Source organism: Dromiciops gliroides, chromosome 5, assembly GCF_019393635.1.
Source record: "Dromiciops gliroides isolate mDroGli1 chromosome 5, mDroGli1.pri, whole genome shotgun sequence".
Lineage (NCBI taxonomy): Eukaryota > Metazoa > Chordata > Mammalia > Microbiotheria > Microbiotheriidae > Dromiciops > Dromiciops gliroides.
In genome coordinates, this window is record NC_057865.1 from 3416516 (window position 1) to 3488604 (window position 72089).

The 72089-nt window shown below is 36.9% G+C and overlaps 1 pseudogene; it reads left to right on the forward strand.

The window, feature by feature from the left end:
- The first annotated feature begins 3449 nt into the window (after window positions 1-3449).
- On the forward strand, window positions 3450-28873 carry LOC122728080 (annotated as a pseudogene).
- Window positions 28874-72089: the final 43216 nt, after the last annotated feature.

Genomic DNA, 72089 nt, shown 5'->3' on the forward strand with positions numbered 1-72089 from the left:
GAATCTTGTCTGATCTAAGAAACTCATAAACCCTCTTATTTATACTTGGTTGTTGGCATGCAAGGTAGTAGGAAACTATCTGAAGAATATGTGTGTACACACAGGTATAAGTGTGAGTGTATGTGTGCACATATAAGTAAGTATATATATGTGTGCATGTATATACATATATACATGTCAGTCAATTAACATTTATTAAACACTGACTATACGCCAGACATTTTTCTAAATGGTAGGGATAAAAAGAAAGGGAAAAGGTAATTAATGTTTCAATCAACTCACGATTCACAAGGGGACAATACTATGAAAACAACTATATAGAAGTAAGCTATATACAAGATAAATTTGAAACAATCAACAATGGGAAGGCACTATAATTAAGAGGACTAAGAAAAGCCTTCTCACAGAAGGTGGTATTTTAGCCGGGACTTAAAGGAAGTCCAGAAAGCCAGAGAAACTAGGAGGAAAAGATGAATAGAGAGGGCATTCCAGGAATTGAGACCAATGAGGGGAAATTCTCAGAGCTGGAAGATAGAATATCATGTTTGAGGAATAGCAAAGAGTTCAGTACATAAGGATCTCAGATTCCCTAAGATGTGAGGTAGAAGAAGACTGGAATGGTAAGGGGAGAACATCTGATGAAAATTATAATTGGAGGCTCTTTAAGAATTACACTTTAAACATTAATTACAATGTGTAACAGATCTAACTATGGATGGCAACATTGGCATTAGTTGGTATATGAGAGACATGTTGCTCTTCTGGCCAATGCTAATATCCGGTGACTAGTTCTCTGTTACTAAGATAGACTTTAATCGGCATTTTTCCTGCTAATGTGTTTAGGGCTTATCTCTTCAGTCCCAGAAATTCCAACTCATCTTCAATATTTTAGGGTATAGTGATCAAAACTATCCATGTTAAGATGGGGCAGTTTGTTCCTTAGTGATGAACATCGTACCCCCCACCCCACCCCCGGTCCAAGGGTCTCACAAACTACCTAACAAAATGCCTTTCCTTTCCTTTCAGATACCTATATCTGGGTGAATAGCATTGCCTTCTGTTCATATAACATTCTAGCTTTGGGTAACATATTTACAGACTCCTGTTATACTTTCTGGCTTGTCTGTGAATGAATTTGAGCAAGTATAAAAGGCTAGCTAAAGTGGAAAAGCCAATGTTCCTCGCCTACCTAGATCTTAATTCTATTTTAATTTTGTTGTTCAGTCATTTTAGTCACATCTTACTGTAGCCACATTTAAGGTGTTCTTGACAAAGATATTGGAGAAGTTTGCCATTCCCTCCTACAGGTCATTTTACAGAAGAGGAACTGAGGAAAAGAGGGTGAAGTGCCCTGCCTAGAGTCACACAGTTAGTATCTGAGGCCAGGTTTTAACTCAGGAATAGGAGTCTTCCGGTTTCCAGAAATAGTACTCTATCTACTGTGCCACCTAGCTGTTCTATGTCTTTATTAGACATTTAAATAAAATAAAAATCTACCTCACGGAGTTATTATGAGGAACAAATGAGATATTTTAAAAGGGTATGGCAAAGTGGCAACATATAATAAGTGCTTAATAAATGATTATTCCCTTTCCTTATATGTCAGTAGCACAATCTGGTTTGATGCATTATTTGGCCAAAAAACTCCCTTTCTCTATCTACATTTCATTATTAGGAACTCTGGTTCAGAGTTTAAGATTTTTGACACTATCCATCACTTAGAGACACAGGAGTCATGATAGAAAGCCATGCCAATTCATATAAAAGGGACAAGGGAATAAAACAATCCACAGAACTATAATATTGTTGAAATTCTTCCCATAAAGAACATTCATTTGCTGTCTAGAGAACTGAATGGAACATCATATAAATAGGAGCACATACAATAGAGTCAAGAAACCCAAACCCAGGATAACCTATCCCTTACTTTGAATTGACTTAGATATTTTGCAAGAGGTATAGTCATAGATTTAGAAGTGGAAACCAATCTAGTCCAATGACCTCACATTTTAAATGAGGAACATGAAACTCAGTGAGCATAAGGGATGTGTAATAAGTCACACAGGTGGTTAAGTGGCAGACTCGGTATTTAAATCCAGCTCTTATTCCATATCTACAATAAACATGATATGATTCAAAATTCTGTAAAAAATTGGATTTAGGTATATTTTGAGGATGTTTAAATGAGGACCTTTATTCAGTTTACATGGGAAAACACACACACAAACGCATAAATGCAGATTTGCATATGTGGTGATTACTTAAGAAAGTAAGCACAGCTTTATACTGAAGCAATGGAACATAGATTTGTAAAAGTACACTTGTAGAAGACTTGTAGAAGCCAGGCTTCTAGATACTATGAGTGAAAATAACTTCCTACAAGTATTGTACATGTATAACACCCAGATATGAGAGGATAAAATGGCAAAAGTGTCTGAACCCTCAAGTTAGGAACTAAGCTAATGAACTTTGAACCTCTTCCTTGTGCCTTCTTTGCCCAGGAAACTCTTCATTGGATCTCTTTATGCTACAAGATTGACTCTTCCCTGTTTTCACATCTTGTGACTCCTCTTTGCCCCTGTGATTGGATGCTTGGACTGGAGTCATGGACCCCAGGACTTGTATTTAAGGAGGAGGATCAGCACAGAATTATTCTCCATTTCCCAGCAGCTGCACTGCCTTGAGAATACTAGATTATGCCTCTTCAAGAAGCTCCTCCTTCTGCTCCCTCCTTTGAAGTTTCCTTTTATATTTTGCCCCATTAAGTTGTAAGGTCCATGAGGGCAGTGACTGATTAAACAGTGTCTGCAACATGGTAGGTACTTAAGAAATGTCCATTTAGCATAGGCATCTCACATTGAAAAGCAGGCAATAGATTCCCAGGTACTTCAGTGCTTGACTTAATGTCCTAATGAAGGTTTCCTTTTAGTGATGTGACAAAGTCCATAGAAGACAGCTCCTAATCTGAATAGAAACTTGGAGAGAATTCAGGGCTACTTGTATTAATATGCAAGAAAATATTTATTTTCATTTTTGTACATTTGACCCAATGACATTTTATCACATGCCAACTCTACACTTGGAAGCAGTGTACATCTGATCATACTCTGGCCTGCAATGATCTTACTATTTCAGGGTATCACACTCCACAAGAGGCAGATGCCAAGGGAGTGATTGAGATTATATAACAAATGCTGTATGTGTATGTGAATATATTGTACATGAATATATTGTGGAGTAAGTCATAACCATTATGCAAGTGCTTCACATGATAATATGCCATTAGTGTCGCATTTTTCAGGGACTAAAATTTTTTTGAGTGGGAAAAATATTGAGAGCATTGAATTTTTCCCTCTTCATTACCCTACCTTTGGTAAACTGTTTTCTTTCCCCTTCCTTTCCAATCTGAATAACTGAAAAGAATAAATTGTGCCCCTTAAAAATTATGCATGGAGGCCAATGAAGGTGGCAGAATTGGAAGATCAAGATCAAGTCCCCCAGACAGTGACACAAGTAAACATCTCCAGCCATTATCAGACCAAGTGGTAATTAGAAATCTGAGAAGAGGCCATAGTGGGACATCATTCTGGCACAGTATTTCAATTTGGTTCTCAACGAAGAGATCAGGTGAGGAGCTATGGAAAAGTGGAGGCCAGGGACTGTAGAAATAGTGCAAAGGGGTTGAGTTTGGGGCCTCCATGCTAAATATGCTACTGTCGCTTCAAACCAGAGGAGGGACCAGGGGGTCCCCCTGACTAGCATAATGTGAAGAAGGTGATGAACATTTTGCTAAACAATATAAGAATGTGTGGCAGGAATTCCCACCCAGGTGAAGCCAGAGATCTTCTGAGGGCATGGTAGCAAAGAAGTTTGGAGTCTCTTGGGCTTCCTGGAGGGTTTTCCCCCCTTCCCTCACATCTTTATTCATAAAATGACATTGTCTCTATTTGATAATCTTCACCATTTCCAAGTGAATTAGTGGCTCCACCTGGGATTCTGAGAGGAAAGAAAACTCATCAAAATTCTGTAGCAAAAGAGAGGCGAAAAAAGCTGGACCTTTTCAAAAAGCCTTCTACTTTAATACAGAAGAGAACCTGGGCCATGTTCAATGTCACAAGAGGAAGAAAGCAGTAGAAGAGGTAGAAGGGAATACTGAGATGCCAGAGAAGCCGGAGCTGTGTGGAGAGAACGTTAATCCAGGAAACCAGGTAACAAAAGTGGAAACAGGGAAGAACTTGCTACCAGTATTCCCTACTAGGACAATTAAAAAGGAAAACTGCTTCTTGTCATTTCCCCTGAGGTTGTTATCATGGCCAAATGAGAGTGAATTGGATGTTCACTGGAAAACTCAAACCATAATGAGTTTTTTGTTGGGAAATGCCTTGCCAGAAGAACTCTTGGTCTCTGAAGACAGCTGGCCTGCGATTTCTGAGCCCAAGGCAGTTGAGTTGGCAGGAAGGGAGGACCTAATGGAAGGAGACTATGACTGATCAGTGTGAACACCCTCTGTAACTGCTATGACCTTCATGTATTGTGGCATTTCCTGAATAAAGCATTCCTGTGCCTCCTCATACATCCTCTTCATTGTTTTCTTTGCTAGGATCATGGAAAGACATAGCATACAATTTCAAATATTCTGTAACATTCCTACTTTTACCAGAAATTCATTTTTATTCTATGTGATCTCTAGTGGTATTTTGTATACAATTTGTGGAATATATCAAACAAAAATCCTAATGTTCTTTATTTTAAATGACCTTTTAAATTTGAGTGGTTTTTGGAATGTTTATAACTAATCATGGTTGAAAGGGCTACTGGGGCAAAAAGTCGGAAGACCACTGAGCTGAGAGGCAGAAGACATGGATAAGAATCTTTATGCAGTACGATACCTTGGCTTCTAATGGTAATATTACCATATAATCACAGAAGCTTTCAGTTGAAGGCATTTTTGAAACATTCACTAGCAGTGGCAACCTTGGACCCACCATTTAATTTCTCCAATTTGAAATTTCTTCTCCTGAACAAGGGATTCTAATAGATCATAGTTTCCTAGGATGATGTGACAGAAACATTTTGTAAATTTCAAAAGCAGCATACAAGTGAGCTGTTCCTCATGGCCTTCTCTTGGCTTACTTGGTATGTGGACAAAAATGGGAACTTTCAGCTTTAGGGGCATCTTCTTTGGCTTTAATTGGAGGGGCCCAAATGTGTCTGAAAAGTAGTTTTTAGACCTAGCCCTCCCTCATCATCTTAACATAGCTTGATATATGCCAAATAGGAGGCAAAAAAGTAGCATCTAATTGAAGGAAAGGACAGTCCATACAAAGAGATTCAGCTTTTTCCCCCTCAAGAAAATAAAAATCTGAAGACTCAGGAAAAGAGTGAACAAACCAAGAAAAAATAATAATATGGTGAAGTACAATGAGAGTAGAACAATATCAGATGGAGTCTCCCAAAAAGAGAAAGATTCTTCCCAACTATTCTGAAAGCCCCAGAAAGACTGGTAGATGCATAGATGCATAGTGAGGAATACTCCCAGAGGAGCCCCAAGAGAAGAAGGCACACAAAGCAATTCCTGAAAATGGATGACCATGAAGCCCCAACAAGGGTCAGAAGATCAAGACTTAGAGTGAGCAGAGCATGGGAGTAGCCAGGAAAATGAACAGCATTCAAACCCTGCCTTAGAACTCCACTTGAGGTAGTAATTAACCTCCCTTAACTTCTGTTGCCTCATCAGAAGAACATTATTAATAATAATATCCTTCTCTTAAGGTTTTGGTGAGAATCAAATGATATTGTATGTACATACACATATACATACACATACAGTTATACACAAATGTATACACACATATACACATATGTATAAATGTGTATACTTGTAAGCCTGCTACACACATACATATGCGATGGACTTACAAGTCCTGAAGCATTATAGAAATCAATCAAATAATGAATGAAAGAGAAGGCATAACTTGTTAAGTCAATTTTTGGTCATGCCCAGTTATTTATGACTCTATTTGGAATTTTCTTGGCAAAGATACTGGAGTGGTTTGCCATTTCTTCACCAGCTCATTTTATAGATAAGGAAACTGAGACACATAAGGTTAAGTCATTTGTCTATGGTCACAGAGCTAGTAAATGGGTGAAGCCAGATTTGAGCCCACAAATTTGAGTCTTCCTGACTTTAGGCTAGGCACTCTATCCACCATGCTACCTAGCTTATCTATTCTCCATTTTCTTCTCTTTTCTCTGCCAACAATCTTTGGGTCAGCAATCAGAGAACTACCACTAGGGAGGTAATAAACAATATTGCATCAGTCCCTCTTTAATGTCTCATCATGACATGGTTATGGAGTGGGAGCTCTAGGACATTCACAGATTTAACTCTTTTATAAAGTCTTCAAGTAGATTCTCACAGACTTGTCCTGCGTTTTAAGAGCCAACCTCACTAAAGATGGAGAGGCTCATGACTAGCACTACAGCCTCTAAGCAGATGTTCTTTACCTCCTTTGTGTCATGGATTCCCTTGGAAATTGGGTGAAGCCTAAAAACCCTTCTAAGAATAATGTTGGATTTCTTTAAATTATTGAAGGAAATGCTACATTTCAAGTAGAAGTTGATGAAAATAGGGATACCCTAGGGAGTGCAGTGTTTGGAATGTTAGCCTTGGAGTCAGTAATACAAGTTTGAATCCATCACCTAGAGCACCATTTTGTAATCTTCCTTTAAGATAGCTTTCAAGGGGGCAGCTAGGTGGCGCAGTGGATAGAGCACCGGCCCTGGAGTCAGGAGTACCTGAGTTCAAATCTGGCCTCAGACACTTAACACTTACTAGCTGTGTGACCCTGGGCAAGTCACTTAACCCCAACTGCCTCAATAAAAAAAAAACCCAGAAAGATAGCTTTCAAGAATTCTCTGAAATAAGATATCTAGAATTTAGATAGTACTTTAAATTTTGCAAATATATTTATATATTATCTCAGTTGATCCTTACAACTACCCTGTGAGGTAGGTACACTTATTAACCCCATTTTACATATTAGAAAAAAACTGAGTAAGGATAAGTGAGTTGCCTAAGGTCACAAAACTAGTAAGTAATTTCTGAGGCAGCCACCAAAGTGAATGACCATATTCATGTAATCACAGATACATGGAATGTGGAAATACCCAAGACAATTAGGGAGACAAGTGTGCTCTATGCTGGGCAAGAAGGAGAACAGAGAGATGTGAAAAAGAGGGAGAAAGCAAGGGAATCAAAGTCACTTGTCTTTCAATAACAGCTAATCCTCTTTCCCTTTAGAAAGAGAAAAAGGCATCTGAACCCCTCCTATCCTGAAGTTCATCTTCTTCACAGTCACCAGGCCCACTTTTCATCAAGGTTTTGGTAATTATATTGGGGTTCCTGTCTTCTATAACTTGTGCTACTTCTCGACTATGCCTTGATCAACACTGAAGGCCAACTTAAGACTGACTTTATCCTCAATGTGAATAAAAGCAACCAAGACAGATCAGTGCTTTCTTGAGATCTATAATTCTTTGAATGGCAAATCAATTTGCAACAGAGTAATACTCATCTGCCAATAACAAAAACCCACCCCTTGGATCCAATACCACAGACCAAAGACTTCCTTTCAATATCCTTTCCTTTGCCCTAGGCTTTATTTATGGGCCTTGTTAAACAGCTGGGGTTCAGTAGCAAATCAAAAATAAAAAAATGGGATTTATGTAGGTAGATAAACTGCACAAGGAAGAGTTCTTGGTCAGTAGGAGTTTGGGTGAAATAGTAATGCTCATAACTGGGATCCACGACTTGGTCGGTGATTGGCAAGAGCTTGTAACACTAAAAAGCCCCAATTTCTCTTCCATGTACAGTTGAAGAAGATGGGAAGTAAGAAAATTAGCCTTGAGGATAATTCAGGCTTTGTAGGGAAGTTACCTTGATTTTCTGCCTTTAAAAACCTGTGAACTCAAGGGCTAGTTCCAAAATGAATGGACAAGAACTTAGCTAATTTGTTCATTTCAGCTGTCTTCATGATCGATGTGGATCAGTGTATGGTCAATTTGGCCACAGAGATGAGGATCAATCATGAAGACAGCTGAAATAAATAGCTTGGCCTGGCCCCAGGATGGTCAGTCTGCCTTCTGCAGACCTGGCCAGACTGTGGGAGCCTTATAAAAAGTCATTGAAATAATTTTCCACTTACTTGAGAGACTTGGAATCAATGGATTGGTTCTGAATATTCACATTTTGTTCTTCCCACTGTGAAACTCTCTTATATCCTTTTCAAATTTAAATTTTTTTTTTCTACAGAAAGTTATGGCATCTTTCAGACCCAATGGTGGACATTCCACTTGTTTTCTGTCTCTAGAACCTTATTTCACATTAAGCTGTCCAGGGAAACATTTGTCAACTGCATGCCCAGTTATTGATTATTATTCCTCACTGGTGGCCATTCTTTCATATTTAGGCACCCTTGACAGTTTAGGTTTGAAGAACACCCATTTTTTGAGAAGTTTCTGAAAATTAGACCAGAATCCAACAACATGGGAGAGGATGTTGTTCACCATTAACTAGGAGTAGGAAGGTATGATAAGCGATTACTTTAAGTAGCGCAGTGACAGTACATGAAGCCGAAGTTCAATATATCCTTGTCATTTTTTTTAACATTTAAAGATGAAGATGGTGTTGTTGACAATGCCATCTATATATGTTGGCAAGCATGAACTGCCTGGCCATTAATCTTTCCTACGTGGATGACATGTAGGGAAGCCAATCTGGCCCCTAAACCAGGTGTCACCCTTTTGGCTCTGTTAACCTCTTTATATCATTCTACATATATTGATGTTCATCTATTGGCTTCCTATCCACTAAGCTACCCTGTCATCTTCTATTTAACTCCTAGTACAGTGAAAAAAATACTTCTGGATTTTGAATCAAAAAACCTAGCTTAGGGTCCCAGCTGCAGCATTCAAGAACTGCATGACATTGAACATCTCACTGTACTTTGCTAACCCTCAGCTTCCTCACATACAAATGCACAAAATTCCACTCACAAATACTTAGTAAATATCTGTCATATAAAAGCACAGTTGTGCTGGATAGGTAAATGAACTTGAAGTTCAGATCCTACCTCATACTTTTCTTAGATAAGTTTTCAGGGTCAAGCTTATGGTACTCAGATGTTTGGGAATTATGAGATAAATAGTGATAGATGGCAAAAAGGTAAAATTGTCATTGAACTAAAGCTGTCAAACAATCAAATAGGCTTTCTTGACAGGTAGTCAGTTCCCCTCTTTTGAGATAATCAAACATAGACTTGAAAAATACTTAAGTATATTTTAGTTGAGATTCCTTTCTTATGTAGGATGGGGTAGGTTTTCACTAAGGTTTCTTCCAACTCTCAAAAGGATTCTGAAAATATAATAAAAATGACAATTTTACCTCAACTAATTTATATCTTCAATGCCATCCCAATTAAGTTACCAAAAATATTTTACTGAATTTTTAAAAAAATAACAAAATTCATTTGGAAGAACAAAAAGTCAAGAATATCAAAGAAACTAATAAAAATATGTAAAGAAAGGAGGTTTAGCAGTAGCATATCTTAAACCATATTACAAGGTAGGAATTATTAAAATAATCTGTTATCATCTAAGGCATAGTAGGAGAGATCAGTTAAAGAAAGTAGCAAATAAGTATCAGAACCTTGTAATTGAAAAAATGTTGAAAAGATTTGGAAAAATAATTCATTATTTGGTAAAATTGTTGAGAAAACTAGAAAGCAGTCTGGGAAAAATTGGGCATAGATTGATATACAATTTACCAAGGTAAGATCAAAATGGATACATGTATTAGATACAAAGGGATAAAATAAGAAAATCCACCTTTCATAGGTGAACAATTAATAAATAAACAAAAGATAGAGAGCAAAGTCAAGTGTAAAATTCATTTTATGACACAAATATGGTGGTGATAACAAAAACAGGCACGGCAAAAACAGAGAAAGTTATTGACCAATTTCCCTAATGAATATTGATGCTAAAATCTTAAATAAGATATTAGCTAGGAGATTACAGCAAGTGATCACCAGTATAATTCACTATGACCAGGTGGCATTTATACCAGGAATGCAGGGCTGGTTCAACATTAGGAAAACTATCAACATAATCAACCAAATCAATAAGAAAACTAACCAAAATCATATGATTATCTCAATAGATTCAGAGAAAGCTTTTGACAAAATACAGCACCCATTCCTAATAAAAACACTAGAGAGCTTAGGAACAGGTGGAGCTATCCTTAATATAGTAAGCAGTATCTACCTAAAACCATCCACAAGCATTAGATGTAATGGAGATGTTAGAGGTCTAACCAATAAGATCAGGGGTGAAACAGGGATGTCCATTATCACCTTTATTATTTAATATTGTACTAGAAATGTTAACTTTAGCCATCAGAGAAGAAAAATAAATTAAAGGAAACAAGGAGGAAACAAAACTATCAGTCTTTGCAGATGATATGATGGTATACTTAGAGCATCCTAGAGAATCAACTCAAAAATTACTTGAAACAACTAACAACTTTAGCAAAGTTTCAGGATATAAAATAAATCTACACAAATCATCAGCATTTCTATACATGACCAACAAAGTGTAGCAGCAAGAGATAGAAAGAGAAATTCCATTTAAAGTAGTGGTAGATAAAACAAAATACCTGAGATTCTACTTGCCAAGACAAACCCAGGAACTCTATGAACACAATTATAAAACACTTTTCTCGCAAATCAAATCAGATCTAAATAATTGGAAATATATCAATTGCTCATGGATAGGCAGAGCTAATATAATAAAAATTATAATTCTACTTAAATTAATGTTCTTATTCAGTGCCATACCAATCAGACTACCTAAAAATTATTTTATAGAACTAGAAAAAATAATAACAAAATGCATCTGGAAAAACAAAAAGTCAAGAATATCAAGGGAAATAATGAAAAACATGCACAGGAAGGTGAGTAAGCTGTACCAAATCTGGAGCTCTATTATAAAGCAGCAGTCATTAAAACTATCTGGTACTGGCTAAGAAATAGATTGGAGGACCAATGGAATAAGCTAGGCACAGGAGACACATTAGTAAATGATATTAATAATGTACTGTTTGATAAACCTAAAGACCCCGGCTGCTGGGATAGGAATTCAGTATTTGACAAAAACTGCTGGGAAATGTGGAAGAGAGTATGGCAGAAATTAGGCATAGACCAACATCTGACACCTTATACTAAAATAAGGTCAAAATAGGTACATGATTTAGACATAAGAGGTGATACCATAGGTAAATTAGGAGAGGAAGGAATAGTCTACCTTTCAGATCTTTGGAAAGGAGAGCAGTTTATGACCAAACAAGAGATAGAGAATATTATGAAATGCAAAATGGATGATTTTAATTACATTAAACTAAAAAGGGGAGAGGGAGGGTAGAGAGCAAGAAAATTTTGAAATTGGAAATCTTATATAAACAAATGTTGAAAACTATTTCTACATGTAACTGGAAAATAATAAAATACTTTTATTTTTAAAAAGAAATCAAAACAATCTATAGTCATATAAAAATGTTCAAAATCATTACTGATTAGAGAAATATAAATGAAAACAACAGTGAGATATCATTTTATACCTACCAGATTGCCTAAAATGATTGAATGGAAAGTGACAAACATTGGAGATGATGTGGAAAATTGGGAAACTCATTCAATGCTGGTGGAATTGTGAACTGAACCAACCATTTTGAGAGCAATCTGAAATTATGCCCAAAGAGTTAGTTAACAGTTTATGCCCTTTGACCCAGAAATAACACTATTAAATCTATTTCCAAAGATGATTAGAGAAAAAGGAAAATCACTTATAAGTCCTGATATTTATAGCAGTTCTCTTTGTAGTGGACAAGAACTGGAAATTATAGGCATTCCCATCAATTAGGGAATGGCTGAAAAAAGTTTATGTAGTATTTTATTTTCCCAAATGATAAGTAAAAATTATTTTTAGCATTCATTTTTCTGACTTTTAATTCCAAATTATTACCCTTTCTTGGTCTCACCCCATTGACAAGTCAAGCAATTTGATACATGTTATACATGTGCAATCATGAAAAACATTTCTGCATTAGTCATGTGGTAAAAGAAAAGATAGACCAAAAAAAAAAAAACCCTGAGAAAAATTAAGTTAAAAACTCTTCTTCAATCTATATTCAGATACCATCACTTCTTTCTCTGGGGATAGATAATATTTCATCCTAAGTCCTTCCTAGTCCTTTTGGATCATTGTATTGCTGAAAATAGCCAATTCATTCACAGTTGATCATCGCACAATATTGCTGTTATTTTGTATGCAATACATTTCATTTTGCATCAGCTCATGTAAGTCTTACTAGTTTCTTTTCTTATAGCATCTTGCTCATAATTTTTTTTCAAAATATCATAATGATATTCATCATAATCACATAACATAAATCATTCACCAAGTGATGGGCATCCCCATAATTTCTAATTCTTTGCCACCAGAAAAAAAAAAAACTTGCAATATATACTTTTTAAACACAGGTCTTTTCTTTCTTTTTTAAAAATTAATTCCTTATTGGATACAGACATAGTAGTGGTACTGCTAGGTCAAAAACTATGCATGGTTCTATAACCCTTTTGGCACAGATCCAAATTGATCTACAGAATGTTTGATTCAGTTTACAACTCCACCTACTATGCATACATGTCTCATTTTCCCCACATCCCTTCCAATATTTTGCATTTTCCTCTTTCCTAATAGTTAATCTAATAGATATGAAGTAGTACACAAGAATTGTTTTTATTTGCATCTCTCCAGTCAATAGTGACTTACAGATTATTTTTTTCATATGGCAATAGATAACTTTGATTAATTCATCTAACAACTTTTCATATCTTTTGATCATTTATCAATTAGAAAATGAGTTTTATTCAGAAACTTGCTTCATTTTTTATACTTACTATTGCTAACTGTATTTCCCTCCATAGTTTCCTCTCAGAGAAATATCTGATAAATAAAAGTATGCATAGAATAATTTTACATGCACACATATACTCACATATACATGTGTTACATGTATATATCAATATCTATACCTAGATCTATCTATTTACACACCTCTATCTATGTCTTTTTTATTTCTATCTCTATCTCTATTTATATACAAATCCATATTTGTGACTAATGATAGCCATCTCTGAGATGGGTTAAATAAATTAACATGATAACTTCACTATATATTTAAAATCAATAGCAAGTTGTACATAATAGATTTTTAGCTTCACCTATAATCATCTTTTTCCTATATTATTGTGTTAGGGAAATGTTTATTTTTTTAAGTTCAGATTAAAATATTTTTTAAAAAATTTTCTGAGTCAAACTCTAGAATGAATGATAATAATAAAAAAATTAATAATAATAGCTAACAGTTGTATAGTGCTTATTATGTACCAGACACACTGCTAAGCACTTTGCAATTATTATTCCATTTGATTTTCACAGAAGCCCTGAGAGGTAGGTGTTATTATTGTCACCATTTGATTGATGAGGAAACTGAGGCAAACAGAGTTTATGCAACTTGCCCCATGTCACACAGCTAGTAAGTGTCTGAAGCCATATTTGAACTCAGGTCTTTCTCACTTCAGGCTTGGTACTTTATCCACTGAACCACCTGTGATGTTTAAAATCTAAATATGTGATTACCTTAAATTAGAAGCTTTAGCACCAGTCTTTGGACATTAAGTATTTATTAAAGCATAACAGGTATTCACATAGAGTTCAGAAAGTTAAGAAAAGGCCTATCTAGCCTAGGGTTCCAGCCTGGTTGAGTTCTTCCTCAAGTCCTCTGCCACGAGCCTGCTTTTTTAAAATTGAGGATAATTTGGGTAGCACCATCCAAATCTATTGAACTTAAAGGTTCTCTCAAGTTGAATTCAAAATCCTTAGCTTCAGAGAACAATACCTTCTTAAGGGCTCACCAGGTGTGCTTACAATCTAGTTAACTTGAAGTAGGCTAATCAGCAGTCAATCACTCTCACTTAATTCAATCAGTTTAGATTCATCTCCAGGTGGGTCTTTGAGTATCTGCCAAGTCCCATTATTTTATCACACACCTAACTGCCTCAGGTTCCAAGGCTCTTGGTATATTTGCTCCAAATGACATTGAAGAAGGTTGAATTTCTTATGTAAACTGCTCCATACTATTGTCAAGGCATCAACTACATAAGTTCTGATGACAATGACCATGTCTTCTTGGAATTTTAGCATATTCTAGGTAACTAAGCATCCTTAGCAGTTACTAAAGCTAAGGCAGAATATTTTTAGTAATTTTGTTTTTCTCCTAGAGTTTTAATTCATACTTGGAAAATTCTCTTATTTCCCCTGTACCTCTGACTCTGATTTTAATGTCTGGTCAATTCCTTTGCTCACTACAACTGCCTTGCAATTCCAGAAACAAGCAATATAGTATTGTTTTGAAGATGACTCAGAAACTTATTTGGCAGAGTCCGGGTCACATTATTCACCTGTTTCTCACAGAATATCATCCTCTTTGAGTTGGGAGAACCCTTAGAAGCCATCTGATGCAACTCATAGCTGAACAAGAATCTGTGACCTCTATGACCTCACTGAGTAAAGCATGTGCCATCTACTTGAAGAGCTTGAGGCAGCCCAGCACCTCAGTCTAAGTGAAATGCCATCTAGTTGCTCAAATGAATAAGCCTTTTGGGAAGTAAAGACAAGCCTTTCTACAATGATAATATTATTCTTGTTATTTATATAAGCACTTGAATGTCTGAAAAAAAAAAGAAATTTACAAACAACATCACTTCCCAGATGGGTGGGGTAATTATCACCACTTTAAAGATGAAGAAACTGAGGCTCAGAAAAATGAAATGAATGTCCCATGGTCAAATTCTCAGTACTTGTCTAACAAAGTTCCTTCAGTGGAGGGACTGTGATCTGATTTTGAATCCTTAGCACCTATCTCAGTGCCTAATGCAGAGTAAATACTTAATAAATATTTGTTTATTTAAAGCCTTATTTGCACCCTGGTTTCCTGGTTCCAATTGCATCACTTTATTCATTACACACAACATAGTATCTTTATTGAACATTTATTTTTGTTCTAGGAATTGGCAAAGTGTAAAAGAAAATGGGCTAAATACTCTGATACCCAGAAAGTGCTTAGTCGTGCCTTATTCACCAAGAAGAAAAAAAAAAAAATGTGTGCACAAGTCAGCTGCTGATTTCAGTTGGTTGGGGAATTCATTTGCTCCCAAAGAAGTTACATTAGCATGCTATCCCGTTCCTCCTAATGTATCCAGATGTAAGAAATTTAATTTTTGTTTTAAATATAGTAAACATTCTAAGTCTAAGAATGCAGTGTCTGCCAAATACTAACCTCAGCTCTTTTGATTTTTTGCTTTGAGTATGAAAAAAGTCTGAAACTACATAAAACTAACTATTTTATTTTCAAATATTTTATTTAATTTGCTGAATTGTATCAAATTTTGAAGTGGCAAGTCCTTGTCAGGCCAAGCACCCATACAGTAAGAGGCAGCCTAAGGGACTTTCTTATGAGATGGCAAATTCACTCTGTTGCTGCTTTCATTCTTATAGGCTTAGCAAAAGCCTTTGAAAAATGTCCTGTGTTTCCAATTCAACTGTATTTTCTGGTTTTAATAGATGTTAGTGTCATACAGAAATTCCAAAATTAAATCAGTGTCATCCTCAACATTAATGGATTCTTGGTATGGGATATTTGCTATTTAAATGCCAAATGTCTCGGGGGAAAAAAGTAGATCCTTTTTGGTTATTTCTTCCAATATACAATTATTATCTCTCAAAAGTGTTGCACAAAGCCTACTTTGTTCTTGATCTTATATCCGTATTGTATTCCTTTACAGACATGTATGCATGTAGGCATGTATGTATGTGAATATACAGACAGGCATCACCAAGAAACAGTATCCAGCACACATTAGGAGTTTAGCAAATTCTTATGGACTGTGATGTGTATGTGTCAGTGAGAGCATGATTTCATTAATGTAGAGAACTCACTTTGAGGGACTCTCTCTATTACTGTAGTTAATACCTACTCCATAATGTCTAAGGGCAACAAGGTGACACAGTGGATAGGGTGTTGGGCCTAGGGTCAGAAAGACTCATCTCCCTGAATTTAAATATTGCTAGCTGTGTGACCCTGGGCAAGTAACTTAACCCTTTATACATTAATTTTCTCACCTGTAAAATGAGCCAGAAAGGAAATGATGCTGCTCCATTATCTTTGCCAAGAAGAACCTAAATGGAGTCATGAAGAATCAGACATGATTGAAATGACTGGACAAAACACACAATATCTAGTCTCAGAGACTTGCACCTGGGTAGTGTAATCTATAGAGAAGTTGACTCAGAGATTAGGAAGACCTATTTTTAAATTTGCCCTGAGATACTTACTTCCTACCTATGTTATGCTGAACAAGTCACTTTACATGTTTGTCTCAGGTTCCTCATCTTTAAATAATGATAATAATAGCAACTATCTACCAGGGTGGTTGTGATGATCAGATGTGATAATATTTGTAAAATGTTTGTCCAAAGTTAAAATAAGTATATATACAAATGTTGTTGTCATTATCATCATTGTATTTAATATTATTATGCTAAGTTCCTTAGCTAGGGTATTCCAAAATACATTACATGTCAAAGACAGGGTTTGTACCTTTTAAGATATTTCACATTTTCTTCTATTTTTTTCATTCTATTCACTTTGTTTTATTGTTTCTTGATATCTCATGGAGTCATAAGCTTCTACTTGCCCAATTCTAATTTTTAAGGATTTATTTTCTTTATTGAGCTTTTGTCTCACCCCCACCCCCTGTTTGACCAACTCTACTTTTCATAGGAGTTCTTCAGTGAATTTTTATGCCTCCTTTTCCATTTGACCATTTCTGTTTTTTAAGGTATCATTTTGTTCAGTATTTTTTGTGCCTCCTTTTACCAAGCTGCTAATTCTCTTTTCATAATTTTCTTGCACCACTCATTTCTTTTTTCCACTTTTTCCTCTACCACTCATCACTTTCTTTAACTCCCCCAGGAATTTTTGTTATGTTTGGGTCCAATTTGCACTTTTCTTGAGGGGGAGGGTTTTATAGCTATCTTTTTTTTTATTCTGTTATCTTCTTTTTATTTTATGTCTTAATTTATCTTCTGTTGGTTTTATTGCTGTTGTTGTTGTTTGCTGATTTTTCCAGCCTATGTTTGGACTTTGAACTTTATGTTTAAGTTGGGCACTGCTCACCTAGGGGTGGGCAGGCACTTTAACAAGCTTTTTGATTTGCTATTTTAAGAGTTAGTTCTGGACTTCTGCAAGCTTTTGGAGATTTCAAAGCGGTGTGATCCTTCCCTCACTGCTCTCCTAGTCTGCACTCTGGTCTTTAACCAGGAAGGGTCCTGGTTAACAATGTGAGCTGGTGCTCTTTTTGCTTTGAAACTGTGGCCAGGATCCCTGTTCCCTTGTGACTGACCACAAGGACTACTCTTTGCCATGGAACTCCAACCCAGAACTATGTATGGGAAGTAGTTGCCAATCAGCACCAGCTATACCTAATGCCTGCAAATGTTTTCCTATGAAATCTTTCTCACCATTTGTCTAAAGCCCTTTCCATCTCTGGAATAAGAGCTTTTGAGACTGCTGTTGCTGCTACTAAAGCATTGTGTGAGCACTGAACAGGCCTCCACAGACTCCTCTTGCCAAACTTTTAAGTTTTCTTAGACCAGAAAAATGTCTCATCCTGACCTTTTGTTGGCTGTGCCACTCAAAAATTTGATTTGAAGCATTATTTTAAAGTTGTTTAGAGGGGAATATTGGGAAAGTTGAGTTGGATGGCGGCCCTTAATCTGCCATGTTGGCTTCCTAAAAATATTTTATCTCACACTGACTTTTTAAGATATAGTGCAAATTTTATTATTTATTATTTCCATTTTTCCAATGGGGAAACCAAGACTTTAATAAGGTAAGGAATTCATCAGCTGTCACCTAGCTAGTACATATGTGTTTACAAATGTGGATGGATTCAGGAACAGAAACTAAGGCTTTTATTTTGATCTTTGTGCCTTCAATTTCTTCCAGTTATTAGGCACTTAATAAATTCTTTTTTTAACTGGAAACCTGGATTCTCTTAAGGCAAAGAGTAACTATACTATCTCCTATAACTATAGCTAGACTTCTCTTTCTCATTAGCTATTCATACTTTATGACACAAAGGCAAGGGACAAAAGATACTCATCAAATATTTTTACAACAGTCATATCTCTGTTAGCAAAGTCAAGGTTAAAATGGGAATTGTAATGTTTACAATTTAGTGTGTGATCACCTTATCTGCCCCACCCCAAGTGTGTGTGTGTGTGTGTGTGTGTGTGTGTGTGTGTGTCTGAGGTGTAGAACTAGCTAAGTTTACTGATAAATTTGGCAACAATTTAGGCTTTTAAGCCACCTTCACCTAGCTATTCACACTTCTTAAGAGATCACATGATGTTTTGAAAGTTAGGAAGGAGATCTGTGTACCCTGACTTTTTCTGCCACCACACGCTGGTTTCCAAATGAAAAAGGAATGATCCACCATTCCAGTGGAAGCTTCCTGTGGGACCAGAAGAGGGGTGGTTCCCACTCACAGCTCCAAGCTAATTGCCTGGTCCATTGATTGACATGACTTACAGCAGTCTATGAATTGTAACTTCTGGACACCAGACAGCTTCTAGATGCTAGTCACATGCTTTCTTTTCAGGGGGCATCACCCCGGTTCTCACAATGTCTTTCCATTAGATTTCCACACAATATTTAGAGACCTTGGTATAGGACTCAGCATTATCTAGCTATCAGTGGAGCATTTAAAATTTTTCATTTCCTCTCACTTTCTAGATATGATGGCCTACTCTCCTTTGCTCATCATGTATTTCTTTGATACTCTTTTTCTTTTTGGTACAGAATTCCTTGGTAGAAATATACTACACATTATTATGATCACAATTGTCCTTTAGGTGATCCATATTTTGTCTCCTTGGATGTTATGCTGTTTTGTGATTCACAGTTATACATCCTTAGAGGAAGATTATTGGTGTTAAAATTTGTTGCTGTGTATATGTACCTATAATTTACCTGTAAGAAAATGCATAATTTTGAATGTTATATATACACATATGTGAATGTGTGTACGTATGTGTGTATGTATGTGGATGTAGGTATAGCTACACTGACCAAATAGATTTGATCTGCCAAGGAATATTGTTGCTAAAAGCCACTTCTTCCCTTCTCATATTTTCATAAAGCATTCCCTTGATACATGGGTAAAGTATTCTTAACACAAATTTTGCAGACTTGAGAACGTAGACAGATGGGTTGCTAGTTATTTATATCGTCTTCCTAGTCTTTTTGGAGAGCAACCACATCAATAATTTTTCCCAAAAGTTTCAACATGACAGATGCACAAAATCCTTACATTGGAAGAGACTGAGGTAGAAATCTAGTTGAACTGTATCTGAAAGTCTCTCCTCACTATAATATCTGTAATAAGCAGTCATCCAGTCTTAGTTTGAAGACCTCCAAGGAGGGAAATAAAAACAAAACCCAACAAACACCACCATTTGAGGCAGCCTTTTCAACTTTTCAAGTTCTATTTGATATGTCCCCCCTAACATAAAGCTTGTTTTCATCTTTGCAGTTTCTGTTTTTCTCCTTATTTTTCCATCTGGGGCCAAGTGGAACAAATGAGCTGTTGCTTGCATGTTGCAGCCTTTTATATACTTGAACAATTCTCACATGGCATTGACTCTAAGTTCTTCACCATTCTGGTCAACTTCCTCTGGGCATACGTAAGCTTATCAACACACTTTCTAAATGATGTCCTCCAAAGAATTCCCCAGATGTAGTCTGATATGGGCCACTGTGAAATGTGTTTAGTACTTCCTTTGTCATGGAAGCTCTCTGCTCTTCAGGAAAGTACTTTTGGTGGCTTATCCCTCAATTTTCTCAAAAATTGTGATGCCTCCATACATGGTTATGTCCATCTGCTCTATCTTTGTTTTTTGGAGTGGCATGCAAACTCTCTCTCACAGCACATTGGGACTTATCAAGGTAAAATAAAGATGTGATGACATCCCCTTTTATGGAGGGACAGATTACCTTGTAGCAGCTACATGATTCTATTTTTCCAATTTTTTCCCTTTAAAAAACTGTACTTCTCTTTTCATCCTTTGATGTTCTGGCTTAATTGATCTTATGCTAAAGTAATCAAATTAACCAATATTTTATCTATTTTATTGTTTTTTTCATAAAACCAGCTATTAGTTTTATTGATTAATTCTATAGTTTTTTAGCTTTCAATATTATTAATTTCTCCTTTAATTTTCAGGATCTTTAATTTAGTGTCTAATTGGGGATTTCTAATTTGTTCTTTTTCTAGCTTTTTAAGTTGCATGCACAATTCATTAATCTCCTCTTTCTCTTTTTTATTCATGTAACCATGTAGAGCTATAAATTTTCCCCTAAGCACTGCTTTGGCTGCATCCCATAGATTTTGGTAGGTTTTCTCATTATTGTCATTCTCTTGGATAAAGTTATTGATTGTTTCTATGATTTCTTGTTTGGCCCATTCATTCTTTAGAAGGAAATTATTTAGTTTCCAAATGATTTTCATTCTACTTTTCCCTGGCTCTTTCTTACATGTAATTTTTATTGCATCATGATCTGAGAATGATGCATTTACTATTTCTGCCTTTCTACATTTGACTATGATGTTTTTGTGCCCTAATACATGGTCAATTTTTGAAAATGTGCCATGTACTGCTGAGAAAAAGGTATATTCCTTTCTATCCCCATTCAATTTTCTCCAGACATCTATCAGGTCTAACTTTTCTAGTAATCTATTCACCTCTTTCACTTCTTTCTTATTTATTTTTTGGCTAGATTTATCTAATTCTGAGAGGGGGAGATTAAGATCCCCCACTACTATAGTATTACTGTCTAATTCCTCTTGTAACTCATTTAACTTCTCCTCTAAGAACTTGGATGCTATACCACTTGGTGCATACATATTTAATATTGATATTACTTCATTATCTATAGTACCTTTAAGTAAGATGTAATTTCCTTCCTTATCTCTTTTAATGAGATCTCTTTTTGCCTGCACTTTGTCTGAGATAAGGATTGCTACCCCTGCCTTTTTTACTTTAGCTGAGGCATAATATATTCTGCTCCAGCCTTTTACCTTTACTCTGTGTGTATCTCTCTGCTTCAAATGTGTTTCTTTTAAACAGTATATTGTAGGGTTCTGGTTTTTAATCCACTCTGCAATTCACTTCCGTTTTATAGCAGAGTTCATCCCATTCACATTCACAGTTATTATTACTGACTGTCTATTCCCCTCCATTCTATTTACCCCCTTTGTACTTTTCCCCCCTTCTTTCACCCTATTCCTCCTCACCGACATTTTACTTCTTACCCCTGCCTCCCCCAATCTGCCCTCTCTTTTTATCACCCCCCTCTCTTTTCTTTACCCTTTTCTCCTTTACTTTTGTCCTCCCTTCTATCAGCCCCCCCTTTCCCTTCCCCTTTTGTTTCCCTAAAGAATGAGTTAAGTTTCTTTATCCCAATGAACATATATGTTATTCCCTCTTTGAGTCAAATCTAATGAGAATAGGGTTGAAACAATGTTCCCCCCTCCTTTCTTTCCCTCTATTGTAATAGGTTTTTTTCCACCTCTTCATATGATATAATTCATCCCATTCCACCTCCCCTTTCCTCTCCTCCCCATAGACTCGCTTTTTAATCCCTTAATTCTTTTGTATCATCACATCAAAGACAATTTATATTTATACCCTCTATATAAAGTCCTTCTCTCTGCCCAAATACATTTACAGTTCTTAAGAGATATGAGTATTATCTTCCTGTGTAGGGATATAAACAGTTTAACCTAATAGGGTAACCTTTTTTTTTCTTCTCCCCCTCTGTTTACCTTTTTAAACTTCTCTTGAGTCTTGTATGTTGAGATCAAATTTTCTATTCAGTTCTGGTCTTTTCACCAGGAAAGATTGAAAGTCCCCAATGTCATTAAATGTCCATCTTTTCCCCTGAAAGAAAATGCACATTTTTGCTGGGTAATAGATTCTTGGCTGCAATCCAAGCTCCTTTGCCTTCCCAAATATCATATTCCAAGCCTTGGGGTCCTTTAATGTTGAAGCTGCCAGGTCCTGAGCAATCCTGACTGTGGCTCCATGATATTTAAATTGCTTCTTTCTGGCTGCTTGGAGTATTTTCTCCTTCACTTGATAATTATGGAATTTGGCTACAATATAACTTGGAGTTTTCCTTTTGGTGTCTCTTTCAGGAGGTGATCAGTGGATTCTTTCAATGATGATTTTATCCTCTGATTCTATGATATCAGGACAGTTCTCCTTAATAATTTCCTGGAATATGGTGTCTAGATTCTTTTTCTGGTCATGGCTTTCAGGCAGTCCAATGATTCTCAAATTGTCTCTCCTCGATCTGTTTTCCAGATCAGTTGTCTTTCCAATGAGGTATTTCACATTTTCTTCTATTTTTTCATTGTTTTAATTCTGCTTGACTGATTCCTGGTGTCTCATGGATTCCTTATCTTCCAACTGTCTCACTTTAATTTTTAAGGCATTGTTTTCTTCAGTGAGATTTTGCACCTTTTTTTCCATTTGGCCAAAAGAATTTTTTAAGGCTTTGTTTTCTTCAGTGAAATTATGTGCTTCCTTTTCCAAGCTGCTGATTCTTTTTTCATAGTTTTCTTGTTTTGCTTTCATTTCTCTCCCCATTTTTTCTTCTACCTCTTGCGATTGATTTTTAAAATCCTTTTTGAGTTCTTCCAGGAAGGCTTTTTGTTCTTGCAACCAATTCACCTTCCCTCGTGAGGCTTCACATGTAGGCAATTTGAGGGTATTATCCTCATCTGAGTTTGTGTTGACTTCTTCCCTATTGATACAGAAGCTCTCAATGGAGAGTGCTCTTTTTTGCTTCTTACTCATTATTGCAGCTTATTTATTTTTTAAGTTGAGGTCTGCTTTGGGGGCACCAGGGTCCCTGTTTTGGGCTTCTTGTGCAGGGGTATAGGTGCTGTGTGACCGGGCTTTTACTCTGAGGCCTTCATGGTGTGTGGAGATCCCCCGCCCTGCACTTCCTGTCTGATTGTGCTGGGCCAGCCAGGCGCGGGACCCCGGCGTCTGATCCCGCCTGACCCGTTCGTGGCCCTCTCGGCCGGTGCAGGTAGGTTTTTCCACTGTCCTTCTTGGCCACCAGATTTTTGAACCAGGTTCCAGGGACCTCAGTTGTTCGGCTGTGGCCCGCAGCTCCTGCTGACTTGCCCCGACCCCCTTGGTGCTGGGTTGCTGCCCTGTGCTGGGCCTCCCTTTTGCCTGAGTCAGACCGACCTTTTCCTGAAGTCTTCTAAATTATCTGTGGTTGGAGGACTGTGTTTCTCTGTCTCTTTGCAGGTTCTGCAGTTTCAGAATCCATCCAGAGGCTTGATTTAATGTTTGTTTTGAGGGAACAGAAGGAGAGCTCAGGCAGCTTGCTGCTTCCTCTCCGCCATTTTGGCTCTGCCCCCCTTATGCTAAATTAAAACAGGTTAAGTAATGCAAGTTAGTGAAAAGAGGGAGGTAGAGAGGTACTATAGATTTAGACTCACTGATACCTGGAAAAAACAAAAGAAAGTTGGCAAAAGAAGCACCATTTACTTGTCCAACTTTACTGCCCATCCAAAGCAATCATGAATCTCTACAATATTCAGGAGTGATTTTTTGACCCCTAGGGTTCCTTCTAGCTTTGTAGCTTATGTTCCCATATTCCTCTCAGTGTGTCCCAGGAAATAATGTCATTGATTTTTTCAAACCTGTTTACTTAGCCTTCAGTAATATGCACACAAGTCCATCTTCAGGAATCGTCATCCCCTTTCATTTTACATCAGAGTAGGATGCATATGTAACTGAACTGCAAGTTAGACACACACACATAAAAATAATAATGATAATAAAAACATTTCTCCTTTTGTTGCGTTCTTCCCAAATCCCCCATTTTGGGGAATAGCCCCAGACCAGCGATCCCTTACTCTGGGCTTAGCCACCTGCTGCCTACTAAGTCTATTACTACTACTGTCTACTACTATGGATAGTAGTTGTTGATTTCTTCCTAAAACTCTCCAGATTAGCCATCTCATTGTCGGGGCTTAGCACCCACTCTCCCTCTCTGAGTACTTTTTTTACATACCCACCACTTTTTCCTTTTCTTATATTCCATCATTAGAAAGTAAAGACCTGAGGGCCAGCTAGGTGGCGCAGTGGATAGAGGACTGGCCCTGGAGTCAGGAGGACCTGAGTTCAAAGCTGGCCTCAGACACTTAACACTTACTAGCTGTGTGACCCTGGGCAAGTCACTTAACCCCAATTGCCTAATTAAAAAAAAAAAAGAAAAAAAGAAAGAAAGAAAGAAAGTAAAGACCTGAGAGCAGGGACTGCCTCTCTTTTTGTTTCTGTTTGTATTACCAGGCCTTAGTACAGTGCCTGCCACATAAGAACAATTTAGCAAATACTTGATGATTGACTGACTGAGGTGGAATCCTTCCTTAGCCAGGCACTGTCTGTATGGCCCTGGACAAGTCACTTTTCCTATCTTAGTCTCAATTTTGTCATCTGAAAAATGAAGATGATAATAATAAGATGACATCCCAAGGTGAAGATCAAAGGAGATAATAGTTGTAAAGGTAGAACTTTAAAAGGCTATATTGTATAAATAGAGGTGCTTTGGCTTTTAACTATGGCATGAGGAAGACAGATCTGGGCCTCCCAGTCTTAGTATTTGTCCTGCAGGTTTGTTTTCTTTCTTAAAAAAATGTTTGGATGCATACTGTCTACAGGGTCCAAAACATGTGACCTTCCCCTGTTCCAAAACCCCTTAAAAAGGCAAACCATGCCTTTGGTGGGCACTTCTGGCTTCTCCACTAGCAGATCTCAGGTAAGATATGAAGTTACTAAGAAACCTTCCTGAGTCACAAAGCCAGTTCCTTTGCATTAATCTTCAGCTCTTTAGGAGTTAGTAGGTTTCACATCATTAACATTAATATTAGTCTGCAGCAACTTTGACCTTTATAGGTTATAGATAAAACTGATAAATGTACATTTTACTATCATGCCATTAAAATAATAATGATAAAAAGTAAATATTATTTACTGGTCATACATGCATGACAGATGCTCATTGTCTAGTAGGGGCAGCTAGCTGGTGCAGTGGATAGGACATTGACCCTGAAGTTGGGAGGACCTGAGTTCAAATCTCAACTCTTGCCCAGGATCACACAGCTAGCAAGGGTCTGTCATTTAACCCCAATTGCCTTAAAACATCTAAAGCTATGTCCAGTTATCCTGATGTATATCTTTCTATTGGTCCCAGATGTTTCTGGATGAGACAGTGAGGTTAGTGACTTTGCACAGATCTCCCTTACTTAAATCCAATTCTGCAAGTCATGACAACACTCAGTTTTCCTGGTCCTCTGAGAATGAAGGACAAACATCAATATGTCTCTGGCAACACATTTGATTTATTTTTAAGTTGAATATATATATATATATATATATATATATGCATATGTATATACATATATGCATATATGTGTGTGTCTATGTATCTGTGTGAATGTGTATGTGTTGCTTTTGTTGTTTTTCTTTCCATTTGGGGTTTTATTGGCAAAGATACTGACTGGATTGGTTTGCCATTTCCTTCTTCAGCTCATTTTACAGATGAGAAAAGTTAGGCAAACAGGCTTAAGTGACTTACACAGGGCCACACAGCTAGTAAACATTTGACTTTATATTCGAACTCAGGTCTTCCTGACTCCAGGCCCAGTGCTCTAGCCACTTACCTCAATTATCCATATATAATTATTAAGTTCTTATTAAATGTAATGTATTAATAATAAAAATATCAGTTAAGTCTTTATACTAAAGTAACTAACAGTGCCCTGAGAGAAAAATCAACTCATACATAAAGGGAGAGATGCAGAGTTTATGGAAAATTAGATAAAGTGATTCCGACAGGGAGTAGGCATTGAAAATGGCAGTGGTGATAATAGTGGTGGGGGAAAGGAGTTGGAAAGCCTTCATGTAGGAGACGTCTCCTGAGCACTGTTTGAAGGGACCTACAGATTTGAAGAAGGGAGGGATAGCGTGAATTCTAGACCTCGTGGACAGACTATGCAAAGTCACAGAGATGGGCTAAATGGGGCTGGAGGGCCTTTAATTTGCTCTCAAATTGTTTTGTCTTTTCCTTCCAACATTTAGCAGTTAATATTTTCTCAATGGCTTTTACTATAAGTCAGTGGACAAATATAGGCATAAAAGACAACCTTAATGGATATACATATGCCTGAAGTCAGATTTATTGAAGGGTATTTAGGGTGCACAGTGTCCAGGAAAAAATACTGATACAGGCACTTATAGAGCTTTTAGTTGGAGCATGTACTTCAAGATCTACAGGAGTGTCCTGTGGACTAGTTGCTGTCCAGCTGCTTCATTCTCCTTGCCACAACCGCTCCCCTCCCCAATTCTAAGATGAAATGTGAATTCTCCAAGTGTAAAGTGAGGGCAAAATAGGAACTTGTATCTTTCTGTATAGGCTACACACAGGCTTCCTTCTTTGTACCAGCAATCAGGTGTTATGTTTAAAATTTGTTATGAATGAAATCTAATGTGTGGTCACCTTAAATTAGAAGCTTATAGCAACAGTCTTTGGGCATTAAGCATTTATTAAAGTGTAATAGAAGTTAGCAAAAGAGAGAGGAAGAACATGTGGAGTTCAGAAAGTTTAAGAAAAAGCCTATATCCCCATGCCTGCTTCTTCTGCCACCACCAGCAGTCCCAGCAACGGAAAGTTAAGATTCTCAGTCTTCCTGGAACAGAAGCTCCCTGCAGGAAGGAAGAGGGGCAGTCCCCACACAGAGCTCCAAGATAATTGGCTGGTAGCATTGATTGGCATGACCTACTCCTCAGGATGGCACTACCCTGGTTCTCACAATGTCTTTCCCAGCAGGGGGTGGCACTCTGATTCTCACACAGGGCTGCTCATTTTTTTTTTTCTGCTCCATGATCAACATTCTTGGATGTGTGAGAATATCATTACCAGAGACCCCCTGCTGTGAGAGCATGGGTTGACCTTTCGAAGGTTCAGTGTCCCAAAGTTGCCTCACATCAACATGAGATCACTCTCAACCAATCAGCTTAATCAGTGTGTGAGGCAGTCAGTTTAGTCAGTTGGTTTACGGAGTTGGTGGTTGGAACCTGGTGACAGGCAGAGCTCTGATCACTGCTGGAGAGTAGTTAGGGTTTTCTTATTCTTTCAGAGACACTTGTTTTCTCTTTGTTAACCTCTAATATATTTTCATAATTGCTTAATACCTAAACTGGTAAGTTGTTGTCCTAGTTAGCTTTCCCCACACAGGGGACAGGTAGGGTGACCACACATGTTTTACCCATCACAGATGGTAGCACCAGAAAACCAATGGATCTTGGAAAGATCTTGCCCCTAGAGCTATGCAAGGACTGCCTGAGTGGGGTACATAGAAATATGGGCAGTACTTCATTTGTGAATGCAGAGCACTGGATAAACCATTGGATATAAGCAGCAATAAAATTAACAGGGTCAAAGAAAGGAGAATATAGATGGATAAAATATGTGTACCTCACTCTAATGTTTTTCTGTCTAAATTATAGAGTTAATAAATCATGTATGTGTGGGAACCCACTGGCACAATCCTTAGGAGGGAATCCCATATACTTTTATTAATTTAGCAACTGTGAGTAAACAAGTCTCTAAGCAAGAGCACCAGTTGGCATCCCTCCTACACTCCATTTAGTCTAGCATAATAGAAACCAAAGAAAGATTGTAATATTATGAATCCCCCATATGTCTATAAGCAGTGGTGGTTCCCTGGGATCTCTGAGCACCAAGCTGGGCTCCAGGGTGAGAAGCTGAAGGGAAAGCAGAAGAGTTCTGGTGATGCCTTAAGGCCAACAGATGTTCCTCAAAGTTTGTCCTAGATCTGCAAACTACTAGAAAAAGCTAAAACTGTAGTTGACCCAAGGCTAGTGGCTGAACTTCAGAAAAGAGCCCAGACAAGGAAATTTCAAGTAATGGGTTATGGTGTGTTGAAAGGCAACTCATCATTCTTTGATGCATGGGTGGCAAAATTGCCTCATCAGATCTCTTCCCCACTTATCTTCAAGTTGTTGCTACATAGACTTTTTAGGTGTGCTATAGTTAGGCTCCAGAGAATATTTGGTTGCAAAACCATGAGACAAGTTACATTGCAGACTTTCCATTAATACCCACTTAGTAGAATGAGTAACCTTCTGATGAAAGTTAGGAAGAATAACTTCAGACTTCCACCAAAACTTGAATCATGTGGCAAGGATAAAACAGAAAAACCCACCACTAAATAGCAATTTCCAGGAGTGAGAAGGCTTAGTGACGATAATGTGTGTGAGGAAAATAGACTCCACAGCCTTAAGTCAAGTGTGGTGCAGCAGCTTTTTCTTTTCTTTTTTTTTTGCAGGGGGGGGGCGGGGGAATCACTGAATACACTGTTCAATACACAATAGTGCAACACCAGATTTCAGAATTACAGATAAAACACAAAAAACCCTTAATGGATACAGGTTTTCATGACAAATGGGCAGTTCCATGGACATAGATGACTTCATTAGATTTCTATAGGGATTCAGGGCATGCGGCATCCATTTTTCTTAGGCAGACTAAAAAGCAGATGCTCCAGACTTAAAAAGAAACGACAATGCTGCTTTCTATATGAAGAAAGACAGACCTCTATTTTTGCCAAGGTCAACTCCCAAACACCTTGCACATTTGTAACTAAAACACCCTCTCATCATGAAGTATCTTTTTTAAAAGGCGATTTTATGCTGTATTTTTATAAGTCTTTAGACTTTATCTAGCTTTTGCCATAGAGTAGGCAAGTCATTGACCCTCCAGATCAAATACAGTCCTCTCCAAAAGTTAATAACCACAATATATGCACAAACTTAACATATGGACATTCTCATCTCTATCTGTTCATTTCCTAAAACTAACATAATATTTATTGTGGCATTTACTTTTACTACTAAGTGCCTTTTCTTTTACTTGTATAAAGAGATAGATGAGAGGCATGTCTTTTAAGGGGAAAATATGCTTTATTATTGTTTTCTTTACCCACATAGCCTTATCCCATTTATTTAATATTCATCTCCTTTATTTTCATGTCATCAACTTTTCTTTTTCATTTATTCATCTGCACCCATCTGAAACTGGTCCCTCCTCGAGCGTGGTTCCCTTTTCCATTGCAGTGGGCAGAATGGGATATTGGAATAAATATGGAACCTGGAATTCTCAGCTTATCTTTTCATACTCAACAGCTGTATTACTTCAGGCAAGACAGCACCTCTGGACCTCAAATTTCTTCATTGGTTGTATGAGGGAATGAAAATTGTATAAAATTTATGAAATTTGGTGATTAACCAGAACTCTCAGTGGTAGGATGATCAGTCATTTTTCATACATATAAATAACATGAATTTAAAAAAAAACTCTCCAAATTAAAAAAAAAAGAAAACTGAAGAGAGGAAATTATTTTATTTTTAGTTTTATCTTTTTATTCATGGTGATTGGACAATGTGAGACACCTACATTTACTCAACAAAGAGAAAATATGGCTCAAGGTAGAATTATTCACTAATACATAGAGGAAAAATAGGTGAAGACTCACACTGCATATATTGTTTCCTTATACTTATATTACAATGTAATATACACAGAGCACATATGCAGAAAACCACATATATATCCATCCCTACACAACACATGCACAAACACACACGTTATACATATCCTGTACACATATAGGAATGTAATGCCATTTAGTGTATTATATTATTTTCTATTACAGGATGTGTTATTTACATTATTTTGTATTATATGTTATTTGCATTATATTATAATAATAGTATTTTACAATAAAAGATGTCATCACATCCTGTCCTGTCCTATGCTACGTTATGCTATGCTGTCCTGTCCTGTACTATTCTATCCTATCCTAACCCTAGCAAGGCAGGATGGTACATGGGATTGAGAACTAACTGTCAAGCCTAAAATTCTAGCTGTGAAGTATAAAATCTAATGTGTGGTTGCCTGACCTGACCCCAGTGTGGGGAGAAACTAGCTAAGATTTACTGATCAATTCAGCAAGAGTTTAGGCTTTTAAGTATTTATTAAAGTGTATTTGATGTTAGTGAAGAGAGAGATATTGAGAACACCTTTCTTATAGAATGGAAAACCCTAGCTTAGATCAGGATAGCCAGAGATAAAACCTTGCCTTTCTCTAAACAGCCCATGTGAAATTCTCTGTCCCCCACCAAATCTGAGCACTTCTCCCAGAAGCCTCCTGTGAAACAAGCAGGGCCATCCTCATGCACAGCTCCAAACTAATTGGCTGGTAGCACTGATTGACATGACTAACTGACGCTAACTTCCAGAAGCCAATATGACCTTCAAATCCCCAGAAAGGTAACCTCATGCTTTCTCCTCAGGGCAGAGCTTCCCTGCAATGTCTTTCTCAGCAGGTTGGTGGTGCTCCAAGTCTCACACTCCCCCCATGTTTCATGCGAGGAATAAACGTTTCCTCACATGAAGCAATGACATTTCAGATACTTATGACTAACAAAATAAAGGGAATGAAAAGAGAGAAAAAAGAATTTGAATGATGCATTAACAAAGGCTAAAGGAGGCACTCCCCTTTTAGCAGGTGGACATTACAAACAGAAAAACTAAAGGGGGCACTCCTCTTTAGTAAGTGGACATTATAAACACTATACAATATGGAAAAAGAAAACAGTAAAATGTCAATTTAAGTCTTTGGAAGTCTCTTCTCAGCTGATTCTTGGGATGTCTTGTCTGAGTGGAGTTGTGGAATGGAAGTCTTTCAGGTGTTTCAGATGCTGGTAATCAGCTGGGAAATTTTCCTACAAAATTGAGCTTAACACAACTTTAAATAGCTTTGCCAATAATCAAATCAAACAATGAGACTTCTCAGAAACATGTCTAAGGAAATTCAGAATCTTAGTTGTTACACAAGAAACATATAATAAAAAGAAAAATTGAAACATTTTCTAAAACTTAATATTACTATACTACCCTATCCTAACCCTAGCAAGGCAGGATGATACATGGGATTGAGAGCTGGCTTTGAAGCCAAGAGCACCTGGGTCCTAGTCCTATCTCTACAAATCACTGTCTATGCTCTCCTAGAAAAGTCACTTAACTTTTCAAGACTTTAGGCAGCTTAAAAGTACTTTCACAGAAAGGGCCAACTTGCTTTGGCAGACAAAGATAACCAGTCCTTCCCCACTCATGGCACACCATCATTGAATTGTCAATGTTAGACTAATGCTACCACACATTTTGACAAATATTTCTTACCATGTTCTAGTGGTTGAGAGATCTCATGATTTTCAGCTGCTCCCTCTCCTGTATTCTTTTGAAAAGTTAGGGGCAGCACCTATAGCTCTTTCTTTAGATTCTTGCCCAGGAGAGCAGCTAAGTTATTTTAACACCACTTGCTCAAGGAGACTCACCTTCATAAGTGAAGGGGGAGAAAACTGAAAAAGTTTGGACAATCTGACAATCTGACAATCTGAAAGTGGCCTGGGGGTTTGCATGCTTTTGGGTAAAAGTGTAACAAGTGGAACAATAGTTGTTAATCAATTGGGCAATTGTCATTTTTTTTTTTTTATGCTTCACTTAAGAGAAAAAATTGTAAATGACCAAAGTTCCACAATGGGAATGTCATTAAATGGGCAACATCTAGCAGGTCATTTTGATAGGAAGGCAAATTACATGTAGGTGTGTGACATACACTTTAAATTTAAGAGTAGCTAGGACAGAAATATAGGAAATGCTTTAAGAACATATTTGTACACTTGCATAGTTTGCTTTCTTGGATCAGGCTCTATAGTTCTCTTTCAAAAATAATACAGCAAAACAGTTTCAAAGAATATTTTCCATGTTCCAATTTGTCTTTCTCCCTGACCTCCCAAAGACTGATGGAAGGCCCATTCTAAGTACAGTGAACTCTGCTTTATGAATTTTATTGAGATTTTTGCTTTTGCTTTCCTTCAAACTCTGAATCAGGAAATAATTAAAAGAGGTTGCCACAGGTCATAGAAGCCAAATAGCTTGAACTTTTACACTGTGTTTCAACCAAGCTCCTGATTCCATCAAATGAAAAGAAGAACCCACAGTGCCAAAGAAAAATTCATTTTGCATGGGAATAGATCTGCAGTGCTAATGAATATCTTTTTTGTGGCTTATTTTAAGCTTCATTGCCAGACATTCCTATATAATGAGGACCTTTGACATACATTACAAATCCTTGTAGGACTTCACCAGCCTCATCTCAAGGGTTAACCCATAGATTTTAAGTAAACCCAGAAAAAAAGCAAGTATCACAGGAAAATAAATCTTGGTCTTATTTAGTTTCCAACTCAATGGTACATTAATTCTGAAAATTTATTTTCTTTTTCCTTTTGACATTAATATTCACATATATGTATGTATTAATACATATATTTACATATGTACAGGATGGGCTAAAAGTCATGAAGGGGTCTAATTTTTTTTTTATTTCTGGCTATTTATGGGATTTGATTTTTCCCACATAATGTAAATTCATTTCCTATATATAATGTATATGATGCTATGGTATTATAAATTAAAAACAAAAAAGGAGTTATTAAATATTAATTATGTTTGCCCCATACTGTACATATATTTTGTCTTTATCACCTTTATTCCCAAATATAACTGTAACTTATACACTCATCTCTTATAATAAAGTGGAAATAAAAGACAAAGATTTTAATTGAAATTGAAAACATATACTGATTTCTATATCCAAAATCCCATAATCCCCTTCTCTCCCTTCTAATGAAGGGAGGAGGTATAGTTTCCCATCTCTTCTCTGAGGCCTGACAAGGTAATTACCATAAGAAAAGACTTTTGTTTAGTTTTTGCTTCATGATATTTATATTGTTGTAAATATTGTGTCTATTATTTTCTTGGTTCTATTTACTTTACTGCATCAGGCCATTAAAGTCTCCTTTGCTTTTCTGAATTCCTCATAACTGTTTTTTTTTCCAGTCAAATCAAAATTTATTTAACCTTTCATCAACTGATAAACATTCATGTCTTTTACTTCCAGGTCTTTACTCCTATGAAAAATACTATTAAAAGTGTCTTGATGTTTATGCAACCTCCCTTCTATCTTTAATGTTGAAATCCAGCTAGAGGTGGGTGTTCTGGGTCAAAGGTTATGGATATTTTAGAAACTTTTTGTTAAAAATTCATAATTTCTTTCCAAAATGATTGGTTTAATTCTCAATATCTTTAATAATGAATTGTTATGCTCATCTTTCCATAATCCTCCCATCATTGACTATTCCCATCTTTTGTTATTTTTTACAGTTTTTGAATGGAAAACAAAATCTCAGACCTATTTTGACTTTCATATTTATGATTATTAGATATTTAGAGCATTTCTCATAATGTTATTAATAATTCACAATTCTGATTTTGCAAATTGTTTGTTTATATACACTAGTGGTTCATATAATGATTTTTATGTATATTTGCATTAGTTGACTGCATATTGTCTTATATATTTGTACTAGTTGTTTCTGTTACTTGATGCCTTGCCATATCAGAATTTTTTTTAAATAAACATTTTTATTTATAGTTTTGAGTTCCAAATTTCATCCTTCCTTCCCTCCCTCAGGTGGTCAGCAATCAGATATGGGTTATACATGTTCAATTATGTGAAATGTTACAATATTAGTTATTTTGTACAAGAAAACTTGAATAGAAAAAAATGAAGAAAGTAAAAAATAGCATGCTTCAGTCTGTGTTTAATCAATATCAGTTCTTTCATTGTAGGCTGATAGTATGCTTCATCATTAGTCCTTTGGGATAGTCTTAGATAATTGTATTGCTGAGACTAGTTGAGTCATTAACAGTTCTTCATGAAACAATATTGCTGTCTCTGTGCACAACATTTTCTTGGTTCTGCTCAATTCACTATACATCAGTTCATAGAAGTCTTTCTAGGCCTTTCTTAAATCATCCTGCTTGTTATTTCTTATAGCACAATGATATTCCATCACCATCTAATACCAGAGATTGTTTAGCCATTCCACCATTAATAGGAATTTCTTTGATTTTGAATTATTAGCCACCACAAAAACAGCTGCTGGAAATATGTTTTGTAAAAATGGGTCTTTTTTGGGGGATGGTATGCCTTTGGGATATTAACCTAGCAGTGGTACTGCTGGATCAAAAGGTATGCACAATTTTATAACCCTTTAGGCAAAGTTCAAAACTGTTCCCAAGAATGGTTGGATCTTTTCATAACTCCAGCAACAGTTCATTAGGATCCCAGTTTTCCCACATCCCCTCCAACATCCAATATTTTCCTTTTTTTCTTATATCTGCCACTCCCATATCAGACTTTTAAAAGAGATATTTTTATGCATTTCCCCTCAGTTGAATGTTTCCCTTCTCCTTGTTGGCTAATGTTGTTCATACAATATTTTTTCTAGTTAATTTAATACAACATCTTATATGTTTTAGCCATTTCTTTTGCATGCTTGGTTAAGAATTCACCTTTTAACATTAGGCCTGTTAGTTACCTGATCTCATCTCTCCCACACTCTCTTTCTCATTTCATTGTGACCTTTAATATTCTGAGACAGGTTCATTTAGAAATGCCTATGTCAACTCTATTTAATTAAATACCTACTATGTTCCATGCACTGTTATAGTCAAGGGAACACACTAGAAATCATATATGGACACTCTTTATGCTACTCTCCAACTTCTACTGGGTTGACTCACAACCTTCTGAATAACTGAAAGTAAGCTCAGTTGGTAATAACATTAATGAAGTTCATATTTGCATAGCTCTTTAAGTCTTGAAAATAGCTTTGCAGATTTTTTTGTAATTGAATTGTTCATCAAAACAACCTTGTGAGGTTAAGGCTACTATTATCCCTATTTCAGAGATGAGAACACTACTGCAAGACAGAAGTTCTGTGCTTTTCCCACTAGAGATTCGGAATATCTTTAGAGCTGGATTTGAACTTAGCTTTTCCTGAGTCCAACTCTAGTATTCTATTCACTATGCAATATAACTGCCTAACTATTTTAACTCAGATAAACAAGAATAGGCTATATCTGACTTCAGGTCCTCAACCCTCTCTACTCTAAACTGGCATCACATATTATGACCCTAGGTTGACTAAAATATCCCTCTCCAAGAAGGAACATGATGACACAAGGGAAAATGATCAAAGGATGCCATAGTCCCTCACTTCCCAGGGACTCCTTTCTTTCATTAATTGCTCTGTTCACTAGCTCACCAGACTATTAGATGAGGCTTTTGAGTAACATACACTTTCTGCCCAATCCACTCTATAGCAACACCCCATGGTAGACTTCCAGAAAGTAGCCCCTTTCCTGCTATCAGACCCACCAGCCCTTTTACCTCAGAAAGAAAGTTGGCTTCAGCAACTGCTCCCTGACACAGGTGATTCCAGAGATCAGAATGACTGCGATGGCTTCAGTCCAATTCACTTCATCCTCCTAACACTAAAACTCTCAACTCTTCTAGATGTGGGTACATGGACTTTGGGACAATGATTAGTAAGTAATTGGCTACCTGCATTTCCTCCCTTCCCTTGAGTTTGCTGGGGTCCTAAGTGCTCAAAAACCTACTCTGAGGTCCAATGTGAGATTATGTGGGGGCATCTTCCTCATAGAAAACAAAACAAAACTTATTTTTGGCATTGTCCTTTTCTTTAAAAAAAAAAATCATGATGCAACCTGAGCCTCGTGAAAGACTAGGGAACTGTGTATTCCTTTCTTTTTGGTGACCATGTGTACTCTAAGTTTCGCATCACCTGAAGGGTCCTCCTTCTGCTACCCAGTGTTGGGATAGTAGATTACCGGAATGCCCAGCTTGAAAGTCAGGCAGTCATGGGAGGCAGTCCAAAGTGTCTCAGAGCTCCCTTTAATTGAGCCAGGCTAGAAAAGTGTTTGGGGATTGCCCCTAATGTGGGCAATCATGATGAAGGCATAGCTCAAATCTGGACTATGGGTGCTTGTGCTGGAACATTACAGAAGCAGAACATGTAGAAGCAGAGAGTGATTAGTGACACCATTGCTTTCAAGTGTAGAGCCCTAAACATCATAATGTTCATCATCAGTGGGATGGAAGTTTATACATAGTAGGAGTAAGCAGACAAGCCAAAGGTCCTTTTAGGGCCTCTAGATTTCCATCCCTTGAAGCTTTCAAAATGGGGGGTGAGTTTGAGGGTTAGATGAAGGACAACATTTTGCTAGTGCTTGGAGACTGGGATAAAATGATAACTGTCCCATTATTAGCCCACAGAGGTAAAGTCTTCACAGTTATAATATGGGCAAGTCAGGCAACTCAGAAGACCCAGAGATTTACTCTATTGATTGTGTTGCATTGTAGAATATGCTGAGAAATTTGCCACTGTTAAGTGAGTTATACAATTTCGTAAGAGAAACTGTAAAATCTGGAATATAGCCACTAATTCAGAAGGTTTCCCCAAAAGTCAAGCCCAGGCCACAATTCTGTGTGGGCCCACCTCACCTTGAAACGACACATCTCAGGTTTTCCTCATTTTCTATGTCATCATTGCCTTTATTGTTCACTGTGTAGTCAGTCAGATAATAGAACTAGTAAAGCTAGTTTAAATGAAATAATATAGTAAGAAAAGTGCTAAAAAAAACCCCTCTGCTCCATAATGATGAGACTTTCACAAATGAATAAATGATTAATTGGAAGAATGGGTATTTCTGAAGACCATGTTTAGAAAGGAATGCCCATGAGTAAAATATATGGTCAGGACACACATAGAGAGATATAGTGAATAAAATAATGGTGAATGTACTATGGAGCATAGGGGTGACTGGGCAGCGATCAATCCATTCTGCTCCTTCTTCCCTTCTGTGTGTGTGTGTGTGTGTGTGTGTGTAAGATATGACCTTTACTGAAGGCACTACCTTTTCCTCCCTGCACTGCCTCTCTGGAGATTTAATCAGCCACACACTGGCACAAAAATTAGCTCTCCTTTTTTATTCTAGAGGCAATGCATTAACTCTTAGGTCCAGGGGCTCCCTTCTTCTGTTAGTTTATGGAGTTTATACCAGAAGAAAAGTTATTGATGTAATCAAAATGGCTCAGAGTTCCCAAGTAGTAACATTCCTAATGCTTATTAGAAGTCTGGATCTCTGCCCTAAATTAAATCCTGTGAATTTTCAACAAATCCCCGATATCGGAGGTAAAAGCAGGATGCAGAAAATGCTTAGGCAAACAAGAAAACAGAGCAAATTACAAGGCCTGTTGCTCGATAGGCACAGAGAAGGAAAGTTAAGAGAGAGTAGGCATTTTAGAATTTCCCACAGCCCTTTGACAGGTGGTTTCTAACTAAAGCTTCAATCTGAGGCTTCTGCTCCATGACACCCACAGGAGCCCATGGGCCAGCTTGGATGTCTTTTTTCTCAGTCACAGCTTGGCTCTCTTTTCAGGTTCTCCTTTGGCCTGCTGCCTCTGTACCCTGGATCCTTTTCAAGTTCATCTCATTGGGTCTCAGGGAGGGATGAGGACCTATCACTTTCAATTATGTAACTGCTAAGATAAGGGAGTTCCCACTTCTCAATCTACCTTCTTACTGACTCTTTGCTTCTTTAATTAATACTGGACAGATGTGAATAAAACACATAACCCAGCTCAGAGATCCCAAGAGTCTAACTGCTCTAAGGTCTGAGAGAAAATGCTTGTCTCACTAAACTAAAAACTACATCCATGATGCTAGATAATTCTCAAACCCTTATTATAATATGATCCTAAATTTAGATGTCTCTGGAATAGCCCTCAGAAGCCAATTAGTCTCAGACCTTCATTTGAAAAAAGAGAAAACTGAGGCCCAAAGAATTTAAATGCCTTTACCATTGTCACAGGGACAGGGAGAGGAAGAAGTGGTTCCTCATTTCAAAGTCTGTGGACTTTCTAATGTATTAGCTACATGTTCACAGCATATGTGTGTAGGGGCAAGCTTTATGGGATATATGTATCCAGTATATAATATGAAGGAGGCCTCAATCCTAGGATACTTCGTGGACATCAGTATGTTGTGTCAATCCCATTATCATCATGATGATGAGTTATTCATGAAACTGGGCATTGTGGCATCTCTGTTGCCCTCCTCCCTGTCTCCCCTGTGCTGCAGGTGAACTGCTAATTAAGCACTCCTCAATGAAAAGGGATTGTTCTTGACCATGTTACCCTTAGCCTAGTTCCAACTCCATGGTTAGGGATAGAAAGGCCTCACATGTTATTAGATATTCTGGGCCCTCACATATCAAGGCAAAAGATGGACAAAGAATTGTTAACTTTGTTTCCTCTGTGAGAAGAAGGCTCTATCAGCTCCCAGAATTTTTGCCCAGCTAAATCTTCTAGACTGCAGATTTCCCTCAATTATGTGGCTATGAAAAATACAATTCAAATTACTTCCTTCCTTACATCCACCTCTTAGGATCCTTAACTTCAAGTAATGTTGGGAGCAAGTGTTACTTATATAAGGCCTTTGATGACCTCTCCTCTCCACTCAGGATACTAAGCCTTTCTCCATCCCAATATTTTTAGGTACATATTTTGAATCCTTTATTTAATATTTCATTTTACTAATTACATGTAAAATTAATTTTTAACATTCATTTCTTTAAATTTTGAGTTCCATGTTTCTTCCCTTCCTCCCTTTCTCCCCAAAACTTTTTCCTAACTCTCCAAAACTTTATAATTATTAGTGTAGTTAGAAAGAATATACATAGACAGAGGGCATGGGTCTGAACTGAATATGATGGAGTCATTGTCTGAAAAATCAAATTAAGGGGTAATAATTCACTAAAAGAAGAAGAAAGGGAGAGCTAGAATGGGCTAAACATTCTGAGGTTCAAAATGAGGTTCAAAAGAGCTTTTATAATGGGGTAGAAGATGGGGGAAGTGAGGAGAGAACTAGAAACTTACCCTCATTTGAATTGGCTCAGAGGGAATAACATACACATTCAATCAGATATAGAAATCTGTCTTAATCTCCAGGAAAATGGTGGGTGGGGGGAAGAGGATGAGAGAAAGGAGGGCCAAAAGTAAGTGATGGATTAGGGGAGGTAGAAGTCAGAAGCAAAATACTTTTGAGAATAGACAGTGTGAAAGGAGAGAAAGTAGGATAAATAGGGGATAGAGTGAAATACATAGTAATCATAACTGGGAAAACAAATTTTATAGTGTTTCTCTGAGAAAGACTTCATTTCTCTGAGTCATTTTTTATAGAAATGAGCCATTTTTCAATGAAAGGATATGAACATTCAATTTTTAGGTAACGTGATAAAAGCTATCTATGATAATAAGAAAAGTGCTCTCGATCACTATTGATTAGAGAAATCCAAATTAACACAACTTTGAGTTACCATCCCATACCTGTCAGATTGGCTGATATAACAGAAAATGAAGACAGATACTGAAGAGAGTGTGGGAAAATTGAGACACTAATGCACTCATGGAGAAGTGGGATAATGATTCAACCATTCTATAGTGCAATTAGGAACTATATCCAGAGACATATGAAACTATAAAACCATGCATATCCTTTGACAAAGCAATACCACTACTATGTCCGTATCCCAAAGTGATAAAAAAAATGAAAAGAACCTATATGTACAAAAATTTTCTTGCCTTTTAAGCTCACACCCCAGAAGTGGAGTGCCTAGCAGGCAGAGGTGGAGTACGTGGCCGGTCTCCTCCCCTAAAGGGTGGTCCTTCCAAAACTGGCATCTTTCCTTTAACGCTAACCGACTTAGCTAACCGACTTAGCTAACCGACTGAATGACTTAGCAATTCTCAGAACACAGTGATCCAAGACATTTCTGAAGAATCCATGATGAAAAAAAAGTTATCCATTTCCAGAGAAAGAACTATTGGAATATGAATGTAGATCAAAGCATACTTTTTTCTTATGTGTTTTCTTTCACAACATGACTACCATGGAAATATGCTTTGCATAACTGCACATTAATTTCCTTCTCCAGAGATGAAGGTAAAAAGGGAGAGAGGATTTAAAACACAAAAAAATTTAAAATGTTAATTGTTTTAATATGTAATTGGTAATTATACATTAGTTTTAATTAATATACATAATTAAAATGGTATAAATATTACTTTTAATAAATAAAATATATATTTGATAATTGCAAAAATAGTTATTTTCTTCATTGAACTTTTGTACTTTCTTCTCCCTTTGACCAAATCTACCTTTTACGTTGTTCTTTTTTCCAGTGATTTTTTTATCTTTTCACAATTGGCCAGTTATACTCTTTAAGGCATTCTTCTCTTTACTGGAGTTTTGTGCCTTTAAAAAAATAGCCTCTTCTGCTTTTTAAGGTGTTATTTTCTTCAGAGTTTTGGGTCTCCTTTACCAGGATGCTGATTTTCTTTTCATGATTTTCTTACATCACTGCTGTTTAGTTTACTATTTTTCTTCTACCTCTCCTAGTTGATTTTCAAAATACTTTTTTGAGCTCTTCCAAAGCCTCAGACGAATTCGTATTTTTCTTTGAGATTTTGAATGGATCAGTTGTGAATTTATTGTCTCCTTCTGAGTGAGTGTTTTAATCTTCCATGTTACCATAGTAACTTCCTATGGTCGGGATCATTTTTTGTTGTTTGCTCATTTTCCCAGTCTATTTCTTGATTTTACTTTTTTATGTTAAAGTTGTTCTCTGTTTTTGCAATGGAGGTGGCACTGTCCCAAACTTTAGGGTTTTTTTGTGCAGCTGTTTTCAGAGCTAATTTTGGAAATCTATAAATTTTCAGTTCTTCCAAGATAGAATTATCTAAGGATAGTTATGTTTATTACAATTCTGGACTGTGTTCTGGTCTGAGTCACCACAAGCACTCTTTCCCACTCTGGTACTGTGATGAGGATCACTGCTCAACTGGGGCTGTAGGCTCTGGTATGCTAGTGCTCCTCTTCATCCTTCACGTGCAATGCAGAAGTGTTACCCATATCTGAGTATGGTTAATGCAACTGAGTCTTACACCCAGTGCCAGCAAATGGAGCCCTGTAATCTCCTTCTGACCAGCTGTCTGACCGTGTTACCAGCTGTGGATGAGAACTTCAGGAACAGCCACTGCCATGGCTGATTCAGTGTTTTTTTCCAACACCTGCTACTCATTTCCTGTCAGGCCGATAATGGTGTGGCTTGTGCTGTTCCATGTTCCACTCTCATCCTGATACAACAGAACTTCCCTTTTGAGGTTCTAAGTTGTCTTTGCCAGTAAAGTTGTTCCAATACACCATTTTGTCTATTCTGCCACTTCAGAACTTGTTTTAAGGCATTATTTAAAGTTGTTTGCAGGGGAATCTGGAAGAGCTCAGTCCTCCACTATCTTCATTTCACCCTCTGAATATTTTCCATCTATTTATGTGTGCCATGTTTTCCCCCTATATAAAAAATATTTATGATGGAGGCAGTTTTATTTCTCTGCATCCCAGGAACACAGTGTTGGAGAAATAGTAGATGTTTACAAATGGCTTGGTAACTGATTGGTCATTTATATGTGATAATGGGCATCTACACAGAAACCCTAAACATTTCAATTAAATAAGATCTTAAAGATAAAATAGACTTGGTGTGAATAAGTCGTTAATCAATTTGTGAGAATTATAGGTTCATTTAATGAAAAGTAATATCCTATTATAGTTCAGAGAGAATAAAACTTACTCCATGGTTTTATGTATAAAAAACAGAAAGCTACTTTTGAAACAGTCAGTCAAAGTTTTACAAATCTGACAGAAGTCCCTCTGATGGCCCTTGAAGATAGGTTGTAGATATATTTCTCCTTCCTTCCTTCCTTCCTTCCTTCCTTCCTTCCTTCCTTCCTTCCTTCCTTCCTTCCTTCCTTCCTTCCTTCCTTCCTTCCTTCCCTCCTTCCTTCTTTCCTTCCTCCTTTCCTTACTTCTCACTCCTCTCTTTCTTTTCGCTCTTTCCCCTCTTATTTACCAGGTAATAATATAGTGAAATTCATGTGATCATGGAGTTCCCATGAAGGCCAATAAAATTTTCTTTTAAAAATATTAATATGCATCTTAAAATTTTCCAGTTCCAAATTATTTTCTTCACTCAGATCCTTCTGTACATATTTAGAAGGCAAGCAATATGATACTCATTGCAGATTTAAAATCAAAAGAAAAGAAAACAAAAATTATTAGTACAAAAATATTTATAGTAGCTCTTATGGTGGCAAAAATTCAGAAATTGAGGAGGTGCCCATCCATTGGGGAATGGATGACCAAGTTGTGGAATATAATTTTGATGGAATACCATCTTAAGATATGCAAAAAATATAATACTTTGGTTTCCTTGTTTCCAATTGTTATTCCTTCTATTTATTTTTCTTGTCATTACTATAACTTTCATTTCTATTACAATATACAATAATAATCGAGATAATAGATATCCTTGCTTCATTCCTGATTTTATTGGGGAAAGAATTCTAGTTTATCCAAAGTACCATAATGCTTATTCTTTTAAAGTAGATATTATGTATCATTTTAAGAAATGGGCCATTTATTCCTATTTAGTGTTTTTAAAAGGACTGTGTTGTATTTTATGAAAAAAGCTTTCTTTCCATGTACTGGTATAATCATATATTTTTGTTATTTTTAATATGTGGCCAATTATACTTATACGCCCCCTGCCCTAATTTGAATCAGCCCTTCATTCTTGGTATAAATCTCACCTGGTCATAGTGTATTGTCATTGTGATATATTGCTATAGTGTCCTTGCTAGTATTCTACTTAAAATTTTTGCATCAGTATCCATTAGGAGAATTGGTCTACAGTTTTCTTTCTCGGATTTGGATCTCCCTCCCTTATATATCAAAATTCTCTCTCCAACACATTAGTTAGTCCTTGAAATACTTTTTAAAATTGATAATGTAATCCACATTGGTTGTCTTATCTTCTCCTGACTTATGCTCCCTAGTGCTTTCAAACGATCATCTTCTGGACTTCAAGATTGTCAATTTCTCTCGCGAATGATGGCGTTCTTACTTGTCCAAGGACTGGAGTTCAAATCCTCTTTCAGACACATAACTAGCTTTGTTACCTTGATAAACTTATTTTACCCATCTTGGTCTAAATTTCCTTATTTATAAATTAAGAATATTTATTAGATCTACACGATAAGGCTGTTATGAGGAACAAATGAGAAAAAATATATAAATCCTTTTTCAAACTTTAAAGTAGTAATTAAATGGTACTTTCTCCTTTAAAGATGGCCAATAATTCTCATTTGTTGAGATTTTTCTTGAATATTTAAATGCTCATGAAACTTTGTACCTATCTCAGGGGCCATGTAATCCAATTCATACTAGAAAGAAATTCCCATTATAAATGGGTTTGGCATCCTTTTTGCCAATGAAGTGATGTTGATTTTCATTAATTTTGATGTTCCTTTCTAAGATAAAGAGTTTCAAATCATCCCCTTCAGAATGATTTCTAGCATTTTTTTCCATATGAATAATCCATACTCACTAATTTATAGTATAAAGATTTTAGTTCTTTCCTGTTTTGTGATGACAAGCTGTGTTTTCTTTTGTGGTATGCTTTGATGTCTATATTCAAAAATGATCAGAAAGGGGGGGGAGTGTGCACACGTGTGTGTGTGTGTGTGTGTGTGTGTGTGTGTGTGTGTGTATGATTAACTGGATTTTGTTATTTAGATATTTTGATGTGTCATGTTCTTCTAGGGGATTTCTGATCTTATCTGCTCATGCCAATCCTAACAGTAGGTTTGGCTTTTAAAGAATCCATGGATGCTCATAACATCATTGCCTTTTGGTTTTTACGGCAATATGTTCTTTCACTTGAGTATTTCTGAGCTTCAAATCTCTTTTTTCTATTCACGGATTCTGGAATACCCATGCTTTCCTCTCAACCACATGTATTTTTCCCCTCAGAGTTTCTAGGGGTCACAATGACTAGAACACTAGGCTTGGAGTGAAAAAGACCTGGATTGGAATCTGACCTCAGACACTCACTAGCTGTGTGGCTGTGGGCAAATGATAACCCCATTTGGATCAGTTTCTTAATTTGTAAAATGAGTTGGAGAAGGAAATGGCAAATGACTCCAGTGTCTTTACCAAGAAAATTCGACATGGGGTCACAAAAAGTTGGACATGATTGAAACAACTGAACAATAATAACTACCAAATAAATCCAATCACTATTTCTTCCATTATTTAATTCATGAACAAATAGGAAATCCCATATTTAACTGGGATGGGGAATTATATAAGGGTGAGGATATTTGATTTCTAGGGTATATATAAGAATCTTTCTTTTATGAGGTACTTTTGCTTTTCCTTTCAAGAATGCTGATCTTAGAGTCAGGAACATATTATTTTAAAACTTGATAACTGTATGATGTTGAGCAAGTCACTTGACCACCCTGAGCCTCAGTTTGTTCATCTGGAAAATGGTGATAGTAGTTTCACCTATATCTCAGGGTTATTATAAGGGTCAAATAAATTGAGATGATATGGAAAGACTTTTACAATGCTTAAAGTGCATTATTATTTATTAATGTTAGATATTATTATTGCCATTATCATCAGTACTACTGTTACTGATACTATCACCATTATATATTTTTTCTTTTCTTTTGTTTGTGGGGCAATGAGGGTTAAGTGACTTGCCCAGGGTCACACAGTAAGTATCAAATGTCTGAAGCCAGATTTAAACTCAGGTCCTCCTGAATCCAGGGCCGGTGCTTTATCTACTGTGCCACCTAGCTGTCCCATTATATTTTAATAATTTATAATATAAATTATATAATTTATTATATTAGCATTATATCATAATATTTACTATTCTATATTATATATTTGCTTATCTAATTTTTGTCTGACTTCAATTTTACTCATTTTCCTTCTGTTTTGATAATCTTCTCTAGTAGTTTATCTTTTTATATGCTGTGCTGGACTTTTAATGGAGATTTTCTCCTTTTTCTTTACTTTTAAATCATTGTATATATTCCCCTCTCTTTGCATCTCACCTACTCCATGGTACAGGAAAGCTTTATGCTGCAGTGGATAGAGCACTGGGCTTGGAATCAGGAAGACTCATCTTTGTAAATTCAAATATGGTTTCACATACTTGCCAGTTGTGTGACCCTGGGCAAGTCATTTAAGTACAATTGCCTTAGTTCTTAATCTGTAAAATGAGCTGGAGAGGGAAATGGCAAACTGTTCCAGCAACGTTGCCAAGAAAAACCCAAATCGGGCCATGAAGAGTCAGCCATGATTGAAATGACTCAACAACCATTAACTAAGCTGGTACAATTGGGACCAATACCAACCCTCTTTCAAGTCTCTGACACATTCCCTCAGCAATGATTACAGAGACCAGAGGAAAATAGTCTCAAACCTAGAATGTCCACATGAGGAATGGGTAACTCATAGCTACCAGAAATACATTCATTGTAGTCCCAAGTGCTCTTTGGAAATGGTGGAACTTTTCAGCTAAGCTCTTTGTAGAACTTTAAATCTGTTTTTCTTATTGAATCCAACTGTTCTTCACTCTTTAAGACACTACTATCAGCCATTTCAGGAATACATCGCTAGGCTAATGATGGATTAAAAAAAAAAAAAAAAGAACAAGAAAAACAAACATTCCAAATACACAGTGTTATGGAAGAGGGCACATAGAAGGAGGATAAGACTGGAAACTGAGACTCTACTCTCCCTAGCCCTTACTAGGGGCCTTCTCAGAAATTTACCACAAACTCTTCTCTCTGCTTCCAGGCACACAAATACCTGGTTCACCTGGTTCTATGGTTTTATTCAGTCTCCCAAGATCATGGACAAATAATTGAGGCAATCAGAATATATTCCTTATATAGGCTAGGGATATGTCCCAGCTTCATTCTTACTGAGCAAATATTTGAGATGTATTCTGACTTGAGAAATGTATCAAGACTTAGAGTCTTGAAAACTACATTAAATAAGGTGTGATGGTTTTATTGGTTTATTCAAACAACCTCCAGTGTTATATTCTTCCCTTTTCTTAAAAGAGAGACATTTGCTCTTATTCAGTTCTACAGTATCTGTTATGTTGCCATAATATTCAAAATATCAGGCTATTCCACCTGTTAATTCTTTTAGGACCCTTGGATGCAGTTTGATTAGGCCTGGTGACTTGAAGTCATAGAAGGCATTTCCCTAATGACATTGGGTTCTCATTCATTTTCAAGCAGTGTTGTTATATCTTTCCCCAGCCAAAGATAAATTATTTTGAGGAGAATACAACAGGAAAGCAAATATTTTTGAACAGATGAGTTTTCCTTCTTTGACCTCTCACTGACTCCCAAAATAACGTCCATTTTATTTTTAGTATTTTACTCTCTAGGAAGAATCTGTGAACTAGCCTCTATCAAGTAGAAACTTCCTTATTACCTTGGGGTCATTTAAGCCCATCTTGTTAGGAAATACCATGATCAGCATTTTTCCAAAAGATAAGTATTATGGTGTCATTGTCCTATTGAGAGAACAATAATGAGGGCCTCTGTCTGTCTTTCAACACTGATGGATTACAGGCCAACACTGCCACATGTCACAAGCAAACCAAAGGATTGACTAACAAGGAAGGTAATGGGAAGGAAATTCCATTAGATTTTCCTTATAACAATAGAACTGGAGTGCAGTTTCTAGCAAACTTCAATACATTTTTATCCCTTTATTGCACTGATTGGTCCTGGTTTTAGACTCCAATTTAAAGGAAGGATGAAAGGAAAATAAATTCTAAGGCATTTTTGAGATGATATCAAGACCCCTCCATGCTTTTCTCTTATTTCCAATTATTATTTGCCTTCATCCAGAGCCTCAAGCCATGATTACCCTTGAGGTCTTCTGAATATGAACCATCAAAAGCTGTTCACTCCCAGACTTGACTCTGTTTTGCCTTGGGAATGTCAAGGATTGCTAGAAAATTGAATAGGCAATGTATCAGGGCTTTCAATTACTTAAACTCTTTAAATTGTCTACTTATATTCAATACAAGAATCTGCTCTCTGTTTAGCTTTAAGTTAAATTCACTTTTTAGGCAAAAATGGCAAGTTTCCAATGTTATTCAATTCCTATGAAAAATATTTCTTTTGATCATGAAGGACAGAACTCTGAACACTTACCATGGCTTAGTCAGGAAAGAACTGGACTTGGAATTAGATAATCTGGACTGAAGACCTAGATTTTCCACTTTATACTCGTATGCCTGTGGACAAGTCATTTCACCTTTCCTGGCCTGTTTCATTACCTACAAAAGAAGGGTATTGTACCACATGATGGCAAAGATCACTTCCAGCTTTTTTGTCTTAATTAGAGTGGGGTGTTATAATAGGCAATCCCTATTGAATTCAAGCAAATATTCTGGAAATCAGCTGCTTCAGTTTTGTTAAGTTGATGATTTTGTCAGAAAACAGCTACCAAGTCACAATATTTTCATATTCGAAGCAATTTGTTTTGAGAAATTAAATGTGGGAAGATGGGCTGTTGATCTTTGTTCTCCTATTGGTAGGAACACAGGACTGAGCTGGCCCTGAATACTTCTGACTAGGAATGAATTAGGACCAATCTGCAAGTGGTCTTTCATTTCCAGACTCCCTGCTGATTGCTACCAACTAAACCTCTAACAGCTGAAACTCAGGGTTTTAAAACTCACAGCAACTAGAAGATGGGACTTCAATCTTCCCTTTTATAGAAGAAGAAGGTCTCTTTTCTCTTCTGGTCTTCTATGATGTTCTTACCAGGTATTTTCTCTTCATTTGGAACAAAGATCACACATAGAAGTCCTTGAACCTCTGGCAGTGGAATTGTATTGTCATCTTTCAAGGTCTCAGTTTGGAAAGGGAACACTTGAAATTGTTGTTTTTTCTATTGACAGATTTTGGTCAAAACCTAGATGCATGTAGAGACCTGCTCAGCCTAAGGAATTCAAAGACAAAAATGAAAAAGTAGCCACTAGGGCCTTCTACATTCCAACAAACAAACAAACAAACCCACAAACACAAGACTGTGCCTTGATACAAGATTTTTCAGACTAAAATTACACAAATATGTAATCATATCTATGGATAAGAAATCCATTATTTCAATACTGATGTTATCTCATTTACCTGCAATAACTGCTAGTAAAATGTTTTGTTTTTTTTAATAAAAAATGAATAACTTTTTTCTTGTTAAATTGTTTGGACTTTGACTAGTTTAACAGAAAGGGGAAATATCAACTTTAAGGAAAACCGGAAAGTAGAGATTTGATAGGAATCCCCTACACACACACACACACACACACACACACACACACACACACACACGTCATTCCCTACTAGGGCTGCAGAGAATGGGGGTAGCATCTCTCTTTTTTATGGCTAAGCAAAACAAAAAATACAATAGCCAAAATTAAACTTTCATAATACAAAAAAGGCAGTACTATTACTTAATTATTTAAAAGTGTTAACAAATGTATATATTTGGATATATATCCAGGACCAGATTGTTACTGAAGACCAATTTTATATTTCCAATGGAAAATTGATCACTCTCTTGTTTTGTGTGTGTGTGTGTGTGTTTATCTTTGAAAGGGAAAGACCATTGAAAGCTATTTTCTTACCTGATTATATCAAAAATTAGGAAGGCAATTGCCTACCATTCCCTTGAGGTGATTATTTAAAGAATTGAAAATGTTTTCTGAAAGATTGAAAACAATATATGGCCTTCCATTAAGCTTTTAGGAAGGTTATTGTGTTTAGTCTACAAGTTGAGGGCATTATTTTGAGAGTAGCTCTGAAAATATGCAACTGAGGGAAACTTATTAAGAGGAGAACATTACTTATCAACAATAGCACAAAGCTAATGTTGATGCTCCACATAGTTGGATACCCTGCATCCAAGAGAGTAATTATGGCAATGTTGATGTGAGAAATAATTATAACTGATATCTGATATCTTGGTGGAGGGGCAGTGTTCTCCCCTTATTTCTTAGTCCTTTATTGCACCCCCCCATTCCAAGGTCTACTTCTCCTTGAAAGTACAATTCATCTGGGTCAAGCCTAGCCCAAGCTTACAAAGACAGATCTCTTTATCTAGATAACTGAAAGACTTTAGTGATAAGATTTAGCCTGTACCAAACTGTTCCTGGGTGGAAACTATTTTGTTCTGATCAGCTTGGATGGGGTCTGAATTTTTTCTCATGTCTTTTTTTTTTTTTTGCTTTGAATAGAATTTTATTTTCCAAAATATATGTAAAAACAAGTTTTAACATCTATTTTTTAAAACTTTGTGTTCCAACTTCTCTTCGTCCCTCCATTCCCACCCCTCACTTGCAGACTGGTCCTATTTCATTCCCAGTCAGAAGTATTCAGGGCCAGCTCTGTCCTGTGTTCCTACCAATAGGAGAACAAAGATCAACAGCCCATCTTCCCACATTTAATTTCTCAAAACAAATTGCTCCAAATATGAAAATATTGTGACTTGGTAGCTGTTTTCTGACAAAATCATCAACTTACCAAAACTGAAGCAGCTGATTTCCAGAATATTTGCTTGAATTCAATAGGGATTGCCAATAACACCCCACTCTAATTAAGACAAAAAAGCTGGAAGTGATCTTTGCCATCATGTGGTACAAAACCCTTCTTTTGTAGGTAATGAAACAGGCCAGGAAAGGTGAAATGACTTGTCCACAGGCATACGAGTATAAAGTGGAAAATCTAGGTCTTCAGTCCAGATTGTCTAAAATGAAGTCTGGAGATACAATCTTGATCAAAAAGACATGAGATTACTCTGCAGAGAAAGAACTGATAGTATCTGAAAACAGATGGAAAGACATTTATCTTTTTTTTCTTTTCCTCTTTGACAATTCCTTAATCTGAAGTTTTCTCTCACAACTAGCTAATATGGGAATTTTTCCATGACTACTCATGTATAACTTAATTTGAATTGCCTGAGTTCTTGTGGGTGGGGGGTGGGAAGTGGTCTTTCATTTCCAGACTCCCTGATGATTGCTACCAACTAAACCTCTAACAGCTGAAACTCAGGGTTTTAAAACTCACAACACCTAGAAGATGGGACTTCAATCTTCCCTTTTATAGAGAAAGAAGGTCTCTTTCTCTTCTGGAGGCTATGATCTTCTTACCAGGTATTTTCTCTTCATTTGGAACAAAGATCACACTTAGACGTCCTTGGACCTCTGGCAGTCCAAGGACAGTGGAATTATATTGTCATCTTTCAAGGTCTCAGTTTGGAAAGGGAATACTTGAAACTGTTATTTTTTCTATTGACACAGATTTTGGTCAAAACACAATTCCACCAACAACAAATTAATGTCCCAATTTTTCCACATCTCCTCCAATATTTGTAGCTTTCTTCTTTGATATATCAAGGATGTTTTAATTTGAATTTCTCTAATTAATTATTTCTTACAGTATTTTTTCATATGACTAAATTATTTTGATTTCTTCATTGGAAAACTGCTATTCATATCCTTTGAATATTTATCAATTAGGGAACAACATATTCTTATAGATTTGGCAAAATTCTTTTTATAGTGAGATATGAAAGCTTTATCTGAGAAACTATAAATATTTTGCCAATTTTCTGCTTTCCTTATGATCTTGCTACATTTGTTTTATTTGTACAAAAATTTTATAATTTAATGTAATCAAAATGATCTATTTTATAACTCACTCTGGTTTCTCTCCTGTTTATTTATAAATTGTTCAACTATCCATAAGTCAGGTAGATAATATGTTCCATTCTCTTTGAATTTTCTTGTAATATCTCTCTTTACATCTAGATGATATATCCATTTTGACCTTGATAGATGGCATAAGATATTGTTGTATGCATGAATTCTGCCATAGTGTTTCCTAGTTTTCCCAATAATTTTTACCAAATATTGAATTCCTATCCCCAAATCTAATCTTTACACTTGTTAAATACAGGGTTATTTTACTTATGTGCTGCAGTAAATTGTTTACTCTGTTCCACTGACCTACCTTTCTGTCTCTTGGTCAGTACCTGGTAGTATTGATAATTATTGGCCTCTTCTATAGTTTAAGACCTGGTACTGCTAAAGCTTTGGTTCCAAAGCTCCCACCCCATGCCGGGGTGGGAGTGAGATAAGCTCCCATACCGTGTGTCTCAAATAGCCTCTGACAACCGAAGCCCAACTCCTGGCCTTCTCATTGCGGAACTGTTTCCATTAACAGGAGAAGGGGCGAATGCAAGTCAGGCACCTTAAAAACCAGTCGCTTCGGGCAGGTGGGGCTCATTAGCCTTGGCAGGCAACCCGCCTAGGGGAAGGAACCCTGATTTTAAACATCTGCTGCCTTGCAGCTATACCCATATATGGGAAAGGCTTCAGGAGTTAACCCTGAGGAAAAATCAGGAATCGGAGTCCCTTAGGCAGTTGGATGTTGGACATCACATCCCTCTGGCAATTCCTGAGGCGGCACTGGTGCCAAACTGTATTGGCTCTGCCTCTCCTTTGGATCCACCAATGTCGCAGAGACAAAAAACCTGCTGCATGGGCATCAGCTTGTTTCCCAAATTAATCCACCCAGGCCAGCGCCCTAGAGAGGACACTCCAGCTCCTCCTCCTCATGGGGTAGATACTACATGGGACGTGGCAGTTACCCGTCATAAGTCACTCAGGAGCTACACAGCCACACTGTGGCCTGCGGCTCTTCAAGGTGCTGATCCATGGTCGTCCTCGACTGGTGGAAGCCTACACTACACTGCTAAAGCTGCTTCCTTTACTTTTTTCTCATTAGTTCCTTTGATATTCTTGACTTTTTGTTAATCCAAATGAATTTTGTTATTAATTTTTCTAGCACAATAAAAATTGTTTATAATTTAATTGATGTAACATTGAATTTATAAATTAATTTGGGTAATATTACCATTTTTATTATATTGATGCTATAATTATTATTTCTCCAATAATTTAAATCTCATTTAATTTATATAAAAAAGGTTTTTTTTTTTAATTTTATTTTATTTATTGAGTTCTGGGGTTTGTTTTGAAAGATGTATGCCCACATACTTTATATTGTCTACAGTTATTTTAAATGGTATATATCTTACTATCTCTTCTTGCAAGGTTTTGCTTGCTATATATAGGGATGCTGGGAATTTATTTGGATTTGTTTTATATACTGCTTCTTTGCTAAAATTAATTGTTTTAACTAATTTTTTTTATTTCTTTTGGATTTTTTCAAGTATATCATCAAATCATGTGGAAAAAATGTTTTATTACCTTAATTCCCCATTCTGGTTCTTTCTATTTCTTTTTTCTTCTTTTATTCCTATTGCTAGGATTTCTAATAAATATTAAGTAATATTTGTGACAGTAGGCATCCTTGTTCATACTTGATCATACTGGGAAAGCTTCTACTTATCCTCATTACAAATAATGCTTGCACATGGTTTTAGACAAATTGTTTTAATTCTCTTTTCTTATGAACTATCTTCTCAAAGGGTACTGTATATATAAAGTGCTTAGCACAGTGCTTGGCACATAGAGAGTACTTAACAAAGATTGTCTCCCCCATTTTCCCTTTCCTTTAACATTGAGTCTTTATATTTAACTTCCCTTCTCTTTCTTTCTTTCTTTCTTTCTTTCTTTCTTTCTTTCTTTCTTTCTTTCTTTCTTTCTTTCTTTCTTTCTTTCTTTTTTTTAGTGAGGCAATTGGGGTTAAGTGACTTGTCCAAGGTCACACAGCTAGTAAGTGTTACGTGTCTGAGGCCGGATTTGAACTCAGGTACTCCTGACTCCAGGGCCAGTGCTCTATCCACTGCGCCACCTAGCTGCCCCCCCCTTCTTTTTCCTCCATCAAGTACAGTTGTTCTTTTCTTTCTTCTTTTCCTTATCCCTGGGTCCTAACCTTGTTCTCTTATTTTGTCTTTTCCTCCTCCTCAGATATTTTAGCTTAATACCTTTTCATTCTTTCACTTCTCAAATTTTCCTCAACCCTCCCAGCCTTGCATTTTCCATCTCTAGTATACATTCAGTCAATCAATAATCATTACTTTAAGCACCTTCTACATTCTTGGCACTGTGCTAAGCACAGACAGTTCCCTCCCTCAAGGAGCTTATAATCTATTGGAAGAAACAACATACAAACAAATAAGCACAAACAAGTTATATACAGGATAAATAGGAAATAATTATCAGAGGGAGGAGACTAGAATTAAGTAGGACTTGGGAAGGCTTCCTGTATAAAGTGGGATGTTATTTGGTACTTAAAGGAAGCCAGGGAAGGCAGTAGTCAGAGGGAAAGAGTGAGACTGCTCTAGGAAGAAGGGACATTGAGAGAAAATATATGAAGCTGAGACATGGAATGTCTTCATGCAATAGCCAACTCTCAATACATCTATGAGTAGATGGTGGAGAGTAAAATGTAAGACTGGAAAGGTAACAGGGTTATGAAGGGCTTTGGATGCCAAAAAGGATTTTATATTTGCTCTTGAAGGCAACAGAGAGCCACTGAATTGTATTGTTTATCATTCTTCACATCTCCAGAGCTTCCATATCCCCCTTTACTCTCACTTCTCCCTCATCTCCAAGTGCTCAATTCCCTTTCCCTTTCTCCAAAATACTATTTCTTTCATAAGTTGGGAATTCAAATTACAAAATGATCAATCATTTGGTGAAATCCCAGAGTGAGTCTAGTTATATAAGGAACATTGTGAAATCAGGAAACACTTTCTATCTTAATTTTTTAAAAATGCTTTGGAGGCTGACAGACGCAAGCATGGTGAAAGTAAACGGCACAACTAAGAAGTACCTCATGTCTCTCAAGGCTGTGACTCCAAGGATGCAGCAGGGAAACAATAGTATGATCTTTGATGGCTGATGCTAGGGCTTACTTTTGCCCTGGAGTTCATCAGAGGATAAAAGGGATAGAAGTTATCTCCTGTCTTTATATGAAAATATCATTGAATTATAGCTAGAAGGGACCACAGAGATAATCTCTTTTTATATAAATATATCCATATTTCAATACTTTATGGGGCAGCTAGGTGTTACAGTAGATAGAGTGCTGGGCTTGAAGTTCAGAAGTTCAAATCTGGCCTCAAATACATACTAGCTGTGTGACCCTGGACAAGTCACTTAACCCTATTTGCATCAATTTTTTAATCTTTAAATGATCTGTTGTAGAAAATGACAAACCACTCCAGTATCTATGCCAAAAAAAATGGGGTCATGAAGAGTTGGACACAATTGCAAACATGACTAAATGTGAATTCCTAATAGATGGGTAGGGAGAGAGGAAGAGAGAGAGAGAGAGAGAGAGAGAGAGAGAGAGAGAGAGAGAGAGAGAGAGAGAGAGAGAGAGAGAGAGATTCAAATATCACCTCTGATTCTAAGATCTACTTATGAAGGCCTAACCTCTCCTCATACCCCCTGTCTCTCATCCCCACCTACCTATTGGACACCTCAACTTAGGTCACTTATTGGATACAATCAGCATGTTAAAAGCAACAAGTCCAAAACTGAACTCAATATCTTTTCCCCCAAACAATCTATTTTTCCTAATGACTTTATTACTCTTAAGGAGATCACCATTTCTCCCAGTCTCTCAGGCTAATAATCCAGATGCCAACCTTGACTCTCCACTCTCTCTTACACCTCTCATTCAATCTGTTGTTATCAAGGCCTAAGGATTTTACCTTTGTAACATCTCTCATATATTTACCCTTCTTTCCTTTGATACTGATGCCAACCTTGTACAAATTCTAATTACCTCATGTTAGAACTTTTGCAATGGGCTACTCATTGGCCTCCCTGCCACTAATCTTTCCTCATTTCACTTCATCCTCAACTCAAGTTCAAGTGATCTTCTCAAAGCACAGGTCTGACCATGTCTTCCCTACCCCATATCACCCCACTATTCACTTAACTCCACTGGCTCTCCATCACCTCCAGAATCAAATATAAAGCTCTCTGGTGCCATAGCCTAGTCCTTTTTTTAATGTTTCCACCCTTTCTTCACATTACCCTGAGATGTAGTGACACCGGCCTTCTTGCTGTTACTCAAATAAGACATTCCACCTGTGGACTCTGCATTTTCACTATATATTTTCATTTCCTCAAGCCTGGAATTCTCTCCCTCATTTTCTCATTGGTTTTCTTAGCTTCATATATGTATAGCATATTATATGTGCATAATGATATATATTGTGTGTTTATCATATTCTAGATGTAAAATATAGATTTTATGTATATATATAGTTACCACATAACAAATCAATTGTATAATCTCATATAATATATTCCATTATATTATGTATATGTATCATATACACACAAATACATCATGTAATACACATGTGTATAAATACATGCATTGTGTCTTTAAACATATGGCACACATACATGTGTACACATATATACATGCATACATGCACAGATACATGTACTCACAAATATATATGGAGAAAGAGGGGGTGAGGAGAAAAAAGATGGGCAGAAAATGATATATAGATATACATATACAGAGAGAAATATAACTTGTACATTATCTCCATCATTAATTAAATTGCAAACTTCTTGAAAGCAGGGACAATTTTTGGCTTTCTTTGTATTCTCAGAATTTAGAATAATGACTGAAATGTAACAGGTGCTTAATAAATGTTTGCTTACCTGAATTCATTCTGTCTGTGATCTCATTGATGTGGGAAGCCAACAAAACTACCCTTTCTATACAACTCAAATCAATGTATTTATATCAGTTCTGCTAAATACTTACTCCCTCCTCTCTCCAATTAATCAGAGCAGCTGAGAATTGGCTCTACCACAATTTCCCCTAAGAGATATATAAGCCAAAATACTTACCTATCATTCCAAGTGATTGACAGAAGCACAATTTTTAGATTATCTGTATGAGGCCAGTTTCTAGGCAGCATAGCATGTGATATTGTCAGTGATACCCAGCATCCTCAGCAATATATAATAGAAGGGTAGGTTCAAAAGGAGGAAGAGAGCAGGAGCAGTTTTCCCACTGTAAGATTTTGGTTTGGTATTATTTGTATTTTTGTTGTTTAGAGAGGGGCATTATTTGAGCAGTTTTAGTAGGAAGACTGGAATATAAAGGCCAATGTCCCATAATGTTTTTGACCATTAGCTCTCAGCTGGATATGAGCCAGTAGAGTGAGAGTCTTGCTTCTACTAATAAGAACTTGACTATATCATTTGAGGCATATGCAGCTCTATTTCTTAATATTTAGAATTCTGGTGTGGGCCTAGATAACTGTTAGCATGACTGGCTGTTCCATGATTCCATGTGATTTCCTAGAAATATAAAGGTATGTGGTACTCTATATGAGTGGTATTAAATATGAAGATGAAATAAGGGCAATCTGGCTCTTTCCTTGGAGATTTTCCCTTCAGGAAAAGGCTGTGGTAAGTGTTGGGGGCTTGAAGTCATTAGCCTCTTTAGGGCATTGCTATCTCTCTTCCTGAAATGTTGAAGACACATAAAATGGGTATTAGCTCATCTAGGCTTTATTCATCTGTCAAAGGATCACTTCATTGAGAATGATTTGTACTGTCACTGAAGTGCAAACACACTTAGAATATTGCTATAATAAAGGGCTTTATTACTGCCAGTGTGCTAATTGAAAGTCTTTATGCAACTGTTAAGTAAAAGGGGAAAAATGAAACAAGTAGGCCCATGCTGGATTTGACCACCATGGATTCTTGTAAGGATGGGCTTCAGATGGAAAATGAAGGTGGCTAGTTCATCAATACTGTGCAGAACCTCAATAAAGGAGATTGTTAAGGCTACCCATTCTACAACCTTCATTTCTGATGACATTGTAGTCATTATCAAAGACTAGACTGAGATGATATTTCCCCCTTTTAGGACAAATAGAGATTTCAGGACTCGGTATTTAAAGAATTTTCAATTCATTTTTGAACACAAAGGAAAGGGAATAAGAGGAATTTTCATACAGGTGTTTCTTTTTTTTTTTTTCATGAGACTAGAGGAAAGAGTAAATGCTGATAAAATATGCACATAATTAAACCCTAAGTGATGACAAGAAAGCCACATAGATGGTAGTTCAAATATCTAAAGAAAACCATTCCAAATAAGCCTATTTCCATGTAGAAAAGCACTGCAGGAGATAGCTGGACTTGACTAACTAGTTGTGTGACTCTCCTGATCAGCTAATTGAATTAAAAAGACAGCTGCAGAGACACACCCTACATTGAATCTATTAGGAAGCTCTTTTAAACCTTTCAGGACCTCATTCCACTGTTTGGCTACATGTTGGCCTTCCACTTGCAAATGCAATGGATATAAATCCTTGTAAATTGATCAAATCCTGTGATGTTTTTAAAGTAATGCTTATGGTTATATTAATCTATCCTTATTTATCTAATTCCACTTGAAATCAAAGCATACACTTATGTGCTGATAAACTAGCTTGAAGTGTGTAACTTTGTACATGTATGCATTATTGGAATATATCCCATTGTCTTAAAAGAGTTAACAAAACTCCCAAAGTCACTTTGAAAAAATCAGAGAGTATTTTAGGGGATTACACCAATTAACACAAACAGGTTTCACTGGATTAATTTGTCCAAACATCATGGTGCAGTGGAAAGACATGGTACTAATAGTTGAATTAATCCCAACACTCTAACTTGGATATGTAATTTACTGTCTGGGAATAGCCAGTCAAATAAGTTCCAAAATCAAAGGTCATGTGAATCTCAGTGTAAATATATAACCACTGGGGGGGTCTTCATCCCATCTTGCACAAGACCCTCAAAAGGCTAGTCAAATACATTTAGCTTCAGGGATTTATGGGTACCATTCAGTGATTGGTATTATTCTACTGCTATAGATTTCAGCCTCTGTGACAGATTGTTCTCCCCAAATATAAATCACTCATTACAATATTTCCTCTATCATTGATTCACTCAGTGATTAGTATCTCACTATCAGTTTAATCAACTAATATTAGGTGGATTTTACAAATCAGTATTTACTGAGAAGATATAGTGAGAAAATAAATCTTAGCACATCCCTTTGGACAGGGGTATACTCTCCCCTAAACCACAATAGTCACTGGGAGGGGGGGAGTAGGCTCAAATATAAAGTTGGTACTACAAGGCATTTTTCCCATTAAATGTATTTCTTCAAGGCCCATAGATACTGGTTCATTTGCTGTAGGACATTGTGTCTCTAGTCTTTGGGGTGTTTTGACTCTTATCTGGAGTCCAAAATGTTGCTCTTTGCTTTCAGACTGAAACTTCCTTCCTTGCTTTGAGTTCAAACTCCAGTATGCACTGACTAGAAACTTGAACTCTTACATCTCACTGTCCTTAATGTTTGAAGCTCCCAAAGTCCTAATCATATGTGATAATCCACCTGAAAGCAGGAAGAATAGACACAACATGGATAGAAGCAGTTATAAAAAAAGGACATGTGATGAGTAAATAAATGCATATGAAATAAATTCAAATTATTGGGGTGGGGCACTAACAATTATTGGAATTAGTAAGGTTGAGAGGAAAGGCAGTAAGCTTTCAGAACTCACTACATGATCACTCCAAAAAACCTCCAAATAATTCTATAGGACAATTCCTGGAGCAGTAGAACCCACAAAAGAATGGGCTGACATCATTTTCCAGCCAAAGATGGCTTAGATGGTCAGTAGGAGGGGGCTCAATCCCATGGTCATGCTGACACAGATCCAGTATCAGCTAGGCTGAGCCAGAGAAAGAGACTCCTGGAGCCTCTGAATCAGCTGCAGTGACAGTGTCATCTGGAACTAAGCTTGCAGTCTGGTGAGAGGGCTGAGCGGTTGGCGGGGGGGGGGGGGGAATTACAGGGGTCTCTGCTGGTGCTGAGGTGGAACTTGGATTTTTCACACCTTCTGGGAACCAGAAAGTGGGCTTGAGTGGTGCTGGCCCAGGTCGGGGAGGGGGACAGGCTGGTCAGAGATAACAACCACAAAACACAAAGTTTTGCTACCTGGTAAATTAGCAAGTTGGCCTGGGGTTATCTATGAACCAGGGAACAGGCCAGGCAAGGGAAGAACCTGCCTCTCCTTAAATTGTTACACCTTAGTCACACTGAAGCTTGGGACAGTACATCCTGGAAGCACTGACCCATTTTAAGAAGGAGTTAAAAGTCAAGTAAAAGACAGACAAGATGAGAAAACAGAGAAAGATGCAGACCATAGAAAGTTTTCTAGTGACAAGGAAGATCGAGGTGCACCCTCAGAAGATGTTAGCAACATCAGGACTCCTTCTTGCAAAGATTCCAAGAAAAATATGAATTGGTCTCAGGCCATAAAAGCACTCAAAATGGACTTTGAAGATAAAGTAAGAGAGGTAGAGGTAAAAATATAAAAGGAAGAGGAAAAAATGGAAAGAGAAATGAGAGTGATGAAGGAGGGTCATGAAAAAAAAGTCAACAGCTTGAAAAGCCAAATGGAGAAGGTACAAAAGCTCTCTGAAGAAAATCATTGCTTAAAAATTACAATTGAGCAAATAGAAACAAATGATTTTAAGAGAAATCAAGACATAATAAAGGAATTAGGAAGGTGAGCTGGTAGGAAGTGGTGATTGAAATGAGGCTTGAAAGAGGTTAGAAGGGCAGCTAGTGGATAGAGCACCAGCCCTGGAGTCAGGAAGACCTGAATTCAAATGTGGCCTCAGACATTTTACACCTACTAGCTGTGTGACCTTGGGCAAGTCACTTCACCCTCATTGCCCAACACCCCCCCCCAAAAGAAAGAAGGGAAGGAAGGAAGGAAGGAAGGAAGGAAGGAAGGAAGGAAGGAAGGAAGGAAGGAAGGAAGGAAGGAAGGAAGGAAGGAAGAACAACAAAAGCATTCCTGAAATTAATTTGGAATTATATTTAGAAAGTGACTAAAATATTCATATTATTTGAAACTGAGGTTGCACTGCTAGGGAAATTCCTTAAGGAGATCAATGATAAAAAAATAATAACTTACTCTTTACTTTCCCCATAAAGAACAAAATATTCATAGAAACATTTTTTTTTCTAGTAGCAAAGAACTAAAAAACAAACTTCGTGCCCATAAATTGGAGAGTGGCTAAACAAATTGTGGCACAAGAGTCTAGAAGAATTTGACTGTGCTGTAAACAGAGGAATAGGCAATGGTTAGAATAGTATACATGGAAAGAAAAAAAAATTAATGGTGCAAAATTCTGGTCAAGCTTGGTCAGAAAGAAAATCTTAGATACCATAAAGAGGACATTTCCATATTTCTTTGCAGAAATGGGGGACTGTAAGTGTGTAACAAAATAATTTTTAATATATTAGCTCATTTTTTTACATCTTTTTATTATGTGTCTTAAGGGAAAGTTTTCTGAGAGGAAGATTGAGGAGGGATAAATTGAAAAAAGTGTAACTGTTTTGAGAAGATACAATGAATTCATAGAAAATGCTAAATAATCAATATTTTTCTCCTTCCTTTCTGAAGGAATTCTCCCTTCATCTAAGATATATCTTCTATGTACCTTATTTGCATATTGTCTCTCACATTAAAATGGAAGTTCTTTGAGGGTAGAGACTGGTTTGTTTTCTTTTTGGACTTTATTTGTATCCCAAGCACCTAGCACAATGCCTAGAACATAGGAAACACTTTAGAAATTCTGGTTGACTGGCAGACTGACAAAGGATTCTATTGCAGGACTCATATAAACACAACTATTGTGGCCTTGGGCTTCTGAATTTCTCTGAAAAGGGAATCCACTTTGAAGCTGCTCATCAACCGAGCCCCTTACCATTGGCCCTGCACAGTATGAGTAACATATGGGGCATAATAATTCCTGATCTTCATCAACGTAAGGAAATTCTTTAATGAGGAGTTTTTGAAATAATAAAATCACAAATCTGTACCATTTCCCTCCCCCCCAAAAAAATGACAAAACAGAAAAGCAGAATACCAGGCTCCCTCATCTGGGACAATGACATTCCCTGCTCTCCTTATAGATGGGAGCTCACCAGAGCAATTCTCTTCTCCTTCTAAGTTGTGGCTCAAAGGATTCCCTTTCACTTGAGTAGGGATCTGAATGTTCAAGCTTATGATTATTTGTGAGTCAATTCTCAAGTTTGGTACCACCCAATATATGTTCCTTCTGTGGTTAGAAATATGTTTAAGGAACATGCTTCTTAGGAATAGCCCATTAGAAGGCTAAGATTCAGTATCACCATCTTCCACGCACTCCCCCTTGACCCAGATAATGATAGTAAGCATACATAGATCTCAGTATTTCTCTTGGATTTTCCATCATTGCCCTATTGGCTACCATTTCTTGAGTTAGGAAAGTCTACAATTTGGTCTCATGTTTCTGACCAGTGTTCAAAAGGAGAAAACAAAGAACTGAAGATGACAGGAAGGATACTCTTAAGTCACATCAGAGTACTCCCACACTACACACACACACACACACACACACACACACACACACACACACACACACACATACACACATATACACAGAAACATCCTTCTTCATTACTCAACCCCTCCTCCCAAAAAAGAAGACTGCCAACGGCAAAGGCCTCCAAAAAACAGTGTTTCATTGTCCTTTATTGACCATCATCAAAGAATGGCCCCCTCCCAAACAGCAAGAAGTTCCTCTCTCTGCATTGAAGGACACCTTTCTCTTTGCCAATAACAAGCAGTTTTGTCCTCTCAACAGGTGCCAACATAAACGTATACACTCTATTTTGAGATGTGGAAAAACTCCTAAACAAGTGGTTGTTGCCCTGCAAATTTATCAGCTGAATTTGGGTAATATCTACAGTAATGACCCATATGTGGAGAAATCTGAATTAGATGGAACCCAGCATATTTATCAAAATAACCAAATAAAATACTTGCTCTACTAGTTTAATTTAACTTTACTCCTATTCCCCTTATGCCCCTCGTTTCACAATATATTCCTTCTCCTTCCTCGACCAGGAAGCCATTGCTAATAATGAAAATTATTGGAAAAATGGTGCAGACCACTGGAAGGGGAAGTTGGGCAGAGGAGACACAGTTTGACAAAACCATCATGTCAATAATATCTTGGCACAATATGGAATTGATCAGGCTCTAGTCTCCTACCTATACAAAGTAGAATTTGAGGAAAATGTTCTCAACTCTTCCCAGAGTTGGTCTTTCTTTTTATAATTACACAGCCTTTAGTCATCAGCATTAGCAGCAGCAGCACCATTATTTTTCTCATCATCAGCAGCATCATCATTAACAGGTTCACATTGTTGAATCATCATGTATGCTGTTTCCTAATTCTGCAGCACCTTATATCAATCTTCCTAAAGTAGCTAGGTGGTGCAGTGGATAAAGCACTGGGTCTGGAATCAAGAAGATGAGTTCAAATCTAGCCTCAGACACCTACTAGTTGTGTGAAACTAAACAAGTCATTTAACTTCTATCTGTCTCAATTTCCTCAACTATAAAATGAGGATAATAATAGCATATACCTGGTAAGGTTATTATGAGAATAAAACGAGATAATATATGTAAAGTGCTTAGCACAATGCCTAGAACATAGTAAACACTAAATAAATTATTTTTTTCTTTCTTACTCTTCTTTGAATTCTTCATAATATTAATTTATTTTGAAATTTCAAAAATATAATAAAATGAATGTTACTCTATATTAAACTGCCTTTTATTTTTATTCTCATTCCATGTAATTTTTTAATTAAAGCTCAGATTTTAATAAAATGTAAATGAAGGGAAAAGACATTAAGTTGTAAAAGTGGGGTTTTTTTTAGTCAGTTAGAAGTATTAATTTCAAAGGCTTCTCCAATTAATATGCATAACAATGTGTTCATTTTAAAGCCAAGCTCTTGAGACCTAACTTTAACCCTTTGGTTCTTCCTGGGCTGCCTTGTCTTTTATATTATTCACTCGGTGATACTGTATATACTAGGTAATTTCATCCTCTCACATTTCTACACATACACACATATACATGTATATATACACACACACATATATATACATACACACATATAAATGTATATACACACATACATATGTGTGTGTTGTGTATTTGTTTTACAGAAGCATTTCCATAACATAGTAGAATTTTAAAAAATATGATTGTACATGAAACTGCGAATCTATTATGTACAACTTGCTATTTCTTTGAAATAAATACTAAAGATTTTTTGGAACTTTCTTTTTTTCTCTCCCCCCTATTAGAGAGGGTTACCATTAGACATAAATATATGTGCATATGCACACACATACACATATATGTATGTATGTAAAATCATTGTATAAATACATCAATTTATCAGTTCTTTCTCAGGATACAAATAGTGTCTTCATATTCCTTTGTAGTTGAGTATTTATAATAGTCAAAATGACTTAGTTGCTCCAAGTTTTTCTTAAATCAATATTGCTGTTGCTGTATGCAACATCTTCTTGGTTTTGCTCATTTCATTATTCTTTATTTTGTGCATGTCTATCCATGTTTTTTTTTCTAATATCAGTGATGCTATTATTTCTAATACCACAGTAGTATTCCATTGTAATCAAATACCACAACTTGTTCATCCATTCCCCAATATATGGGCCTCTCCCCAATTTTCAGTTCTTTGCAACCAAAAAAAGAGCTGCTATAAATATTTTAGAGCATATAATTACCACTTCTATGCTGATAATTCTCAGATCTCCCTTTCCTGTGCTAATGTCTCCAATGACCGCCAAACTCATATGTCCAAGTGCTTTTTACACCTCAGACTTGATATCCAGTAGAGAGCTTAAATTCCATTTGTCCAAAACAAAATTCATTAACTTTTCCCCAAAGTCCTCTCCACTCTACCATCTTCAATATGGTAGAGCAAAACACCAGCCTCCTATGCCCTCAGGCTTCCAACCTAGGTCAAATCCTGGATTCTTTACTATCTGCAAGCCCTCACACACACACACACACTACATATCCAGTCTATTGCCAAGATGTACCGATTTCACTTTTGCAACATCTCTTCATGCTGCCCCCTTTGACACTGCAAGCATGGGTGCAGGCCCTCATCTTCTGATGACTGCACTATTGCAATAATCTGCTTCAAGTCTCCCTAGTCCATCTTCCATTAAGCAAGCAAGGGGGATTTCTTCAAGGGCATCTTGTTTCCCACTCCAAACATTCCAAGGCCTTTCATCATCTCCAAGGTTAAAGACGAAATGTTCTATTTGACATTCCAAGTCCTTCAAACCTAGCCCCCTCCTCCCTTTCCCATCATGTTACAACTTATTCTCCACCACCTGTCCTTAGAGGCAGAAATATGGGGCTCCTGGCTGTTACAAAAAGAAGACCATCCAACCTTAGGCTCTGGGAGAATGCTCTGGCTCTTGTCCACTCCTGGAATGTGCTCCCTCTTCAACTCTGCCTTTTGAATGTCCTGCCTTTAAGCTCCAACTAAAAATGCACTTTCTCTAGGAGACCTCCTCCAACCCACCAGTGCTAATGCCTTCAATTCTAGTGCATCAATTCTAGATTTTACATATAGATATAGAGATAGAGATAGAGATAGATAGATAGATAGATATAGATAGATAGATAGATAGATAGATAGATAGATAGATAGATAGATAGATAGATAGATAGATAGATAGGTAGATAGATAGATAGATAGATAGATAGATAGATAGATAGATAGATAGATAGATAGATAGATAATCAGCAGGAACTATCTTTTGCCTCTTCTTGTAATCCCAGTATTTAGCATAGTATCTGATGCATTGCAGGCACTTATTTAGATCTGTAGTTGATTGATTGAGACACCCACCCCCACAAATATGGCTTTGTTAGTTTTTATCCCTTCCCACTGAAAGAGAAATTTTGGCCAGTCCAACTTCTCTAACTGTGCTTTGTTGAAACACAAACTATATATTTGAAGTTTCCCAATTGTATTCTGTGTAAACAGAGAAGTTTGTTTGTTTTATGTTATCATGATTTGCATCACTCGAATGATGCAGCCCAGTTATTCTCTACCCTGTTTGAACCACTCAGAAGCCCATCCAATACTCCTGACCAGAAACCAACATATGGCACTGAATGGCCCCCCCTTATCCTCCCCCTTCTGTTATTGCATTTCTTTCCTAAATTCTAACTCATCACCATATTGCTGAATTTATTAGCCTAAACTTCCATTTCTATTATTGTTATGAGAAAGAAACATTTTTTAAAATGCCATTATGAAATCTTGGCTAATGTTTCAAATGGGAGTTTATTGGCTTTATGTAATAGCCCAATTCCCAATGGTCAACTTGCTATTTGACCCACCATATGTTGTTTTCTTCCACAGAATACCATATGTTGTGGCTCATTAATGAATACTTTTTAAAATGTGGATTGCTTCGTACTTCTAGGACTCCAATTTTCATTGATGCTTGCCCCTACACCTTACCCCATCCCATGCTGATCAGATATCCTCTACAACACAGTTGATAAACATTGATATAGTAAATGTCATTGTCCCCAATAAATTATCAGCTATTCCAAACTAGAAGCACCTCTGTGAATTTGACTACCCTGATGCACAGTGGAGAGATTTTCATGGTACCTTTGGATGCCCATTATAATTGTATTTGAATAATGAGAATAAATGAAGCAAGAGTAAGTGTTATCTAGGGCTCAGGTCCTAGGCTGGAGAGGATTTTGTTGGTCATATATGCATAAGAAAGACAAAAATTTGCAATGATAGATTGAGGTACAAACTAATACCTTGAAGTGGCTCTACTTAAAGGCTTTTGCTCCTTTTATTTCTCCTGCCTCCTCATTTGCATAGGAGATGGAAAAGCATATTAAAAAAAAATCTTCGTAGTGGGTGCTTTCACCTAGTGAGTTGCTGTTGTTTGTTTTTTGTTTTTGTTGTTGTTGTTGTTTTTGCAGGATGATGAGGGTAAGTGACTTGCCCAGGGTCACACAGCTAGTAAGTGTTAAGTGTCTGAGGCTGGATTTGAACTCAGGACCTCCTGAATCCAGGGTGAGTGCTTTATCCACTGCACCATCTAGATGCCCCCACTGGTGGTTTCTTGATTATCTATTCATTCATTCATTAATTTATTTGTGTTTTTTTTCCAATATAATGTGAGCTCTTGGAGGACAGAGATTATTTTATTTTTGCTTTGTGCCTCCATGGTCTTGTACAATGCTAGTAGACATTTGCCTGATGCTTGTTCATTGTTTGAGAGTAGACAAGAGTAAAATAAAAGAAAATATTCCAGAATGTTTCCACTCAAGAGCTAGAGTCAGATATCCAATAGCCATTTCCTCTCCTCATTTTCTGTATTTTTATGTCTTGGAAGCCTTTGTTGTCCTTCTAGTCCTTATGCACCATCTTCACTGTCTATACCTCTGTCTCTATTCATCCCACAGACTCAAACCTTCCTGCCTGTGTCAGGACCATCCCCAAACACTTGTCTTATGTTTTTCCAGTTCTCTAGCCCACCACTGCCAGAACATGTTGAGTTCTCTGTAGGAGTTATCTTACCACTCCTCTCCATACCCATCACTGTTATTCCTGCCTGGTCAAGAAAAGATGGATGCAATTTTGTTTGAAATATGGAAAGACATTCTCGGGGTTTTGCCTCCAACTAGCCTGAAGCCAGTCATTCCATGGGTCCATCAATCAGACAGACATACAGACAAATAGCTAGATCAAAAAGAAGTGACAGGGCTAGTTTTAGTGGATCTCATTACCAGAGTGTTCACAGAGAGATAATTAATGACCTTTAAAGTTAGTCTGAGAAAGGAGATCACAACTGCCTCAAGAATAGTACATGAAGAAAAGGATCATGGAATATGGATGGTCAAACAGGAATACCAGCAAGATTTATTAGATTAAAAAATACACACTATTAAAAGGTTCAATGAAAGCTGCTATGGAAGAAGATAAGAAGACTCACTAGCTTTATATTCTTTTCTGACTAAGTTGATGAAAAAACAACTTTTCTAATATTACTTGAACACAAATTCATCTGCTCATAAGGATGTCCAAGATGTGTATCTAGTACAGGGTCACCAAACTAGATGATCCCAGAGCCAAAGGTGAGTCCATGCAATATAGGTGGAGGCTCCAGGGCTTGCCTATACATATAAGATTCCATGGAGATATAATTCAAGTCATTCTGAAGTGAAAAACCCACCTTGAAGCTAAATGGGAAACCATTTTGAAATTTGATTCAGAGATAGCCAAACCAGCAAGAAATTGATTTATTTTCACCAGGTCATCCACAATGAGATAACAGACTAATTACTTTACCTTTCAGAATTAATTAACACCAATTTATATATATTTAAAATAAAAAGGTCTCCAAATCCATGTAATGAATGTGACTTAGTAGAAAATGAACCCACAGCATCTGATGTATGGGGAGCCACAGCTGTACATATTTGACCCCTATTTTACACAGTTGCGCCTCATTGAGCTTCTCCGTTCAACTTCTGGACTGAGCGCTGAGCAATAGCTGGAGCCCTCATCCATCTTTTGCACTGATTTAGTCTATGAACTGGAACCTGGAGACAGGGCTTGCACAGACCTGGCAGCGCTGACACTGGCTGCCTGTCATTATGACATATAACCTGGAATATGTCCCTAAGAACAAATAACCTCAAGAGTGGGAGCAGGCAATCTGTCTCTACAGCTGGCAAGGAAGGAGGAGGAGAGACATTCTTAGCACACACAGGCCCCCATCCCAGCCAGCTGTGAAAGCATGGGTGCCCTGGCATAGGGGCCATGGCAAATTCATACCTATGCAGAAGAGGCTGAAGGGAAAAGAGAACAAAAGCGCTTGATCATAGGAAGACTTGGATAAGTAGGATTCATTCGCCACTTTAAGGATTAAGGAGCACTTCATTTGTGTGATCTTGGACATTTTGATATTGTCCTTTGAAACTTTCCAGAACGCCAATGACATAGAAATTGCAGGAATTGCCTTTCCCATTTTACAGATAAGGAGACTGAGGTCTAAGTAGTGCAAATGACTCGCCAGGATTTCAAGGCTGATAACAGTTAGAGGTAGAAGTATAATCTGGCTCTCTGATTCCATTTAACTTTGCCCAGGCAGGATAAAAGATATTTTCCTATCTTCCCACTGGTGTTTATATCAATATCACAAACTATACATTCTTTTCTTAGATTTCTCAATGTGCCCAAGGAAACAATTTCTCTGAAATGGATCTTTTCTATAGGGATGCATGTGAGACTCTCTATTAGAACAGCCTTCATCAATATTGAATCTCATTAGCCATGACTGCAATCCTGTAAATGAGCTGATTTCAGTCGAATTAAAGTTTCTTATTTTGTGCTAATATTTTCAATAAGTTTGTACCTGCAACAAATCAACTGCTTTGCTTTATCTTAATGTAATGAAAATAAGAATGGGCAATATTTTGCCATCTTTGGAGTTTAAAAGACTTTTTTTGTTAGAAATTTTGAAGGGGTCATTGTGGGAATTAATTTTGTTTCACTATACATATCAGTCACAATTAATTTTTCTTTTTTACATTAAGTAAAAAAGTGGGACAGGATGGAGAGAAAATACATTTTGTTCATTTAAAAAGCATTAAGTTAAAATACAGTGATAAAAGACTACACATTTTTACAGGGAATGTTTTAATGCAATGACTAAGTTGAATTTTCTTTGAGGTCATGGGACTGATGAGCTATCAAGCCTTGAGGCCGGTGTGCTAGGGGCTTTTGCCTCTTTTTTCTCCGTATTTGCCTGTGATGCTAACATGAGTATGGAATAATTTTCATATGAGAGGTACTGCCTTTCTCTAATTTGAAGGTCAGTTACATTTGGTACTGGCTAAGAAATAGAGTGGAGGATCAATGGAATAGGTTAGGCACAGGAGACACAGTAGTAAATTACTTTAGTAATATACTGTTTGATAAACTCAAAGACTCTAGCTTCTGGGATAGGAACTCAGTATGTGACAGAAACTACTGGGAAAACTGAAAGAGAGAATGGCAGAAACTAGGCACAGACCAACATCTTATACCTTATACTAAAATAAGATCAAAATAGGTATGTGATTTAGACATAAAAGGTGATACCATAGATAAATTGGGAGAGGAAGGAATAGTTTACCTCTCTGATCTTTGGAAAGGAGAACAGTTTATGACCAAACAAGAGACAGAGAATATTATAAAATGAAAAATGGATGATTTGGATTACATTAAATTAAAAAGGTTTTGTACAAACAGAAGCAATGCATCCAAAATTAGAAGGGAGGTAGAAAGCTGGGAAACAATTTTATAGTCAGTATTTCTGATAAAGGCCTCATTTCTAAAATATATTAAACTTATAAGAATTCAAGTCATTCCCCAATTGAGAAATGATCAAAGGATGTGAACAGGCAGTTTTCTGATTAAGAAATCAAAGCTATCTATTGCCATATGAAAAAAATGCTCTAAATCACTATTGATTATAGAAATGCAAATTAAAACAACTCTGAGGTACCACCTGACACCTATCAGATTGACTAACATGACAAAAAAGGAAAATAATGAATGTTGGAGAAGCTGTGGAAAAATTGGAACACTAAAGCATTGTTGGTGGAGCTGTGAACTGATCCAACCATTCTGGAGAGCAATTTGGAACTATGGCCAAAGGGCTATAAAGCTGTGCATACCCTTTGACCCAGAATTGCCACTAATAGGTCTTTTTTCCAAAGAAATCATAAAAAATGGTAAAGGACCCACATGTACAAAAATATTTATAGCTGCTCTATTTGTTGTGGCAAAGAATTGGAAATTGAGGGGATGCCCATCAATTGGGGAATGGCTGAAGAAGTTGTAGTATATGAATGTAATGGAATACTATTGTGCTGTAAGAAATGATGAGCAGGCAGATTTCAGAGAAACCTGGAAGAACTTACATGAACTGATTCTGAGTGAGATGAGCAGAACCAGGAGAACTTTGTACACAGTATGAACAACATTGTGCATTGATCAGCTGTGATAGACTTGATTCTTCTCAACAATACAATGGTCCAAGATCCTTCCAAAGGATGTGTAACGATTGGAATAACGCCACCTGCTGGATACTTACTGTAGAAGAGTTCTGCCCATGAAGCGAAGGTCTTTGAGGGCAAGACCAGGAGTCTTTTCTTTGGCGGGGAGGAAGTGACGCAGACTAGTGGGAGGAGGAAGGAAGAGACTGGCGCTGAGTCTCGGGCTCTTTCCTTTGGACTCTGGTGGAGAGCGGAGCTAGAAATGTGCTCTCCCTTTAATAGCTAGGAATTTAGGCCTTTTTCTCTCTCTTTACCAAATTCTTATTCTCCTTAATAAATGCTTAAAAGTCTAACTCTTGCTAAAGCTTATAATTTATTGGCGACCACTCATTAGATATTTTAGACAGTTTAGCTAGAATTTTAGCCCTTAACAGATGGCTGACCACGAAGAGGAAAGCTAACCCTCAGTCTTCTGATCTGCTGGTTGGGTAAGAAATTTCCCCTCCCTCTCCCTTTAACTGCTAAGTACTGGTGTACTGGCTGTGTTTTTCCTTTAAATTTTTTCGAATGGACCTTTTAAACTCCCTAATTACCCTATTTTTGATTTTAGTCTGTTTAACCAGACAAATGGGAGATAAGATCATGTTAATGCTTTGTTTTTGTGGATTTTCTATTTTTCTTTTTATTTTTGTTAAAAGAGCCAGCAACTTACTCACACAAGGAAATATCTCTCCCTCTCCCAACCATGCTTTTTCAGAGAAACCTGAAGAGATTCCTGCAGCTTTTCCCAGTTCTAACACTAATTGTTGCTCTAATTTTGCATGCCTGGAGGCAATGACCCACCCTCTAGAAGCTTTTAATCCCCTAGCACCTGGAGGCAAAGTGGGGGAAGAGGAATCCAGGCCTGAGTTCAAAATCAAGTCTGATTCAAATTGCGCTGGTCCCTCCCCTCCTCTCCAGACCCCACCCTCTACTCCTCCCATGGCCAAGCCCATTGCTTCCCCAGCCCGGGAAGTCCAAAGATCTAATGCTCATGCGCAACTTTCTCTAACTACATTTGCAGCTTCAGGCTCAGCCCTTCCCCAGCCTGGCTGTGCTTTTGAGACAATCTTAGAAAACTCTTTAAATTCCAGATATGCTCGTTTTGTTCATAATTTTGCTAACCTGCTTTTGTCTTTAATTAGTAATCTTATAAAGCGTTTGTATGGTGAAAAGCCCGACAGACAATATAGAGGGGTTAAAGAAGAAAAACTTAAGCTGAATAAGAATGACAATCATCACCATAGTTCAAGACTCCGCTTCTTTTGCCATGGAAGGGTACATATTTTACAGAAATGTAGAAGTAAGCAGCAAGGTATTGATATGAGTATTGGGGATTTTAGATATCGGAATCAAAAGTGTTCTGAATTCACTCAGATTATTAATGTCAGTTCAGAGGTTACATAGGATTTCTATGCTATTACATCTACATTTTGAAATTAATGGTATGGGTTTATTTTCATAGAGATTTTCATGCTTTTGAGATTGTGTTTTATACTTAGTTTTTAAAACAAGGAGAATATTTGTAAAAGCTTTTTATAGTCATGTGATCAAGTTTATATTTTATAATACTCTTATTGATATTAAGTTCATATTCATTTAGACTTCCTTAGTTTGAATTTCATTGTCTTTTATTGTTCCATGTGTATTTTCTTCTATTCATTTGTCTATCTAATTTTGAAACATTGCAAGATGGTTTTGATTTTAT